At 40.0% G+C, this 72,089-nt stretch overlaps 1 protein-coding gene across 1 annotated transcript; it reads left to right on the top strand.

Annotated features, from left to right (window-relative positions):
* The first annotated feature begins 17,059 nt into the window (after nucleotides 1-17,059).
* On the top strand, nucleotides 17,060-38,633 carry dusp10 (dual specificity phosphatase 10). Its single transcript, XM_034162074.1, has 4 exons — nucleotides 17,060-17,224; nucleotides 19,592-20,418; nucleotides 32,831-33,199; nucleotides 37,798-38,633. Exons 2-4 carry the CDS (start codon nucleotides 19,638-19,640, stop codon nucleotides 38,061-38,063), a joined length of 1,416 nt encoding a protein of 471 aa, XP_034017965.1. The 5' UTR covers nucleotides 17,060-17,224; nucleotides 19,592-19,637; the 3' UTR covers nucleotides 38,064-38,633.
* The last annotated feature ends 33,456 nt before the right edge of the window (nucleotides 38,634-72,089 follow it).

A 72,089-nucleotide genomic window follows, 5' to 3' on the forward strand; every position in this document is an offset into this window, starting at 1 on the left:
GAGGCCGAACGGCATGACCAGGTAGTCAAAGTGACCTAACGGGGTGTTAAATGCCGTCTTCCACTCGTCTCCCTTCCGGGTCCGAACCAGGTGGTACGCATTCCTAAGATCGAGTTTGGTGAATATTTGGGCTTCATGCAGGGGCATGAACACCGAATCCAATAGGGGCAACGGGTATCGATTGCGAACCGTAATCTCGTTTAGCCCTCTGTAATCGATGCATGGACGGAGTCTGCCGTCCTTCTTACCCACAAAAAAGAACCCTGCACCCATCGGGGAGGTGGAGTTCCGGATCAACCCGGCAGCTAATGAGTCCCGGATGTAGGTCTCCATTAATTCGCGTTCCGGACGTGAGAGGTTGTACAGCCTGCTGGACGGGTACTCAGCGCCCGGGATCAAATCAATGGTGCAATCGTACGGTCGGTGCGGGGGAAGAGTGAGTGCCAGATCTTTGCTGAAGACGTCAGCAAGGTCAGCCACTTGAACTCCCTCACAAACCCAGTATATGTCGTTAGAAGCCGTGAATTTTGCTCCCAGAGCACCGTAGCCCAGGCGCGTGCCTCTCCTCGAAGCAAATTTATTACGTAAGCCACCCGGCTAGCGTCTGACGCATACATGACGGGACGCTGTGAAAAAAACGAGCGAGCACTGCATCAAGAAGTCCTCGCACGTCTCGACACAGCCTCCGTACGGCTCCGGAGGGCTTATGTATGCTTCAGGGGATGGTGGGGGGGGTTTGTTGAACGACCAGTGGAATGTCTGTCTCTGGCACTCGGTCAGCAGGAGGAGGTGCTGCAGCAGCAGCGCCCTGAGCATGCGCTTCCACCTGGGCGGTGAGAGCCTCCATCCTCCGATTGAGAATAACGTTCTGCTCGGTAACTAAGTCCAACCGAGCAGTAAAAGCGGTTAAGATGTGCTGCAGCTCACCTAACATGTCTCTTGCTGGCGCCTGTGCACCTCGCTCTTCCATTGGCTGTTCAAGCGATGGTTGATGCCCCTCGGGATCCATGACGCTGGCCGAGAAATCCTGTTGTGAAAGTGTAGGAACACAACACAACACCACAACAGGGGGCGTAAATGAACGGGCAATGGATAAGCCAAAACAGTAACAATTTAATGTTATGACGTGCACAACGGAATACAGACAATAACAGGTTTGGAAATACAGTCAATTATACGTTGAGTGACGTGTGGGCAGGCTCGAGGATAGGAGACGTCCATCCAGAAATGAGCCGGATCTCATACGGCTTCCACCGCCAACGGATCTGAAGAACACCGGAGCCACCAAGTCCTGGGTCCCCAGGTGGCCACCGTCTCCAGCTGTCATACCTGGTACTGCTGGCAGAGAACAGAAACAGTACAGATGAGTGTGAGTACGCACACTCAGTAATCCCTCAGTCTGTGTTCCTTAAGGAGGGAGAACCTCCACCTCCAATAACACACTCGTGCAGCTCCTGTTTAACCACTTATCTGGCTGGGGTGTGAGGCGAAGCCGTCGCTATTCACACCAAACGCCAATCCAGCAGACAAGGAAACACCACAGGAAAACGGCTGCAAAAAAGATCAGACTATGACTCAGTTTAGATTCCGCAGAGAAATTACCTCTATGGTAGCTGATTTCTCGGCGGGGAGGTGGAGTTGCAGTCTGGCCTTTATGGTGGTGGTGATGAGTCGTGGATGAGTGACAGCTGGTGCTGATGATGAGTGACAGCTGTCACTCCCGGTTGCTCCGACGCCCTCTCGTGCTTGAAGCCCGCACTTCAAGCAGGGCGCCATCTGGTGGTGGTGGGCCAGCAGTACCTCGTCTTCATCATCCTCCGAGGCCGGTGATTCCATAATTTTTGCCGGGGGTTGTATATAAAAATCGAAATTTCAGATACTGTTCACCAGAAGGCATATGGGAAAACTCCAGTCTAGATTTGACCTGTTTCCTTGTATTAAACTCCTTCCCTGTTCACCTCCATCATGAAGCTGTGTAACTGGTAGTGCAACAGCCAAAAGTTGCACTACGATGTGCAGTTTTGTCTAATCACATCCACAGCAACCTATAACTCCTTCAGAGTTGCTGTGGGTGTCTTGGTGGCTTCCCTCGCTCGGCTCCTTGAGAGCTGCCCACCCCAGACAATTTTTTTTTTTTTTTTTGGACATGCACTACAACTTTATTTTGAAAAGCAACACATTACCAGAGGGCACCTCACCATCTTATCAGAACACTTTTATTATGCTCCTGTTGTTTTACTTACAACTTGTACATGTTCAGTAAAGTTCTTCTATCAATCAATCATAAACAATATTTATGTTTTAAGAGTGAATGTTGTGCAAATCAAATATTTATAGATAATGCTCTGTGTATTTGCAAGTATTAATGAGACAAATGTAACTCCAAAGAAAATTAGCTTTGAGTTAGCAGAAGTTAGTGTGCATGCCAACATCTGCAAAATGTCTTGTAAATCACTCCAGGGGTGTTATCAGGTTACAAAAACAGTGCTTTCAGTTTTAAAAGTGTTTATTTCTCACCAGCTTTTACATAATCTATGATAAAGAGGTTATATTTGCATGCAAATGAAACAGTTTTGGAGCTAGCTACCAGCCTGTGATGTCACCATGCTAACATTCACAAAATGTCTTGTAAATAAGTACAGAGGTGTTATTAGGTTCTAAAAGCAGCGTTTTCAGTTTTAGAAGTGTTTATTTCTTGCTAGCTTTTACATAATATATGAGAAACATGTAGATAAACACACAAAAGGAAGTAATTTTGGAGAGACTAGCCACTGATGTTATGGTGCAGCTCTACTCTGATTGGCTGTCACGCCCGCCACTCAAAAACAAAACTGAACAGATTGAAACAGAATGTGACTTTTTAACCTCTTACAAAAGGTCAAGGTCAGCCATATTTGAACTTGTCCAAGGTCTGTGTCCCAAGAATGTTCCCTGTCAATTTGAAGACCCTGGTAGTAATAGGACTGGACTTGTGCTGAGCACAGACACAGGGACACAAAGCCTTCGCAATACCCGATGGCCATATTTGGTAACCTTGTGTAAAAATCAAGCATTTCTTGTTCAAATAGTACTTTAATTAGTAATTAGTACTTTATTTAATGTTAACTAGTAATCTTTCACATTTCTCCCTATCCTCCAGTTTATTTGTAAAAGCAACATATTAATATCTTATCAGAACACTTAAGGGATAATTTCCTATTCAGCTAGAACCTTAACGCTTTAAGACAGATTTACCGTACAGGACCATACTGTTTGTATTTTAATTATTAATGTAAATAAAGTCTAGCAGATTCAGTGACTTGTAAATGTTCATCTATGCATCCCATGACTTAAACTGTTAAACTTATATACGAGGTCTATTAGAAAAGTATCCAACCTTATTATTTTTTTCAAAAACCATATGGATTTGAATCACGTGTGAGTGAGGAGTGGCCTACCCTCTCGTTGATTTTTTTCATTGTTTAGGAATGGCTCAGAGACTGCTGCTTTGTTTGATAAAAAATTTTTCAAAAGCTGTAAGGCACAACTGAGTGGACACCATTTGATAAATTCAGCTGGTTTTCGGTAAAAATTTTAACGGCTGAGAGATTTTGGTCTGGTAGTGTTGCTTTAAGGACGGCCCACGGCACCTGACGGCGATCTGCACTTCGAGGCGGCAGCGTCTCGCCGTTTCAATTTGAAAACTTCCACATTTCAGGCTCTGTTGACCCAGTAAGTCGGCATGAGGAGTTTATTCGGACAGTCCATTGTTAACGGACATTTTGTAATGAAAGAACGTGCAGGCAGAGTCGCATGTCGGGCCGGACCCGACGCGGGGGGGTCGCGACAGGAAAAACACCTCCGTTGTAAACCTTAACGGGCAAGTTGGAACATGCCCAAGCTGTTAAACAATTTCTCAGTTACTCACTTGTTGAAAGCCATCAAAAGCCGCCTGAATTTTACAAATGGTTTTCAACACGGAGGTGTTTTTCCTGTCGCGGCGCACACAGATTGGCCGAGTCGTCACGGAAATGACTCGGCGAATTTGCGCGCATGTCTTTCATTACAAAATGTCCTTAAACAGTGGAATGTCCGCATAAAGTCCTCATGCCGGCCTCTTCTGAATCTTCTCTGTTCTCTCACGACGTCCTGGGTGAATTAAGCCTTAAATTAGGATGTTTTCAGGTCGAAACAGGCCGATGACGGCGCCTGGAAGCGCTGCGCAAACGTCCTGCTCCATGGGAAGTCCTTACACCGACAAACACCCCATAATCTCTCATCAGCCGTTAAACTTTTCACCGAAAACCAGCTAAATTTCTCGAATAGTATCCACTCGGATATTCCTCACAGGTCCATTAAAAAATTTTGGTCACAGTCACTTATTCCAGTGCCAGATTGTCTTGCCTTGATTGTCCATACCTGCTTTCTTCTGTTATTTTCTTAGTTTTGATCTCCAGTTGCCGACCCACGCTGCCTCCTTATGATTTGTTTACTTGGAATGTTTGATGATATTCAGACCCTCTGCTTCTTTATCTTTGCTGATACCCTCACGGACACTGTTGCTAGTCATTCTGTGCACCAAACCTCAGCCTTTGTCCTTGAACAGTTACTCAGCCTGTTCCCACATGGGCCACATTGTTGTACGGATTTCTGTTTTTTTTTTGTTTTGTTTTTTTTTAGCTGTTCCAGTTTCATCAGTTGCAAATAGACTGTTTGAACTATAGTATTCTCTGCTCAGGGATCCTTGGTCAGTTCATTATAATATTTAATTTGTTTTATTAGTTATGGTGTCTGAAGATGGAATGTGTATTATGCTGTAATTCCTAAATGGTTAATACCATATTTTTATTTAACCCCTTGAATAAATTAAAGCTAAAACTCCACTTTATCAGGTGTTGTTTGTGGTACAGTACAAAGGCAAAATTACAACAATGATTTCACTCGCCAAATGCTTGTAGAACTGACTGTATTTAAGTTTAATTAATTGATTAATTATAATTAATTCAATGCCTAAAGTAATTAATATTTTGAAGTAGTGTAGCAAGACAGTTATCAGCGCATTGTAAAATATGGTCAGACTGCGTATTTTTATGATTTATTCAACCGCAGCATGTTTAACCATTATGCAGCTGTATACTTAACAAAATAATTTTCACTTTTGGTATCACTCCATTTTCTGGCTCCTGAGACATTTTTAATGATGATTAAATTTTTGTTGTACAGCAGTGTCAATTGATCTGCAGATAACATAATCACAGCTTCATCAAGTATTAAAGTAGTTCAACACTGAAGGGTTTTTCCCGCCGCACGCTAATTAGCTGAAGCGGACTTCACCTACTAAAACGCATGTCTGGTCTTATTGTGGAAAGATCTTTTGACCTACTTTTAATGATTACATATCATTGCATTTTTAAGTTAACCAAACCCAAAAGCTATACATTGATTATGTATTGAAAAGAAAGAAAGAAGGTTGATGATCATTTTTGATTCCTTCAACTTTATTGACTCTTTAGTTGTGATCCCGAGGTTCTGTTGGACCTTTAAAACTAAAGAGTTTCTTGAATGTAAGAAGGCACTGGTTCTATGGGAAGGCCATTAAACATGGTGTGCATTACAGAAGATCCCCTAATTAAGACTTGGACCCACCACTAACAAAAAGAGATGAAGACAACAGTTTGGGTTTAAAATGTGTATTTTACATAACATTTAAAGAATCTTGTAATATGATTTCAGAAACCCTTAAATTGGAACATTTCTTAATAGTCCTTGAACTTCCTGTCTGCCTGCCTCACTCACATCATGCAGCACAAGCCAAAGGATACTGTCTTAGATTATCGTAAGCAAATATTGAGCTTGTTTAGTACATGTTGCTTTCTTGCCTACAGAGGTTCTGAATACGATTGTGTTAAGTGTACAGATGAATACGATTGTTTGTTAGTTTCTATCTTTTGGCTTGAGTTACAGTTTAGCTAACATTAGCTAGCTAAAGTTAACATTAGTGTTTTAAGCATTGAGCTTGAGACCAGAGGATCCTTGGTTCAAACCTCAGCCTGACCAGAAAATCACTAAGGGCCCTTGGTCTTTAATCCCCAAGTTGCTCCTGGTGTGTAGTGAGCGCCTTGTATGGCAACACCCTGATGTCGGTGTGTGTTTGTGTGAATGGGTGAATGAGAGGCATAACTGTAAAGTGCTTTGAGTGTCTGATGCAGATGGAAAAGCGCTATATATGTAAATGCAGCCCAACATTTGTCTAACCAAAAGTTAGCTAACTAATATTAGGTAAAGATACCCTGATTGTCATTATATAATTGGCATTCTGCCCTTAAATAAAACCAGAGTTTCCCCCAATAAACCTCCACATTATGCCAATTAGTCATTCAGAAGCTTTTACGAGTCATTCCATTAATTTTTGGAGTCATCCGGCAGTAAGTCGGACTTGCTTCCGGTGGGGGTTGGCCTCCCCCAGGGCTGCACCTCATCACCAATCCTGTTTGTGATATTCATGGACAGGATATCGAGGCATAGTTGGGGGGAGGAGGGTTTTTGGTTTGGTGGGCTCAGGGTCTCATCACTGCTTTTTGCAGATGATGTGGTCCTGTTGGTTTCATTGGTCAGTGACCTCCAACACTAACTGGGTCTGTTTGCAGCCAAGTGTGAAGCAGCTGGGAAGAGGATCAGGACCTCTAAATCTGAGGCCATGGTTCTCAGCAGGAAACCGATGGATTGCCTACTCCGGGTAGGGAATGTAGTCTTGCCTCAAGTGAAGGAGTTCAAGTACCTCAGAGTTTTATTCATGAGTGAGGAGACAATGGTGCATGAGATTGGCTAGACAATCGGTGCAGCAGAGGCGGTATTGCATTCGCTCTACCGTACTGTTATGACGAAAAGGGAGCTGAGCCAAAAGGCGAAGATCATGATCTACTGGTTAGTCTTCTTTCCTACTCTCACATGTGGTCATGAGGGTCATGACTGAAAGATCTAGATTGCATGTACAAGCAGCCAAATGGGTTAGGATGGTGGCTGGTGTCTCCCTTAGAGATAAGATGAGAAACTCGGTCAACTGTGAGGAGTGAGGAGTAGAGCCACTGCTCCTTTGCACTGAAAGGAGTCAGCTGAGGTGGTAAGGATGCCCCCTGGGCGCCTTCCTAGGGAGGTGTTCCAGGAACATCCATCTGGGAGGAAACCCCGGCGAAGACCCAGGACTAGGTGGAGGGACTGTATCTCCACACTCCCCCAGTCAGAGGTGGTCAGTGTGTCTCGGGAAAGGGAAATATGGCGTCCCCTGCTGGAGCTGTTGCCTCTGCAACCTGATGCCGGATAAACGGTTGAAGATGAGATAATCTGGAATTTCCATGTTGATTAAAGAGGCATTCATCTTGGTGCCTGTAAATCCACCAAAAATCTGACATAGTGAATAAAACAGAAATAACCATTTTGTCACTATTGTTTTTAAATAGCTCTCTGTCAAAATATATTAGACATTCTAAGTGAGTGAAGACAGTGTTTCATTAAATTATTGGGAAACTGAGTTTGAACGTTTTTTTAAGCCAAGGTATACAGTAGTGTTCAGAATAATAGTAGTGCTATGTGACTAAAAAGATTAATCCAGGTTTTCAGTATATTTCTTATTGTTACATGGAAACAAGGTACCAGTAGATTCAGTAGATTCTCACAAATCCAACAAGACCAAGCATTCATGATATGCACACTCTTAAGGCTATGAAATTGGGCTATTAGTAAAAAAAAAAGTAGAAAAGGGGATGTTCACAATAATAGTAGCATCTGCTGTTGACGCTACAAACTCACAACTATTAATCACTAAACTAGTATTTAGTTGAATAACCACAGTTTTTCATGATTTTTTCACATGTGCGAGGCATTAATTTTGTTGGTTTGGAATCAAGATTTTGCTCGTTTACTAGTGTGCTTGGGGTCATTGTCTTGTTGAAACACCCATTTCAAGGGCATGTCCTCTTCAGCATAAAGCAACATGACCTCTTCAAGTATTTTGACATATCCAAACTGATCCATGATACCTGGTATGAGATATATAGGCCCAACACCATAGTAGGAGAAACATGCCCATATCATGATGCTTGCACCACCATGCTTCACTGTCTTCACTGTGAACTGTGGCTTGAATTCAGAGTTTGGGGGTCGTCTCACAAACTGTCTGTGGCCCTTGGACCCAAAAAGATCAATTTTAGTCTCATCAGTCCACAAAATATTCCTCCATTTCTCTTTAGGCCAGTTGATGTGTTCTTTGGCAAATTGTAACCTCTTCTGTACATGTCTTTTATTTAACAGAGGGACTTTGCGGGGGATTCTTGCAAATAAATTAGCTTCACACAGGCGTCTTCTAACTGTCACAGCACTTTCAGGTAACTCCAGACTGTCTTTCATCATCCTGGAGCTGATCAGTGGGTGAGCCTTTGCCATTCTGGTTATTCTTCTATCCATTTTGATGGTTGTTTTCCGTTTTCTTCCACGCGTCTGTTTTTTTTTTTTTTTTTCCATTTTAAAGCATTGGAGATCATTGTAGATGAACAGCCTATAATTTTTTGCACCTGTGTATAGGTTTTCCCCTCTCCAATCAACTTTTTAATCAAACTACGCTGTTCTTCTGAACAATGTCTTGAACGTCCCATTTTCCTCAGGCTTTCAAAGAGAAAAGCATGTTCAACAGGTGCTGGCTTCATCCTTAAATAGGGGACACCTGATTCACACCTGTTTGTTCCACAAAATTGACGAACTCACTGACTGAATGCCACACTACTATTATTGTGAACATCCCCTTTTCTACTTTTTTTTTACTAATAGCCCAATTTCATAGCCTTAAGAGTGTGCATATCATGAATGCTTGGTCTTGTTGGATTTGTGAGAATCTACTGGTACCTTGTTTCCCATGTAACAATAAGAAATATACTCAAAACCTGGATTAATCTTTTTAGTCACATAGCACTACTATTAGTCTGAACACTACTGTATGTAAACCTATGTCTGCAACTGTATGTTCATGGCTCCAAGGTGAACCGAACCATCTGAATAAACAGATCGTGTTTCAGGAGAATGAACCAAACAGGGTAGGCGTGAAAACCCGGTATGTTACTAGCCATAAAATACTGATTTGAAGGCCTTAAGCGGCCCTTGCTGCCCCATTTGTGACCTTTGTTGTATGGTGCTCAAGCAGTACTGATAATCAGAATCTAATGAAATGGATTTGATCTTCCTGTGACAGTGATACTGAGTCACTGGCAGAACGTTAACAAACATGCAGAAAATAAAGCCGCGCAGGTCGACAGGCTGTTGAGTTTCTGGCGCGTTCCCGCCTTGCCGTATGTTGCTCGACATGTGGCTTTTCAAGCTGTTGAATCTGCAGTCGGCCCATCTGTGCTATTCCCTCTTAGAAACCATCAGAAGCAATATTTTTTCATTTCTTAAGTTCTCAGTGTCCAACCAGAAATTAAGTGTACTACCAGATGGCTTGAAATTCTGGAAGCGATGGGACTTTTTTTTTTAATTTTGCATATTAAAAACAAAAACAACAATTACAAAATGGACTCATTTCTAACTCAAACACTCCCTCCTGGATTTTCACGAAAATGAATGTATGTATGACAACCAGTTCTGAAGGTCGCATGAGGTTAAGATGTTCCGGTGCTGCTCTAATTGTGACATGGAGCTTGCACCTCGCACAGGAAGTGGTTTTGGTCTCTCTCCCTGCACCACAATGAGTCACATTTTCCGTGCGCATCAGACAGAAAACTCAGCCACCTGCCATGTTTCACATCGAAGTTTCACACTTCTCGCATCGTGTGTGCTCTTTGAACATATAAGCGAGGGCACTGTCATGTTTTCCACCCAGTGACATTTACAACCTGCACCCAGAAGAAGACTCGCTCCAGTTCAACATTTTGCAAAAGTCAGAATAGACGTTTTTAACCTCTTGAGAATTCAACACGAATGGTAATGAAATCTTTTCCATGTGTCATCCTTCCACTTGTCTGTGGTCGTACGGGTTTGTTCACCGTGTGCTGTGAAATAGTACAAAACCACCAAAGTTCCACAAACTGAGACAGTGTGCCATTGTGTCAGCTCAAAAAACATTTGGTTGAATGAATCCTGATATACAGGTGGAACCGGTCAAATTTACATAACTGCTCACTTCATTGTGTGTGAAACCATTGGATTCCTAATAAATCGGGGTGTGCAGCTCTGCCTTATGAAGCGACACATACATATCTAAGCACATGGGCTATGATATGATTCATTATGGAACAATTCTATTTGGGTATTGTATGATACAATCCCTTCACATGGGAGAAAACCCTGGATAGCCCTATGGCACAGCATTACCCCCCGGTCCGGTGAAGTGGGGAAGCCAGAGGTGGGACGAAGTCACCATCAAGTCACTCTCAAGTCATGAATCAGCAAGTCCCAAGTCGAGTCTCAAGTCAGCTTGCAAGCAACTGGTGGTCATTATGACTTGGGACTTGCTGATTCATGACTTGAGAGTGACTTGATGGTGACTTCGTCCCCCACCTCTGGCTTCCCCACCTCACCGGACATTGAGAATGACTTGACAGTGACTTCGTCCCACCTCTGTTGGAAGCTCTACCAAGTGGCAGCCGAGTGCCACAGTCTTATGGCTCAGAGTTCCCAGTCGGGCCCCAGGTGCAACCAGCTGCCCTGGTCATGGGTTGTAATAGAGTCCAACCTCATGCATCCACCAACTATCCCCAGCCCACAGTCACCTCATTCCCATCTACATTGTGTACTGACCATCACCATATTGGGTAAATGGACCATGGGATTTGTGGATAACAAGCATATAGGCCATGGGGGGGAACAATTAGTGAACTGCCACCCCCATTATCCCCCGCCCACAACCCAACAATTGCCCTGTGAGTAGGTTTGTGTGGGTGCAAATGTCAAAATGCCAAAAGTGCTCCAATAAAAATTGCGATACCTTGCTACTAAGTTGGGGTGTACATCTCTCTCTAATAAAACAATCTGATACATATCTAGAAACATGAGCTAAAATACAATTGGGGATACGAGTTTTATTATGAAATGATTCAAGTCAGTGTAATACAATACAGTACAATCCAAGGCTGACGCGGCCTCTACTTGCCTTTTGTTCACCACTGGGGGGCAGTATATTCAGTAACAGAAAGCACAGCATAGAAGAAGCCCAGAAGAAGCAGCCAGGTGTTTATATGATTTACGATGTTCCAAATATCATAGTGCAACTTTCTCATTCTGAACTGGTATGACAATATTAAAATCCGTAAAGTTCAAATGGCTACATTTGTATGTTGTACGGCCCCCACCACATGTTGATTTTGTTTTTACCAGACTTACAGGAACCTTGTGCCAAGAGTGTGAAGATGAAGTAGCAAGCGTAACATCTAAACTCTACTGATTTACAACATTAAAATCAAGCCATCAACCAGTTCATATTATATTCTTTGGTTTGCAGCTGTGTGTGAAATGGTTGGAGTGAGGATCAGCACCTCTAAATCTGAGGCCATGGTTCTCAGCAGGAAACCCATGGATTGCCTACTCTGGATTCGGAATGAGGTCTTGTCCCAAATGAAGGAGTTCAAGTATCTTAGGGTCTTGTTCAGGAGTGAAGGGAAAATGGAGTGTGAGATTGGTCGGACAATCGGCACAGCAGGGGCGGTGTTGCATTCGCTCTACCACTCTGTTTTGACAAAAAAGGAACTGAGCCAAAAGTTGAAGCTCTCGATGGCTTGGTCAATCTTCGTTCCTACCCTCACCTATGGTCATGAGAGTTGGGTCATGACCAAAAGATGATCGCAGGTACAAGCGGCCGAAATGGGTTTTCTCAGGAGGGTGGCTGGTGTCTCTCTTACAGATAGGGTGAGAAGCTCGCTCATTTGTGAGCAAGAGCCACTGCTCCTTCATATTGAAAGGAGCCAGCTGCGGTGATTTGGGCATCTGGGAGAGATGCAGCCTGGGCGCCCCCTAGGGAAGTGTTCCAGGCTCAGAGAAATTATATCTCCACACAGGCCTGAGAACACATCGGTATCCCCCAGTCAGAGGTGATTAATGTGGCCAGGGAAAGGGAGGTTTTAGGTTCCCTGCTGGAGCTGTTGCCCCAGCGACCCGATCCCAGATAAGCGGTTGAAGATTGAAGATCTGGATAAGCACAATTGAACAGCACATCTTCAAACCAAGTGTCTGCCTTTTGAAACTATATTAAAATTGCTCAGAGCATGGCGTGGCCACGCCCACATCAAAAAAATGTCAGGCATTTAGCGAAATACTAACTGGGCTGTTTAAACCATCACGTTCACTGACAATAAAGTATATCAACTCATTTCTATAAAATTTGCAATATTTGCAGGGTTAGCATGGGCCAAAAATTTCCCGCTCAAAAAAAAAAAATTCAGCTTGATTGTTGATCGATGCTAATTAAAATCAAATAATTTATTTATCTATTGGGTAAATACACTTGTCAAGTTTGATCTATTTTTTTTTTTTTTTTACGTATGCATACAAACAGACCCTAGTAACATAGAGACCAGTGTGATAAATAGAACGTACACCTCTGACAATATAACTTGTCTTGAGGGTGATTCTTTAACTATGGGCACTATTGGCCTTGTAAATGTAATTTCCACCACACCATTGCCTTACAATATAAAGCGCCTTGGGGCAACTGTTTGTTGTGATTTGGCGCTATATACATGTGCTCTGATGTCACTATTTATCTCCATAGAAACTACCCAAACAATCTTTCATACAAGGGTCATTCTTTAACTACGGGCACTATTGGCCTTGTAAATGTAATGTCCACCACACCATTGCCTTACAATATAAAGCACCTTGGGGCAACTGTTTGTTGTGATTTGGCGCTATATACATGTGCTCTGATGTCACTGTTTATCTCCATAGAAACTACCCAAACAATCTTTCATACAAACTGTTTAAAGGGACATTACAGTGTTGTGGTGGAAATTACGGCAATAGTGTGGGACAACTACATTTTGTTTAAAAAAAAAAAATCACAACAGTTGTATGACATTGAATTCCCCAATTATGTTTTGATTATTTTACTGATATTTTATTCAGAGATATTTTAAAACATTAGAAAAAATGTTTCTTTACCATTCATTTTTATCATTGAAGATCAAAAGTCTGGGTGTGGGACAAGCACAAAACGGCAATATTTGCATATAATGATGCTGAAAAAAGGTGAAAAAGTCATCATAGACTACTAGAACAAATTTCTTAACACACTTTCATTGTAAAGATAACTATAAAAGTGTGAAATTTCCCCTTTTTTCTGTTTTTCATACAATATGATCAAAGGACATAATAAATGCCCGTAGTCTAAGAATCACCCTTGAACGAAACTGAAAACCCACCAAATTGCCACTTTTTCAGCTCTTAAAAGGCACCAATGTGCTTGCTGGTTTGCCCTTTATCACAACTGAAACAAGAGTCGCCGGTGATCCGCTGTGAACAGGCCACGATCAGCTGTGTCCATTTATAAATAACTATAGAGCGCTAAGAATAGAAGCGATAATAAATGCCCCGCATTGTTTCACATTGCTAGTGAGGATAAATAGAGCTGAGATTATATTTGGGGTTTGACCCTTTCACCGTTACACAGGTCCTGTCGTAATGGACTCTGCGATCAGCCAACTTGGCATTTATGCCACTGACTCTCCTGCCAAACACATCTACTTATTACCACCAGTGATGTTACCCCCATATGGCTAACCTTTATTGTTTCCAACAACAAAGACTGTCTGCATTTTGGGGGTGGAGGAAAAACAATTGCAGATATAAAGTTCCATCCATCTGGGTGAAGGCCTTTCAAACTAAAATTTTGTACGTTGCAAGTTCCATTTTTATTAACATATATTACAAAGTTTATTTCCGTATAAAGTTAAAAAATAAATCACATGATAGATTTAGTTCAGTTTTTCTTCACAATGTCAATTGGTCAAATGTTTACATACACCAAGATGAATGCCTCTAAACATCATGAATGATTCCAAAAACTGATGGAAGTAGTTGTGTGTAGTAGTGAATGCTTTGGAATGTCAATTTGGCATAATTGGGGGTTAACTGGGGCATGCTTGGCTGTATTTAAGAAACGTCCTTTAGAACATCACTTAGAATCATGAAATCATTCACCTTTAAGACTCCATCACCATGATCTATAAAGCGGTTGACCACAGAGTAAGCCATTAATCTAAAATTGACATTAAGCAAAGGCTCATCCTTTGCCCTCGAGATCAACTCTAAACTTCTGAATAATTTTCATGTTGATTTTTAGAATAATAGTTTCCTTCTTGGATGAATTAGTCCCACATCTACCTACCGTCTGCTTCTGCTAATTATAGTCACTAAAATAGCGCATACTGCCAGCACAGCCAACAACTGTTCCAACCCATCAGTCAGAGCCAGTGCAGCCAACAAGTCAGCCATTAGCTGGAGCCAGTGGAGCAAACAAATGAGACATCAGTTGGAGCCAGTGCAGCAAATAAATGAGACATCAGCTGGAGCCAGTGCAGCAAATAAATGAGACATCAGCTGGAGCCAGTGCAGCAAACAAGTGAGCCATCAGCTGGAGCCAGTGCAGCAAACAAGTGAGCCATCAGCCGGAGCCAGTGGAGCAAACAAATGAGCCATGAGTTGGAGCCAGTGCAGCAAATAAATGAGACATCAGCCAGAGCCAGTGCAGCAAACAAATGAGACATCAGTTGGAGCCAGTGCAGCAAATAAATGAGACATCAGCTGGAGCCAGTGCAGCAAATAAATGAGACATCAGCCGGAGCCAGTGCAGCAAACAAATGAGCCATCAGTCGGAGCAGTTAAGCCAGAAAGTGATCCATCAGCTGAGACCAGTGCAACCAACAAATGAGCCATTAGCCGGAACTATGTCAGCTAACATGTGAGACATCAGCTGGAGCCAGTGTAGCTAACATGTGAGCATGTGCCTGGGAGCAGTTTTAGAAGATTGGAGAGATATCTGAATACAGGCTGACTCATTTGTTCATTGCTGCTCTGCCTGCAGATAAATCACTGATGTGTGACACCATATAAATTTCTCTGAACTGTGACAGACATCAAAATGAACGATGAGTCAGTAAAAAGTGTATGAACTGTTCCAAGAAGTTGGGAGTTATACTTGAAAGGGATGAATGAAAGATTACCTCAATGGGCCAAAATGACATGCTGTTTGTTTTGGAAGATGAAATGATCAGGCTTGCAAGCCTGCGGTGGAGTAAATAAATTACACGAAAATGTGAAAGAACAAAGAAATGTTTCATACACAATCGATTCTGTCAATCAAATGATTTTACCATCTTTAAAATAGATGGTTTGTCATGTACTACAAATATTTGTACAGTATGTCCCTTTAAACAGTACTGATTAATGTGGAATTGTCATTTGTGCAAAATACCTTTAACAACAACAACATCAAAAATTGTTTCTGCAGAATCAGAAATTATGTAAATAAATTTCACATAGTTTTTTTCATTTTTAATAAGGATAATTACAGTAATTATTCAGATATTTTGCTGAATGAAGTAGTAATATCTATATATCCAGCATTTAACATGTTTAAAGATGTACAGCCTTTTTAAAAAAGATTTAATTCAAAAAGAATTTTCTTTTGCACCACTATCATTTTATTTATTAGCCTTTTAATAAGGTATTCATAATATAACATTGCCAATATGATGAAAGTTCTCATGTGGAAAAAAGTTCCCCTGAAGGGAAAAAAATTCCCAATGAACAGACGGACTTGAATTACTTACGACACTGACTTATACAGTCTATGATAGTGACCATGGTGATGTCATAGAGCACAGCTGGAGTGGGGGAGGGGGGGGTTCCTTTGACTTGCAGGAGGGATGATGTTTGGAAGCACACGGCGACAACCAATCAGAGTACAGAGGCATAGTGACGTCAGCTGGCTGCTCTCGAACACAATAATCCAACATGGCGGGAAATGCTCCAAAACAGCTTATTTCTGTATAAATACAATATATTTTGTAAAAGTTAGCGAGAAATAAACACTTCTAAATCTAAAAATGCTGTTTTTGAAACCAAATAACACTTCTGAAGTGATTTGCAAGACATGTTACGGATGCTGGCGTGCACGCCCCGTGTACAACGCATCACGCAACGTCAAAGGTAACGTCTGCTAATTTCAATATGCCAAGCATGCGCGCATGCATGTCCTCCTGCAGACAGTGTTAAAAGGAAAATTAAAAAAATTGTTGTAGAACTTCCCCTCAGATAAATATGTTCACTTCATTAAAATGAGCTGTGGACGTTTTTAAGTCAAGACTTAAAACCTGTTTTTATTCTCTTGCTTATGAATAGTTTTTATTTTTTTCTGTTTTTAATTATCTTCTTGAATTTTTTTATTTTTTTAATTTTTTTGTTGAACTGTTTTGTGTGAGGCGCCTTGAGGCGGCTTTTGTTGTGATTTACCACTTTATAAGCTGATTAAATTGAATTGAATTGAATTGAATTGAATTGAGCTGTCATTTTGCAACACGTTTCGAAAATAAACTGAGATTATAATGCTCGGGTTTCAGAAGATACTACAGTTTGTCAGATTTGTGAAATTTGAATTAAAAGCCGTACAGCTTTAAGGATGTAAGATAAATGGTAGGAGTGAAAAGTCAAATATTTGTCTTTGAGATGTAGCGGAAGAAATAAACTACTCAAGTAAAGTACATCAGAACTGTACAGTACTTGAGCAAATGAACTTTCTAAATTTCTGGATAATTTAATGTGTTATATTATACAGACATGACAACCAGGCCTGAGGGTGACTGATACGCTAATCTGTTTTACGAACGGTACCTGAAAGCATCGCGTCTTCATCGAGGCTTTTGATTGGTTGCCAATGACATCATCGCAGCTCGTGAAGGGGAGTGAAGGCTGTTCAAAGCGGCCGCCGGACCCCGCCCGCTCGGTTAAGTCCCGCCCACTACAGGGCGGGACTTCACCCAACGGGGGGTGGGGGGGTGGAAAGAAAAGAAAAAAATAAAAGAGCCAAGTGAATATTAATGAGGTCGAGTGTTGGCTCCGAGTGGCGTCAATCCCACAGCGCGACTTGTGTGAGGCCGGTAAGGGAGCAGCGGGGGTTAAAGTCCCCCAAAATGTTGGCGAGACACAAGTCCGACACCAACTGAATGGAGGCGAAGGTGTCAGCGAGCGGAGATAATAAACCCGTCAACCGGTAAGACAGAAATCCAACTTTATCAACGAGCCGCCGTTTGATAATCGATGAAGGCGAACGACAAATTGGTGCAGCCAGCCGCGTGTGCGCGCGCGCTACGCGAATATTATTTAAACACCTTTTATTTCGAGTCTGTCGCGCCAAAGTTGCAAACCGTCATTGTTTATATGACATCAAAGGCACCCAGCAGGATATATATATATATATATAGTGTGTGTGTGTATGTATTTATTTGAACTATGTGTTTGCAGCCGGACTGCGCTCAGATCATCTGATCGTTCTCATCTCGCATTCCGTGCACGTTCTCATGCCGGTTTCTTCAATGAATTTTCCGTGAATGGACTTTTTTTCTGTCTTTCCTTTTTGGTTGAAGGACGTGTCGTTGCTTTTACGTAACATGCTTCGAACAATGCAGAACAGATGATCAGAGAGGAAGTGGCACAGCATCAGATCTGTTCTTGCGGGTCCCCCGGACACACACACACCAAACTGCGGCGGAGCTGATGCAGTCTTTAATCTCTTTTTTTTTTGGAGGTGGGGGCAAAAAAAAAAAAAGGATTCGGATGTGAGACAGTGCATGAAACAGTTTTCGGACACTGGTTCATTCACAGTAGCTCAGAGTGCTTCAGTTTCACTCATCATTTCTAAGTGACCACTTCATTGTATCACCAACTTGGGTGTTGCCCTGCAGATGTTTCACACCGCTTCTGTTTAGCTTTCCAGTTCACGTGCATGATGGAGCAGTGCTGTCGCCTTGCAGCCAGAACATCCTGGGTTTGAATCCTGCTGCAGTGTTTGGTGGAATGCAGTTTAAATGGTGACTTATGGGTATGAATGTGGTTTGGTTTTTGAAAGCAACTGCACAGGTGCACTTGCTTGTCATTGCGCCAACCGCGTTCTGTGAGAGGTGCTTGGTGTAACCCCTATGCCTCAATAGCCTCACCAGGAATTTGGCTCAGTCCAAATATTGGCAGTATCACCACTGGACTCGGTGGGTAAGTCACGTGACCGGCAGAGGTAGCCGAAGGCTCCCACAGACCTCAGTATTCCAGGCGTCATAGGCCTGGGAGCGTGTACCGATGCCATGCTTCATTGCAGCCAACAAACCACGGAACTCCACCAGGTTGTGGATATCATAGCAATCACCCAGGCAGACAACTGCTCCATGCCAAGTCTTGAAAATGGCCATCTATCGCCATGACCAGGTCAAACATTGGCATCTCTTTCGTCTTTTCCAGTTGCTGAGGTCCTCAACACTGGATCAGGCCTTGCTAAGTTCATCGTATGGCTAAAATGTTGTAGTTGACGTTCCCTCACAATGTAAGGGATTTGACATAGTCATTCCCGTGATACACGAGGATCCATAAAGAGACTTCATGCCAAACACATTATTGCCGCTGGTTAGCATCCAAGTCTCAAAACCATACAGCGAGACAAGAAGTACTAAGACCCTAAAGATTTAGAACTACATTTTACTGCTCGGTGATGATCGTTTTTTTCTGGGAATTACCAGTTCTCCATATGTGTAGAGTGCTGTTATTTAAACTGGACATGATAGCATGACGACATATGCTAACAGCGGGTAATGCCAATTGCTTACATCAACTGTGGCTTTCATTGTCTTTAATGTTGCTTATCAAATGCACCATGTCAACTGAAGAATGTTTGTTGTGAATAGCAACATGCTCCACGAATGGAAATCCAGTAATTTGCAGAAAACATTAATTGCTGTTAAAGATGTCTGACAGCTAACTGTGGTGGCTAACATGAGCATCTCATAAGCTAAATACCTAAATTATCTGCACAGTTATCTAAATTCCAGCTTTCCCTAATACTGTGTATGTGTGTAATAATACAATACTGTAATTTGAAATTTTGAGTCTACCATGTTGAGGATCATTGTTAACCTCTTTGGTAGCCTTAATGTTTTCAGCCCCATTTCTTTTATGTCAAAAACCATGAATGCATTTCATTTAAATTTGGTCAACATCTTGGTTTAATGTTTCCCATTGATTTCATTGTTGTTTGTTTGTGGTTAAGGACACATCAACTGAAGATTGTTGGTCCTTGGTGGAGGTACTGCTGTTTGTGCTCAGTCCCGTCTTTCATATTTGTTATCTACCATTCAGAATTTCAATGTCAGCCGGGTGCCTCTGCTGTCTTTACTCTTCATTCATACAAATTTCTGAGGTGTCATCCTTTGAGTTTCTTTATTGTCGCTGGCATAAACTCCAGATGGGGGGTCAGTGAGAAAGCCATGAGGGCAGCTTGCATGCTCTTGACAAAACTTTTTTTTTGTTTTTTTTTTTAAAATAAATTTGTTGTCTATTTCCCACCTCATTGGATTGTCTCCTTTCCCCCCCACAGAGCGGCTTGTTGAGTTCTCCGTAAGCGTCCAGCTCTCGGCCTCCCCATGCCTCCATCTCCTCTTGACGACAGAATTGTGGTGGCGCTGCCAAGGCCAATCCGACCTCAGGAACTCCAACTGCACCTGGACACTAGTTACTTGGACTCTATTACCACCAGCAGTAGCAGCAAGACAGTCATCAACACCACAGTGGTGAAGATCCGGACGACGGTCAATATTGTAACGTATATGCCCTCATCCAAGGGCTCCACGCGCTCATTGTCGTGTGGATGCAGCAGTGCCAGCTGCTGCTCTGTGACTACCTATGAGAAGGACAGCCAGAGCCTTACCCACAGCCAGGTGAGTGCAAGCAGCCCAAATCTCAGCTATGCTGGGCCCCCAATCCCTGTGGTCACCAACCATGAGGCATTGAGCACTCCCAGTCTCCCTGGCACGCCCAAGGCCCTCTCCACAGTGCGCATTATCCACCCCAATGAGCTGGCCAAGCGAATCACCTGCTGCCCTATGGGTCACCCCATCGGCCCTGTGCCGGTCATCATTGACTGCCGGCCCTTCTTGGAGTACAACAAGAGCCATATCCGGGGGGCTGTACACATCAACTGCTCTGATAAAATCAGCCGGCGACGGTTGCAGCAGGGTAAGATCACTGTGCTTGACCTCATCTCTTGCCGTGAGGGCAAGGACTCTTTTAAAGGCATCTTCTCCAAAGAAATTGTAGTATACGATGAGAGCACCATGGACCCCAGCCGGCTGACATCTTCCCAGCCACTACCTATTGTCTTGGAGTCACTGCGGCGGGAGGGAAAGGACCCCATCATCCTCAAAGGTAACCATTAAGCACTTTTTGAGTTTTTTTTAGGATGCCAAGATAGTGATTTCCAATATAAAAGACTGTGTACTTGAGTGTTTTATGGGCTTTACTTTGACAGCACACCTGCCTGATAGTGTCGGACCGCTCTACATAAACATCAGCTCACACCCTTCGCCATCTCCTTTTGCCTATTTAAGACACATTTTGCAGGTGGTGAGAACAGCTGTGAGTAAATACGGCAGTCTGTTGTGATACAAGTGTCTGGGATAGCGACATGTTTTCTGTCTTGTGCTTGAAGTTGAGTTGTGTGATGGGCGGGATGGGCTGTGAACCTCAATGCATCCTATCTGGCATTGGGATCATATAGAGTTGGTCTTTTCTCTGTTCCCCTGTGCACTCTTATAGGCGAGGCTCCATTTGAGTCTTGTTATCTCTCTCAGACAACATTCATGCTAAATCCACAAACAGTTTGGAAACTACAACCCCTGGCAATAATTATGGAATCACCGGCCTCGGAGGATGTTCATTCAGTTGTTTAATTTTGTAGAAATAAGCAGATCACAGACATGACACAAAACTAAAGTCATTTCAAATGGCAACTTTCTGGCTTTAAGAAACACTATAAGAAATCAAGAAAAAAAGATTGTGGCAGTCAGTAACGGTTACTTTTTTAGACCAAGTAGAGGAAAAAATATGGAATCACTCAATTCTGAGGAAAAAATTATGGAATCACCCTGTAAATTTTCATACCCAAAACTAACACCTGCATCATATCAGATCTGCTCGTTAGTCTGCATCTAAAAAGGAGTGAACACACCTTGGAGAGCTGTTGCACCAAGTGGACTGACATGAATCATGGCTCCAACACAAGAGATGTCAATTGAAACAAAGGAGAGGATTATCAAACTCTTAAAAGAGAGTAAATCATCACGCAATGTTGCAAAAGATGTTGGTTGTTCACAGTCAGCTGTGTCTAAACTCTGGATCAAATACAAACATGGGAAGGTTGTTAAAGGCAAACATACTGGTAGACCAAGGAAGACAAAGCGTCAAGACAGAAAACTTAAAGCAATATGTCTCAAAAATCGAAAAATGTACAACAAAACAAATGAGGAACGAATGGGAGGAAACTGGAGTCAACGTCTGTGACCGAACTGTAAGAAACCGCCTAAAGGAAATGGGATTTACATACAGAAAAGCTAAACGAAAGGCATCATTAACACCTAAACAGAAAAAAACAAGGTTACAATGGGCTAAGGAAAAGCAATTGTGGACTGTGGATGACTGGATGAAAGTCATATTCAGTGATGAGTCTCGAATCTGCATTGGGCAAGGTGATGATGCTGGAACTTTTGTTTGGTGCCTTTCCAATGAGATTTATAAAGATGACTGCCTGAAGAGAACATGTAAATTTCCACAGTCATTGATGATATGGGGCTGCATGTCAGGTAAAGGCACTGGGGAGATGGCTGTCATTACATCATCAATAAATGCACAAGTTTATGTTGATATTTTGGACAATTGAAAGGATGTTTGGGGATGATGAAATCATTTTTCAAGATGATAATGCATCTTGCCATAGAGCAAAAACTGCAAAAACATTCCTTGCAAAAAGACACACAGGGTCAATGTCAATGAGCAGATCTGATTTGATGTAGGTGTTAATTTGGGGGATGAAAATTTACAGGGTGATTCCATAATTTTTTCCTCAGAATTGAGTGATTCCATATTTTTTTCCTCTGCTTGGTCTAAAAAAGTAACCGTTACTGACTGCCACAATCTTTTTTTTCTTGATTTCTTACAGTGTTTCTTAAAGCCAGAAAGTTGCCATTTCAAATGACTAGTTTTGTATCATGTCTGTGATCTGCTTTTTTTTCTACAAAATTAAACAACTGAATGAACATCCTCTGAGGCCGGTGATTCCATAATTTTTGCCAGGGGTTGTATGTGCACCCATTGCTAAAGACTTGTTAGTACTCTTGAGCTGGAGGTTCAGTGGGTTAAGGAGTTGGGCTGCCAATATGTAGACTTGGGTTTCATTCCCAGTCGTCCTACGTCAACACGCTTAGTTGGCGTTGTCCCAGACCACCCAGCTGTAAATGGTTACTGGCCTTGGCTGAGGGAGTAAACTACATGGGACTGGTGTCCCATCCAGGTTGAATCATAGACTCTTACCTGCTTCAAGCTATGGAACCCAAGATGAGCACAAACACCAGTGGTGTTCACAGCCTAGTGTATATAGGACTTATAAATAAATGAATGAATGAATCTGCCAATAGGAACCCCTCCAAAGATTTGTTGGGCATTAATTCTTGTCATGTTCTTCAACTTTTACAGGGAAAAACTTGGTTATCCGAGTTAACATCAGCAATGTTAGAGGGGTATATTGGTGGTTGCGCTAAAAAAATTGTTTAAATGTATTTATTTTTAAACCAGAGGTACTGTATTCTTGATGACTGCATCACTTGAGCTGTTGCTGCCCCCATAACCTTGGTTCCTTATTGAGATGTGGCAACCTGTTACCAAATCATGCTTTCACATTTATCAGCGCTCATCCAAAAAGCATGATGTAACATTGGCTTTTGATGAGGAACTGGAGACGCGTTTGGGAGGTGGGGGTGGGGGAAGAGTGCTACGGCAAACGTTGGATTAGGATCAATATTATTATATTATCCGCTGATCCAGACTTGGTGGAAGAAGGCAACGCTGGAATAGGTTCCATTTTTACTTGAATCCTTTGTTTGGCTCGTGTAAGACAAAGTACAACGCGAAGTACTGGACCAAAGTATAAATAAAAAATGGGCAGGATCCTGTTGCAACTATTCTTAAGTGAGTTTGAGGAAGAATTTTGTGGTTGAATTTTTAAGGGTCTTGGATTTGACGTTTTCCATTTAGGATTACTGTAGGGGGCAGCAGTGGGACAAACCTCTGTCTGAACTACTGGGGGGAAAAAAATGTAAACGTGTCGAATCGTACATTTTTGTATCATATTTGTGCCCTGCTGCTCTGTTTAAGCTCGATCCTGTCAAATCCCGGAAGCTAAGTAGAGTAGGACTACTACGGATATGCTTATCGGAGTTTTGAAAAAGAGCTGACTTTCGTCCTTCGGCGTACTTAGGTTTTTTTTTTCATGAGGATTAAAGTCGTGATAGGACCAATATTTTTTGAGAAATCAGTCATTTTTGAAAACAACAAGCCTGATTTTGTTGCACTTCCATTATAAGAGCCTGTATTTCAAAATAAAAGCTTGTGAGGTTGCTGCAGACCTGACAGAATTCATCAGTCTGTCCATCCTCTAACGTCACAGACAGTAGATTTAAATCTGGGACATTTTCTGTCTGCGTGTGACCTTCAACCCAGAATTAACATCTTCACACTCCGGACAAAACAGCAGAATTGTGTCTGACACAGGCCCGAAAAAAGAAATTTGATCTAATGTGAAAACTGTCACAGTGCAAATATAAAACTTCAGTTATTCGTAATTTCTTTACATGGACTATTGTACTGGTTAAGCAGCTTCAGGAAAGCTTATTGATGACAGTTAATTTTATAAGATTAAACACAACTGAAAATAGAATAAACCTTAACAATAAAGATTTTCATAGAAGCCAGTAAATGTTTCTATGCCAGTACTAAAAAAAAAAAAAAAAGTAACAAAACTGCAAACAGATTTTCCCCAAAACTCAAGCTGTCCTCCGTATATAGTACAAATGACCACATCTAGAACCCATAGTTTCCCCACGGGTCAATGTCCTAGTTCAGTGTAATAGTGCTTCTCCTGTGCTGCTGTTTTTGTTACCATGTTTTGTAGAGACATTAATTCAGTAAATTATTAAACAAGCTCAAAAGGTACGTGCATTTAACTATGACAGTATATTTTGGCTTAGGCCGTGCACAGGACTTGGACTGATATCAAAAATTTTGTGTGTGTGTGTATATATATGTGTATGTATGTGTGTGTGTGTGTATATATATATATATATATATATATATATATATATATATATATATATATATATATATATATATATATATATATATATATATATATATATATATATATATATATATATATATATATATATATATATATATGAATGAATAAATTCTTTCAGACATGAATATGGGAAATCTATAGTAGGGTGCCTACTATAGATCATGCATTGCCTCTGGAACTCAACCATAGTCATAAATCTGTTCCAACATGCAGAAAACCTACTCCTGTTAATTTTTTTTTTTTTTTTTTTTTTTTTTTGTCGAAATTGAGCTGTGTTTAGCTATGCCACCGCCGCTTTGAAATTTCCCATTTTTCTTATATGAAAATATGGTTTTTCCTCAATATCTCAAACTAAGGCCAATAGGTCTATAGTTACTATTAAAGTTGAATATAAACTTAGGGTTTCTGCACAATTTGAGCCTACTTGCAAGTTTGTAGGATGATTGGTTCTTAAGATATGGATTTTTTTTTTTCATATAAAATGAAAATGCGAAATTTCAAAGCGGCGGTGGCGTAGGTAAACATAGCTTAATTAACACAAAATTTGAACAGACTAAGTTTTCTGCATGGTAGAACAGATTTATGACTAAGACATGTTGCATTTTAAAAATCAATGGGGGTCTGATGCACCCTAATGTATAGTTAAGGGTGGATAAATGTTTTGAACCCCCAAACGATTGTTTTTCCATCTTTATCTTCCCCCACCTCTAAATTGAACCATATATAAGAGTAAGTTTACCTTGATACATATAAAGGGGATCGATGTGAGCACATGAATTTTAAAACTCCATGGGGGGGTAATGCACGGTTCTGCCTTGTTTATGTAGTCCCAGTTTTAGTTCTGAATTTTATAAGCCATGCCCCTGGTGACCTGTATTGTCTTACTGCCCCCTTTAAGTTTGCTTGAGTCTCTGGTTGTGTTGGCATTATTTGCCTTCACAGTGCAGCAGTGATTTCAGTGTTCATTTGTTTGTTTGTTTTGCATGCTTGAATTCTTTCCGTTTAAGAGGAGCAGCTTCATGTTGCAGGATTTTATGAACAGGTTTCAGTGTTTTATCAGTTGTCACCATCTCTTGCAGTCTGTTGTAACAGCAGGAACCACCTGTAACGGATAACGTGCAGCGATGGTTTGTTTCATCACAACTGCCGTAAACAAAGCGTTTGCGGTATGCGAGGCCAGAAATGTTAACGCAAGGAGGAAGCGAGCCTGAGATTGGTTCCTCCTTTTTCACCGTTTGCTCTGAGAATCGCTCACAGACCAGGACAGATGGTCGCACTTGACGGATCTCATCTCGCAGCCATGCGCTGCTTCTGGAGATTCTGTTATTCCCAGTTTATGCTCAGAAATATCACTTATCTGTTGAGTTTGCCCCAAAAAGGAAGATGTGGCTTCAGTTTGAATCAGAACAGCAATTTTCACAGTTCGCCGTGTGCCGAGACTGTTTGTACACACTTGCCAAAGGCGGATGATTTCCAAATAGTGGAAGTGTGTTGTGAATGTAAACATGCATGACTGCTGGTATGTCTGAGGTAAAGATGTTTCAGTTCCGCACTTATGCACAAGTATCAGGCATAAAAATGTGCACATTTTATGATAATTACCTGTCTAATTTCATCTGTTAGGAATGACTATGATGTGTAAACAAGGAAGATCCTAGTTTAGGTTTATCTGTACCATTGTATAGGCCCGGCGGGCCCCCAGGTCAAAACCGACGGCTTAAAATTTAACATTTTCTGCTGTAAGTAACTCTTTCCCTATGTTGCTGCGTGTCGTAAAGCTGAATGTGTAAAGCGACTGTTGGTAACTTATTTTCCTGAATGTACTTTGGCACAACAAAAGCTTTTACTGTGAAAGGGAGAACATCGTTTTTATGCACAAACGTTTAAACACAGTTTAGCTGAAGTGAGCTCATTTTCCAAAATGGACTAAAGCGTTAGTTAAAGGTTCTATAAATGATTTGGAACACGAGTTCTGAGTCAAGTTGGAGTCTCTCGGTTAGATCTATGTTGAGTCTCGTCTGACCACGTTCTTGGTCAGAAGCCTTTTTAGTCTCTTTGTGAGAGTGCGAAGGGAGAGGGTGTGAGTTTTTGCTATGTGCAAGCACAGTGCCATGTGGGCGGTCCTTATCTTTTTATGAACGTAGGGTGGAGAAAAAGTTAACAGGACTCTGCTGTACCAAATGTGCTTGCACGCCCGGTTGGGCTGAAAAAACAAGGAACAGAAAAGCTCTGATTATAACACACACAGAGGAAGTGTTGATTTGTGCGCTGTGCAGTATGTCATTATGCTGCTGCGTCTTAGAATATACATAGAAACATAGTTGGTGGCTGCTGTATTAATGTTTAAACTGTCCTTTTAAAGGACTTTTTCAAAGAAACTTTAAGTGGACTATGGTCAGGAAGTTATTTAGACACATTCTAAGTTAAAAGTAGATTTTAATCAGACGGCTAAACATAATAATAAAATCGAGCAGAGTTAGCATTACCATATGCAACCATAATGGTTAACATCGGTGGCAAACTTTGCATTTATGCTAACAATGTCTGGTATAAGGCGCCCAATCCAGGTTGTATCCCGCCTCCTATGACTGCTGGAATAGTTATTAAAGATAGATAGATAGTTATTAAATTTCGATGTGGATCAAAGGGCGGTTCTTGCCTTTGAGCCGTTATCTTTGAGTTTGTTCCTGATCCTTTGACTCTGATGTGCTTTTGATGTTTGATTTCTGATCTCACTTCCTTTGATCCAGTATTCAGAATTTCTGTTTAGTTCAGCAATCAGGATTGGATTTGCTGCTGAATACATTATCAAAGAAACCCAGAGAGTCAGATAAACTGCAGCAAAAAGCCACTCCCCTCTGAGGTTCAACAGTGAGCAATCTGGATGAAACCTTGAGTATAAAAGTTAGGATCAAAGGTCACAGATCAGGATCAAAGAAAAGTAATCGAGACCACCTGAAGAAAGACAATCATTGGAACAACAAGTTACAAACTTTTTATATCAAAAAGGTGTTGTCATCCATCAAGATACAATATCAGACTGTTATACTATTCCAACTAAAGATAGAAAAAATAAACTATCTAACATTGTTATACGATTTACAAGCAGAAAATATAAATATGAGTTATTAAGACAGGCAAAGAATTTGAAAGGAACGAGTGTCTATATAAATGAGCATCTAACAAAAAAAAATGCAGATATTGCTAGGGAAGCAAGACTACTAAGAAAACAGAAACATATTGTTGCTACATGGGTCTGGAATTGTAGGGTGTGGATTAGAGTGAAAGAAGGAACAAACGGTATACAAATCAAAAACATGGAGGACCTTACGAAATACAGACCTGAATAGACAATCAAATATAACATCTGTTGGTAATTGGACCAACAAAAAATCAGATCAAACATGGAAACAGAGGATAAAATATATGACATAGACACTAATATTGATGAAAGTCTATTTGACTTAAAAACGATTGGTTGTGAGTATTATACAGTAGAACAGCTGAATAGTGAAAAAATTGCAGAAGATACCCTGTCACTCATACATATAAACAGTCGAAGCTTGTATTGTAAAATGTCACAAATAAAAGATTATTTAAATCAGTTTAAAAATAGATTTAGTATTGTTGTAATCACTGAATCTTGGCTTAAAGATGATCTCATGGATGAAGTTCAAATGGAGGGATATGAGCTGTATTTTGTAAACAGAAGATATAAAAAAGGTGGTGGTATTGCTCTGTATACAAAAACAGATCTGATGTGTACAATTGTTGAAGAAATGACAATTATGAATGATGTCATAGAAATTGTAACAGTGGAACTTGTACATGAAACATCTAAGAATATTTTAGTTAGTTGTGTATACAGAGCACCAGATTCTTGTGTTGTGAAATTTACAGATAAAATAATTGAATTATTCCATCAAATTAAAAACAAAACGCTTTTTATGTGTGGGGACTTTAATATTAACATAGAAAGCTCCAGCTGCCAAAGATCAAGTGATTTTGTGAATACAATGTATAGTTTGGGGTTATTCCCCTTGATAACAAAACCAACCAGAATTACATCGCAAAGTGCAACGGTAATTGATAATATATTTACAAACGGAACAGATGAAATTATCAAGAATGGGATCTTCATGACAGATATTAGTGACCATTTACCAATTTTTTCAATATTTAAATATAAAAATAGGTACAACAAAAAAACTGATATAAACTTTAAAAGAGATAAGTCAGTAAAAGCCTTAGAGGCATTAAAATATGACCTTAAAAATCAAAACTGGGAAGAAGTTTATGTCAGTGATGTTAATGTAGCATATAACTCATTTATGAAAATATTGATGAAATCATACAATAAAAATTGTAAATTAATTGAAATTAGTAAGAAAAGAGTAAATAAACCATGGCTGACAAAGGGAATAAAAAATGCTTGTGCAAAGAAACTATTTATACAGGTGCTTTTTAAAATTGCAAACAAAGGAATCAGAACATAAATACAAAAAATATAAAAATAAACTATTAACAATAATTAGGAAACAAAAAAAAAAGATTATTACAGTGAAAAACTAAATAAGAGTAAAGATAATATGAGGGTAACATGGGGAATTATAAAAAGTGTGATTGATAGTGATGGAACGAAAGAAACTATTCCAAATTATTTTGTTAAGGAAAATAAAGAGATATATGATATAAAAGAAGTTGCAAATGGGTTTAATGATTATTTTTCAAATGTAGGGTCAAGTCTGGTGGGAAATAAACCAATAATAGAAGATAAATTATGTACATTGGTAAATACGGTCAATAGTATTTTCCTGGACAATGTGGAAAAAGATGAAATAAGAAATATTGTAAAAAACTGTGTAAGCAAAAGATCAACTGACCATGAAGATTTAGACATGATGACTGTAAAAAGTATAATAGAAATTGTTATTGAACCATTTACTTATATTTGTAATCTGTCTCTGTCAACTGGGGTTTTTCCAGATGAAATGAAAATTGCTAAGGTAGTCCCATTATATAAAAATGGAGACAAACATAATTTTTCTAATTACAGGCCAGTATCATTGCTTCCACAGTTTTCTAAAATTATGGAAAAAGTTTTTGTAACAAGATTGGATAAATTTATTGAGAAACATCATATTTTAAATAATGCTCAGTATGGATTCAGAACAAAACATTCGACAGCTATGGCAATTATGGAACTAATAGAGAAAATATCAACAACAATAGATAATAAGGATTATTTTGTAAGTATTTTTATTGACCTGAAAAAGGCTTTTGATGTTATAGACCACTCAAGATTGCTCCACAAGTTACAACAATATGGAATAAGAGGTGTTGCACATCAGTGGGTAAAAAGCTACTTAGAAAATAGAAAACAGTTTGTTCAGATAAATAATACCAAATCAGAATTGTGTAACATTATTTATGGAGTACCACAAGGATCGGTACTTGGACCCAAACTGTTTATTTTGTATATCAATGATTTTGTGAATGTATCCAATGTGCTTGGCAGCATTTTATTTGCTGATGATACAACGCTGTTTTACTCTGGATCAGATATACAGGAAGTAGCACAAGTGATAAATACAGAGTTGGAAAAAGTTAAACATTGGTTTGATATAAACAGATTGTCACTAAATATTAATAAGACAAATTTCATATTGTTTAATGATAGAGCGAAAGAAAATAATGTCATTACAAATAGATGGAATGGATATACAAAGGGTAAAAGAAATGAAATTTTTAGGAGTCATGATTGATGAAGATCTTACATGGAAGTCACACATAAATTACATAAAAGGAAAAATAGTGAAAGCCATTGCTGTTTTGCATAAAGTAAAATATTCATTAAATAGTTATGGTTTATTAACATTGTACAATTCATTGATTGTCCCATATTTAACTTACTGTGTAGAAATCTGGGGATCAACATATACAACCTATATACAACCTTTATTTATTTTGCAGAAAAGAGCTTTAAAAGTGATTAGTAACAGTGGTTTTAGAGATTCATCTAATCCATTGTTTATTAAGTATAGGGTACTTAAATTTCATGATTTAGTTGATTTGAAAATATTACAAACGATGTACCAAGTTAATAAAAATACTTTACCAACAAACATTCAAAATATGTTTGAAAAAAGAGTAAGTAGTTATAAATTGAAAGGAATAGAAGTCTTTAAAAAACCAAGATTTAGAACCAAAGTAAAGGAAAGGAGTATTGCAGTAAATGGTGTCAAATTATGGAACAATCTTAATAAAGAAATTAAAGAATTAAGGTCGCTTAAATTATTTAAAAAACATATTAAATTAGATGTATTAAGTAAGTATGAAACTATGAAGTAAGTCAGTGGGCTGCAAGAAAGTCAAAAAAAAAAAAAGTAAACTGTTAATGTTTGGAGCGTCTTAAGTTTAAATGTAACCTGTCAGTGATGTAATCTATTAATTAATGGTCATAATTATGAAATGGGTCAGTGGTATGTGACAAGTTAAAGAAATGCAATCTGTTAAATAATGTTGACTATGATGCTGTATATTGAAAGATTGTATTGTTAAAAGGGGCAGAAATCATAAGACTTGTTCTTCTTTCTGCTCCTTTTCATTCTGGTATTGTGGTGCTTTTGTTTTTTGCTTTTCTGTTTTTCTTTTAAATGAATGAAATAAATATTAAAGAAAGAAGAAAGAAAGAAAGAAAGAGAGCAAATATAAGCGATTACAATCAAACATCAATTATCAGGATTAAAGGTCAGCAAATGTGTATCAAATCTCAGGATCAGAGGTTGGCAGTCTAGATTACAGGTCAGATCAGGATAAAAGGTGAGCAATTACCATCAAAGACCAGTGATCAGGGATCAAAGGTTAGTAGACAATATCAAATCTCTGGATCAGAGGTTTTCAGTCCTAATAAAAGCTGATAGATCAGAGTTGAGTGATTAGGCTCAAAGATATGCATATAATCAAAGGTTATAAAGCAGGATCAAGGAAAAGTTATCAGGATCAAAGGTGTAATCTGGAGCAAATATGAAGGATTGCACTCAGATAAATGATCAGGATCAAAGGTTAACAAAATGCTATCAAATCTCAGGATCAGAGGTTGACAGTAGGGATCAGAGGTCACAAAACTAGATCAAAGGAGAGTCATTATGATCAAAGGTGTACAAGGGCTCAAAGGTCCTAAATCAGGATCAAGGATTAATTATCAAGATTTGAAGGAAAAAGATTAGGAGTAGCGGTCAAAGGTCAGATTAAGATGAAAGAAAAACTGAGGCTCAGATGTTATAGTTTAGGATAAAAATAATGTTCAGAATCAAAGGTGAGCAAATTGGATCAAAGATGAGTTTTCAACATTACGGGTCAGCAATCGGAAATAAAGGTGAACAATCAGGATTCAATTCCAACAACCAGAATGTTAAAAAGGTAGAGATCAAAGAAATATCCCTCACAATGTAAAAGTGAAGGAATGAAAGGAAAATGTAAATGGACTGCTGGACCTTGGGAGTGGTATGCACTCTCTGGGTGCCCACTTTTTTTTTTTTTTTTTTTTTTTTTTATTAATTGTTGCAAATTTGCAACAATTAAAAAAAAAACTTTTTTATATTGTCATTATGGGGTGTTGTGAGAACAATTTTGAGGGGAAAAATGAATTTACTTCATTTTGCAATAAGGCTGTAATATTAAAAAAAAACATGGATAAATGTGCTGTGAATACTGTCTAGATGCACTTCAAAAACTATACAGGCCAATGAAATACTTTTGATTTGTAAGTGGCTTTTGAGAAATACTTTTGTGACTCACAATGTTGAAATGTCAAAAGGTCTGCTGGTTACCGGGTCAGTTATGAGTGATGGGGGGGGGGGGGTATAGCCGTGGCCTGAAAATATGGAGCAAACACCCAGAAGTCCTTTAGCGTGTTCAGTTACCACTTGCCGTGACATCAGCTCTTGCAACATGAACATGAAGTGACGCTTTTCACCCGTGCACAGTAAACTGATATCAACAGGAGCAAAGCTGTTATTTACAGACGTGCACGTGTCCAATGGAAAGCAGATGAACTTTTACTGTCAAAGATCACAGAAGAGTACTTCTCATATGTTGCAACCGGCAGTATTTCATGGGTTGTTTGTCTCCTGTGTGTGGTGAATGCGTGCGTGTTTGTGCGTTTCTGATAACGAGACATTTAGCGGATGATCACAGGAGCACGAGTGCTCATATTTTTAGCCTGAGTTTCTCTTGTGGGAACTGAACCCTCTGGCTGTTAGCTTCACATCATACCTACAGAGAGCAAGTAGGTCCAGTTTTCATTTGTCAAAGTAAATAAGAAAAGTTGTCTGATGGGGTTTTTTTTTTTTTGGTTGCTGTTATTTCAGCAGTTTGAAGCAAACAGTGCGGCGCAGTCACGCCCGTGTTGTCTCTGTGTGTTCCCAGGAGGCCTGAGCAGCTTCAGGCAAAGCCACGAGAACCTGTGCGAGCATTCGCTGCACCTCCACCCGGACGTGGACGCCGGCGCAGCCGCTGGCCTGATGGGGGCGCTACCTCACACCCTGCCCTCCACCCCGGATATTGAAAACGCTGAGCTAACACCCATCCTGCCTTTCCTCTTCCTGGGGAACGAGCAAGACGCCGAGGACCTCAACCTGCTGCAGCGCCTGAACATCGGCTACATCCTGAACGTCACCACCCACCTGCCGCTCTACCACTACGACACGGGCGTCTTCGTCTACAAGCGCCTGCCCGCCACCGACAGCAACAAGCAGAACCTCCGCCAGTACTTCGAGGAGGCATTTGAATTCATTGGTATGACTTACTTCCGAGCTTGACGTTAGCGTGCGAGTTTGAGAATCCTGAATTTCATCGATCTATAAAGCAAGAAGCATCTGTTGGAGTGCCAGTATGTGGCTCTCTGACCATTTGTCAGCTCAGCCTCAGCTTTCGGATATGGCTTGCATATACAACCCCTGGCAATAATTATGGAATCACCGGCCTCTGAGGATGTTCATTCAGTTGTTTAATTTTGTAGAAAAAAAAGCAGATCACAGACATGATACAAAACTAAAGTCATTTCAAATAGCAACTTTATCGCTTTAAGAAACACTATAAGAAATCAGGAAAAATAATTGTGGCAGTCAGTAACAGTTACTTTTTTAGACCAAGCAGAGGGGAAAAAAATATGGACTCACTCAATTCTGAGGAAAAAATTATGGAATCACCCTGTAAATTTTCATCCCCAAAACTAACACCTGCATCAAATCAGATCTGCTCGTTAGTCTGCATCTAAAAAGGAGTGATCACACCTTGGGGAGCTGTTGCACCAAGTGGACTGACATGAATCATGGCTCCAACACAAGAGATGTCAATTGAAACAAAGGAGAGGATTATCAAACTCTTAAAATAGAGTAAATCATCACGCAATGTTGCAAAAGATGTTGGTTGTTCACAGTCAGCTGTGTCTAAACTCTGGACCAAATACAAACATGGGAAGGTTGTTAAAGGCAAACATACTGGTAGACCAAGGAAGACATCAAAGCATCAAGACAGAAAACTTAAAGCAGTATGTCTCAAAAATGCACAACGGAACGAATGGGAGGAAACTGGAGTCAACGTCTGTGACCGAACTGTAAGAAACCGACTAAAGGAAATGGGATTTACATACAGAAAAGCTAAACGAAAGCATCATTAACACCTAAACAGAAAAAAACAAGGTTACAATGGGCTAAGGAAAAGCAATCGTGGACTGTGGATAACTGGATGAAAGTCATATTCAGTGATGAATCTCGAATCTGCATTGGGCAAGGTGATGATGCTGGAACTTTTTGTTTGGTGCTGTTCCAATGAGATTTATAAAGATGACTGCCTGAAGAGAACATGTAAATTTCCACAGTCATTGATGATATGGGGCTGCATGTCAGGTAAAGGCACTGGGGAGATGGCTGTCATTACATCATCAATAAATGCACAAGTTTACGTTGATATTTTGAACACTTTTCTTATCCCATCAATTGAAAGGATGTTTGGGGATGATATCATTTTTCAAGATAATGCATCTTGCCATAGAGCAAAAACTGTGAAACATTCCTTACAAAAAGACATATAGGGTCAATGTCATGGCCTGCAAATAGTCCGGATCTTAATCCAATTGAAAATCTTTGGAAGTTGAAGAAAATGGTCCATGACAAGGCTCCAACCTGCAAAGCTGATCTGGCAACAGCAATCAGAGAAAGTTGGAGCCAGACTGATAGTGTCACTCACTAAGTCCATGCCTCAGAGACTGCAAGCTGTTATAAAAGCCAGAGGTGGTGCAACAAAATACTAGTGATGTGTTGGAGCGTTCTTTTGTTTTTCATGATTCCATAATTTTTTCCTCAGAATTGAGTGATTCCATATTTTTTTTTTTTTTTTTTTTTTTTTTTTTTTTTTCTCCTCTGCTTGGTCTAAAAAAGTAACCGTTACTGACTGCCACAATTTTTTTTTTTTTTTTTTTCTGATTTCTTATAGTGTTTCTTAAAGCCAGAAAGTTGCCATTTGAAATGACTTTAGTTTTGTGTCATGTCTGTGATCTGCTTCTTTTTCTACAAAATTAAACAACTGAATGAACATCCTCCGAGGCCGGTGATTCCATAATTTTTGCCAGGGGTTGTAGCACGATGATGTGCATCCTTTATTGTGAAAATTTGGGGAATTAATTTTCAAAACCTTTATTTTGATTACATTCATACTTCCAAGATGGCGTGATTCGCTGATGTTACTGGTAGCAAAGTTAAACATCGCACCATTTCACAATAAAACATTTAATTCCAGCATCCCAGCAAATACTTTTACTGTGAAAGGCATGCTGTCAGTGTTCGTTGCGACTGAGATTAACTTGACAACACTGAGGAGACGTTAGCTAAAATCTATTTTTTGTTAACACCAACAAACGTTTCAGTAAGTACTTAAACTGAATAAAATCTTATATTTGCTTTGAGTTCAAGTTTTAAGTAAACTGTGTTTAGGAGGTGGAGCACTGTTTCAAATATTTAAATGTTCTGTTAAATTTTGCCTGAGTCTTTTCTAATAACCTGTTTAATAGGAATCCTTTTATTTTCACATAATTGATAATAAAGCTGACTTTAAAAAAAAAAACTATGAAATACTATATTCAAATAATATCATATAACAGATGTACACCTCTTTGTACATCCCACCTTCAAACACAGCCTCTTACGACCATCCATGAGAAATCTACTTAAGCTCCCAATTTTCTATAGGAATACAAACTTACTACGGGCACTGCACTAGTATTAGAAATCCATAATTTTCTTTGCCACCACAGTTATTAGCCCTTTAAATGGGGGGGTTCATAATATGACCTTGCCAATATAATGAAAATTCACGTTTTCTAGATTAAAATTTATAAATAGTTCCCTTAAAGGGGAAATTTGACCTACATTTTGCAATGATCCATAGAGTCTATGGTGGCGAACATAGCGACATCACAGATCACTTGGGGGCTTTCCTCAACTTGCGCGAGTGATGCTGGGAAGCACACTGTGACAGCCAATCAGAGTAGAGCGGCACGGTGATGTGAGCTGGCTGCAAAATAATCCAACATGGTGGGAAACACTTCAAAACCACTTATTTCTATACAAGTTTAATATGCTTCTCATATATTGTGTAAAAGTTAGAGAGAAATAAACGCTTCTAAATGTTAAAACCAGATAACACCTCTGAAGTGATTTACAAAGCATTTTACAGATAGTAGCGGGCATGCCCCGTGTTCACACATCACGCAAGGTTAAAGGTAACTTCTGGTAATTTCAAAACCTCATGCATGCGCACATGCACATCATCCTGTAGACGGCGTTAACGTAAAAGGAAAATAAAATATTCGTTATGGAATTCCCCCCAAGTAATTATGTTCTCTTGATTAAAATGAGCTGTAATTTTTGAAACGCATTTCAAAAATGAACTGACATGACAGTATAATGGTGGGATTTCAGTAGGAACTAAATTTTGTCAGACTTCAAATTTTTACCCCAATGGAGCACGATCAAACAAGTTTGAAGCTGTACTCTCTAGGACGACCCTCTTAAGACGTTGGAACATGATTGAAGCTGCTAAGACCACAAACACCCAGACGTTACAACGCACTAACAATTTGGCGAATTGGGATGAAATTTTTGAACAGCTCGAACATTTCACCCCAGTTGCAAATCTGGTGCTGATGATGGCCGTAGCTACTACGTATACCAAGTTCGGTCAAGATTGACAAAAGGTGGACCAAGGAGTTACTTGTAGGCATCCGTCATGGTTATCCACGTGAAGTTAGCTTCAAAATGTGTCCCGATTTGCTATTTGGGATGAAATAGGAAGGAAAGGCGCTCTGTGAATTAACACCGTAACCCTTAAGGGCAGGGTGGGTCTTGATCCACATACCAAGACTGGTGGGAATCAAACAAAGGATCTGGGAGGAGTCTGTGGGGAAAACAGACAGACAGACAAACTTTGCCTAAATTACAGTAGAATATGAAGCCCTGGTTCCCAACTTGGTGTCCAACACCCCATAGGGAGTCGCCATAAAGCACAGGGGGGGTTGCGCGTTTGTGCGCTCTGTCTCTGTCAAAATTAGTAGTGCACGTTACGCAAAGCCATAACTCACTCACTTGATAACTGATGGTAATTAAGAGTTTTCTTTAAATGAACCAAAAAGGGAGGGAAAACTATGCCAAAGAAACAAAATGGGAATTAATCATTTTATTCTTTTGCCGTGTATGTGCCGTCATTGGCACAGGAAAGGGGGTGGCTGAGCCTTTCTCTGTTACAAATGGGAGTGGGGAGGTCTCCAAGAAAGAAAATGTTAGGAACTGGTTGGTGGCTGTTGCTTGCTGGTTCCTCAGTAACTAGTCATCTTAGAACCTGGTGTCCTCCTGCAGAAGGGGTTCACATCTTCTCTGCGGTGCAGCTGGTCTGGGTTCCCTCAGCTCTCTTCAGGCCACCCTTCAGGCACAGCGCTCGCCCTCAGGTTGCTTGTCCTCTAATCGCCTGCATCCCCTCTTGTGGCGCCTCCAGTGACTGCAGTGTGGAGGCAGTGTAGCACTGACACAAGTCTTCACATTCACTTGCACAGATTTGTAGCTCTCTCACATTAACTCTGGGCAAACTCTGCATACAATCATATTAATTCAGTCTCTTGCCTTAACCTTCCGTGTCCATGACACGGTGCTTCACTCGAGAGAACAGTGTACACGCAGGCCTGAAGTACGCCCCAGATGTACACATCCTCACCATGAGACCTTTCTTTGTAAAAATCACTTTTCAAAAAGTAGATTGTGCACAATGCTGCAGGTGTTGGTGAATTAATGTTTTTGTAGTCCAGGGTATAATTGGGTGTGCTTCATGTTTTTATGTTTCTGCAGAGGAAGCACACCAAGCCGGCATGGGCCTCCTGATCCACTGCCAGGCGGGCGTGTCTCGCTCGGCCACCATCGTGATTGCATACCTGATGAAGCACACGTGGATGACCATGACGGACGCCTACAAGTTTGTCAAAACCAGGCGGCCCATCATATCGCCCAACCTCAACTTCATGGGCCAGCTGCTGGAGTTCGAGGAGGACCTCAACAACGGTATCACGCCGCGCATCCTCACGCCAAAGCTCATCGGCGTGGAAACTGTCGTCTAGGTGAGGCTCTCCGCGCGTACTCGAAGAGAGGCTGGAAATTTTTGCTGTGCTTGAGCGACTGGGCGAGCAGCTTCATGATTCTCCTTACGCTCATGTTGGACTCTCTGCAGCGCCAAAGCACAGGGTCAACGGCGATGGGAAACGCCAAAAATCCTGACTGTTTGGACCTAGCTGAAGTCGCGGAGAAGAGTAGTGGTCAGTGGGAACGTTTCCGGTTGTGACCACGGACAAGCCAATGCGAAGGACGTTTATAAGATTTTCAGTGTACTTAAAATGTTTATATTTGTAGACTCAGGCAGGGGTGGCCACAGCAGTGCCTGTCCAAAAAATAAAGAAGAAGAAAAAAAAAAGTTTAAGACATGTTTGGTGTGTTTATGGTGTTCTATTTTTATACGGGGTTTTACGGGGTTGACCATGACAAGCCCAGTGCGGCTTACTGTGCAATAATTTGAGTGGAATGCAACTGAGACCTTGGATTTTCTGTGTATATATTGGTAATGATGATAAAACATTTCCAGCTTTTTGCTGAAACACCATTTTGATGTTAATGTAATTAAGTTCAAACAAAAATTTTAACATGCAGGTGTGTACAAGTGCAGCTTTGGTTTATGCCACTGAAACACAAATTTTGTTTTTCTCATACATATATATATATATGCGCCATTAAATTAACAAATTGGATATAAAGTTATGAAAATTTAGATAGTTATTACAAAGACTCACTAAAAAAGCATTTCAACATGCACTTTAATTTTGAAACAAAATCCAACTGAATTCCTTGTGTCCAAACCTTTTGACTCTTATGTATTCAGTTTAAGAGAGTAGAGAAATTTCAGTGTTCTTTTCTGTCATCTTGTTTTTTGTTTTTTATTTTTTGCTTCTCCTCATCCCTGAGACACGTCCGTATTAATGTACTGTGGATCTGTAATCCAGTGTTTGCTATGTCTGTACGTTATGGCCTAAATTCTGAGATATAATTTGCTTCACTTTGACATACAGAGATGCAGGTTTTCCGGATGTCACCAAATTTCCAGGTTTGGAGTGAATCGTATCCAAACATTGCTACATCAACATGGCACTTTTAGCTAATGAGGGCTTGTCTTAAAAAACAACAACAAAAAAAAAACACTAAGTTCAAATTAAATGCGATTAGCATGAATTTGAAGCGTATGTGATTAACGATACTCTGGTTAGTGTGTGTGTGTGTGTATGACGCATATGCAGTGACTGTGACCCTGGTTAGTGTGAGTGCGGTTAGCATGACCTTAGTATGTGTTTGAAGCAAATGTCTTTGGCGTGGCCATGGTTAGTGGGAGTTTGAAGCATATTCAGTTGTCAGGCCCACAGAGTGATTTGGAGGCATAACCTGTTACTGTATCCACGGTTAGCGTGAGTTAGAAGCATATTCATTACTGTACCTATGGTTGGCATGACTTAGAGGCATAACCTTTTAGCATGAGTTAAAAACTTATCTACAACCCCTGGCAAAAATTATGGAATCACCGGCCTCGGAGGATGTTCATTCAGTTGTTTAATTTTGTAGAAAAAAAGCAGATCACAGACATGACACAAAACTAAAGTCATTTCAAATGGCAACTTTCTGGCTTTAAGAAACACTATAAGAAATCAGGAAAATAAATTGTGGCAGTCAGTAACGGTTACTTTTTTAGACCAAGCAGAGGGAAAAAAAATATGGAATCACGCAATTCTGAGGAAAAAATTATGGAATCATGAAAAACAAAAGAACGCTCCAACACATCACTAGTATTTTGTTGCACCACCTCTGGCTTTTATAACAGCTTGCAGTCTCTGAGGCATGGACTTAATGAGTGACAAACAGTACTCTTCATCAGTCTGGCTCCAACTTTCTCTGATTGCTGTTGCCAGATCAGCTTTGCAGGTTGGAGCCTTGTCATGGACCATTTTCTTCAACTGCCACCAAAGATTTTCAATTGGATTAAGATCCGGACTATTTGCAGGCCATGACATTGACCCTATGTGTCTTTTTGCAAGGAATGTTTTTACAGTTTTTGCTCTATGGCAAGATGCATTATCATCTTGAAAAATGATTTCATCATCTCCAAACATCCTTTCAATTGATGGGATAAGAAACGTGTCCAAAATATCAACGTAAACTTGTGCATTTATTGACGATGTAATGACAGCCATCTCCCCAGTGCCTTTACCTGACATGCAGCCCCATATCAATGACTGTGGAAATTTACATGTTCTCTTCAGGCAGTCATCTTTATAAATCTCATTGGAATGGCACCAAACAAAAGTTCCAGCATCATCACCTTGCCCAATGCAGATTCGAGATTCATCACTGAATATGACTTTTATCCAGTCATCCACAGTCCACGATTGCTTTTCCTTAGCCCATTGTAACCTTGTTTTTTTCTGTTTAGGTGTTAATGATGGCTTTTGTTTAGCTTTTCTGTATGTAAATCCCATTTCCTTTAGGCGGTTTCTTACAGTTCGGTCACAGACGTCGACTCCAGTTTCCTCCCATTCGTTCCTCATTTGTTTTGTTGTGCATTTTCGATTTTTAAGACAAATTGCTTTAAGTTTTCTGTCTTGATGCTTTGATGTCTTCCTTGGTCTACCAGTATGTTTGCCTTTAACAACCTTCCCATGTTGTTTGTATTTGGTCCAGAGTTTAGACACAACTGACTGTGAACAACCAACATCTTTTGCAACATTGCGTGATGATTTACCCTCTTTTAAAAGTTTGATAATCCTCTCCTTTGTTTCAATTGACATCTCTCTTGTTGGAGCCATGATTCATGTCAGTCCACTTGGTGCAACAGCTCTCCAAGGTGTGATCACTCCTTTTTAGATGCAGACTAACGAGCAGATCTGATTTGATGCAGGTGTTAGTTTTGGGGATGAAAATTTACAGGGTGATTCCATAATTTATTCCTCAGAATTGAGTGAGTCCATATTTTTTCCCTCTGCTTGGTCTAAAAAAGTAACCGTTACTGACTGCCACAGTTATTTTTTCCTGATTACTTATAGTGTTTCTTAAAGCCAGGAAGTTGCCATTTGAAATGACTTTCGTTTTGTGTCATGTCTGTGATCTGCTTTTTTTCTACGAAATTAAACAACTAAATGAACATCCTCCGAGGCCGGTGATTCCATAATTATTGCCAGGGGTTGTAGTTACCGTACCCACAGTTGGCATGACTTAGGGTTAGCATGAGTTAGAAGCATATCCATTTACCATACCCACGGTTAGCGGGAGTTTGAAACATCTAGTTACCAGGCCCACAGTTAACTGAAGTTAGAAACATATCTGGTTACTGTGCATCAAGGTTAGTATGCGTTAGAAACATATCTGTTTACCGTGCCCATCGTTAGCGGAAATTTGAAAAATATCCAGTTAATGTGCCCATCATTGGGGGGAATAGTCTGGGCATATATTTTGGAAAATTTGGTTTCCATGACAATGGTTGGCATGAGTTTGAAGCACAAGTGATTAGTGTGAATTTTTATTTTATTTATATATATATATTGGAAGCTTATCCGGTTGACCATAGTTAATGTGGGATTGAAGTGCATGCAGTGGCGAGACCCTGACACCCTGGTTAGAGTTTTGAAGCATATGTGGTTAGCATAACCCTCGTTAGTGTCTATTTAAAGCATATGTAATTGTGGTGACCATGGTCAGTGTGGGTTTTGAGGTATACGCAGTTGGTATGATCCTGGTTAGCATTTATTTGAAGCCTATATGTTTAGTGTGGCCAATGGCCGTGGTTTCTGTTAGTTTGAATTAAGCACATGCAGTTTGCATGGCCCTACTGTGGGTCTGTTTCTTATCTTGTTAGAGTGACGCTGGTTTGTGTAACACTGAGTGATATGGTTAGCGAAACTGTTTGTGTTTTGGAAACATATGCTGTTAGCATCACTGGGTTGGGGTGCTGTTAGCATGATGTTGGTAGCATGACTGTGGTGAAAGTTTAAAAATGTATATTTTTTGCTTATTCTTTGAGATAAACCCTAATTAGCTAAAATGTCATGTTGGGATATATATATATATATATATATGAAATTATTTTGGTGAGTTGCATAAACCGAGAACTGTGGTAATATCCAGAAAACTTTTATTGTTGTAGGTAGCAGAGTTGCGATACAGTCTTTGTGGCTCACAGATTCATATCGCAATGCTTGTAAAGCGGTATGATTCGAATTGTTGTGTTTTGCTGCTGCTAAGCCACAGCTAGGCGAGCTCCTGTTTGCTATCACACGCTGTTCTAGTGCCTCTATCAATGCCTTAAATCACGTGTCACTGCTGCGCCTGCGCACAGTTCACCATCACCCGCGTTATGAGCGCCGACCAAATTGCGGTCAAATTAACATAGAGACAAAAACGGCTTGCTTCCTACGTTAGCTTGAACCGAGAAAAAAGAAAATGCCATTTTGCTCAGTCCGGTTCTCCACAATATATATATATATATATATATATATATATATATATATACATATACATATACATACACACACAAAGGCTTACTTTCTGCAAGATTTATTTATTTATATACAGACAAGCTTTTAAAAAGCCTTGAAGGGAAGATATATTATGTGACTCTGATCTAGTTGGTGGCATTTGAAAGACAAACGAAGCATCACCGTGAATTGTAAATCAACTTGGCACTAAATATTGTGTAGTATAGTATGCATGCACACCGTTTACCCTTATTTTGTTGTGTGTGTGCTCACCTTCATAATTATAACCAATACGTTGACTGCCCATATCTTTACATCAACTTATTTTTTCGTTGTTACAAACTGAACTAAGAATAAATACTCCATCCTTGCCATTTTTTTTTATTTATTTATTTCACGTTGGAATGTCGCTGGAAATTCATTCATTGCTACCTTTGTAATGACCATATTGGAGCGCGAACATTTTTAATCAGTAGTTCCCAAAGTATTTCTGAGTTTGGCCATTTAGAAAAAAAACACTTTGAAAAACATTGTTCTCAATTTCCGATATTTCTTGAATCTCAAAAATTTCTCCCCCCTCTCATAAAGGTGCACTCTTGGAAGTGTTTAACAACTCAAAGGGCTTTCTGAGTTATTTTTTTCAAATCTGCTAATAGTCCGTAAAAAGTGAAGCTAGACTAAGGGCCTTGTCTTGACTATATATATAGTGCACAGTCTAAGGCGCATTTGGTGTGTCTTCAGCTGCACTTTGCCATTTGCACGCTATGTAACCTGTGCCCAAGAAAAGGTGCAAAGAGGTTGTATTTAGTCAATCATTGGTGTTTTTGGGGTGGAACATGAATTAAATGAATCAGATTGTCATTACCTTTTTGTGTGTGCTGCAGCCTGGTGCATTGCTATTTAGGTGGTGAACTGAAGTAAGAGGTTTTCTGGCAAGTAAATGGATCCACGTGCAAAGCGTCAAATGGCCTCATTCATGGGAGAAGTTGCCAAAGCTCCCTGAGGTGAAGCATTGAGGTGAAGTTTTGTATTTTGCCATTGTTTACCTTTTTATCTTTTTGTTTTCTACTTGGTTTCATTGTAGTTTGATGCGCATCACTGTGCTCCCTGCAAAATGTCCATACGTTGCAATCCTGCCAATGGAAGAAGGCAAATCTGAATAGTACACTGTGTAAATAGCAGAAAAACTGTGCGTAACTTCAGGCCAGGTTTTTGTTGGTCTGCGGTGCAATGGGTTTCTGCTGCCTCCTTATAGCAAGTCACGAGCACGGCGCCGGAGCATGTGTCATTGTAAGACAACATGCCAAATGGTGTGAGTACATTTACTATTTAAAATGACAACCACACCAATTGGAAACCAGCGCTGCGCCGTGCAATGGGGCCCTTAAGTGTTTTTGAACAGTGCTGACTTAAATCATCTTTCCCACAATTATTTGTGCTCATGTTTAGTGCTTGTCTTCTTAAAACATCTGCTGTTTGCATGAAAAGCAGAAATGAAGCACAGGGCTAACGTCATTGTCAAAGCACCGAAACATAACCAGCGTTTGCGCCGCATTTACACGCCCCACGAACCTTTTTTTGTTGTTGGTTTTTAAACTTTTTCCTACTTAACACTTTGGACAACACACCTCTTTGCAGAACCGGTGGAGGACACAGCGTCTAGCTTTACAACACCAGTGGAAAAAACATTCACGACAATAAGCTTCACAAATCCCTCATGTGAAAATTCATGCTATGCAAAAAATATAAATGGGGGGGGGAACCCCCTTTAAAGTTCTTGTAACGGGTTTCTTTTAGTTTGGAGCATGAATACGAGACATGACGTGACTTTTGACGTCCCGGTGAATCGATGAGGAGTTTAAACTGTTTTTCTGGTGACGTGTCTTCACTTACTGCTGTATTTTTGGTTGTTCTTGTCACGTCCATTGGTGTCTTCTGGTGCTCCACAATATATTTGAATATAACTGTATATAATCATTTACCACCTTTTGTAGCTTGTGCGTTTATATTCGGTGATTCCCTTTTGCAGGGGGAAGAGTGCTTACCACCTGAGCCAACATTACCTAAAATAATGTTCTGTCTGCTGGCGACACACACGGCTTTTGTATGTGATGATCTGTTGACTGAATAATGTAACCGCTGTACTGTACGTTACTCTCCGGATGGAAGACAAAGCATGCTGTGTGCTCCTGATCTGTGAGGGACTTTCTCGGTCATTATGGTGCTGTCCGCCTTTCCCATGATGCTCCTTTGTGTCGAGGTCAGATCTAAAAGGCGAGCCTGATTGACCGCTCCAGGAGACACAGTTCTGTATTGGGACAATATGGAGCTGCCATTTTTTTTTTTCCCCGGCGTGCACTCTGATTTGTTTAAGAGTCTCCGCTTTGGGCTCGGAGTCTCCGGTGGAACGGGCTTTGCTCTACAACTCTTTCTTTGTGTCTGTAGTCAAGAGTCAAATATATACAGTATATAAATATATATCTATTTTCTTTGTATGCATATATTCATTACTATTTTTGCACTGACCTACGGACAGATGGATTTATTTTTTCCACAAAGGGTGCTACTATAACGGAGGCCTTCTCCCACCTTTTTTGCATGACTTTGCTCCAAATTCCTCAACTGGTCTGTCGTTTCTCCTACTACTCCTTGAACTGTTGAATTGAAGCACTGTAATTTTGTATTCCTGACGTGAGCTTTGAAATAAACAGGGAGGCTTCACATTTGGCCAAGCATTCTGTATATTTTTTTTAGTTCTTTTTCTTCTTTGTAATTTTGTGTCTGTGCACAACCACAATGGAGTTGAAATGAAACACTTGAGATGTGCCTGTAGTGGACATTTTCAGCTTTAATTCAAGGGGTTTAACAAAAATATTGTATTTATTGTTTAGAAATTGTTGCTCAAGTATAGTTCTTTAAAAAAAATGGTGCAAGAATGTGAGGGAAGCCACCAAGACACCCTGGCAACCCTGAATGAGTTAACTAAGAAATATAAACAGTACAGTACACTACAATAAATCTGCCCAGTGTAGGCAGTTCTCAAAAACAGAATAGCAATGCAAGGAGACTGGTGAGGGAAGCCACTGAGATATCCAGGCAACCTTGAATGAGTTAACTAAGAAATTCAAACAGTACAGTACACTATAATAAATCTGCCCAGTGTAGGCAGTTATCAAAAATGGAATAACAATGCAAGAAGGAGACGGGTGAGGGAAGCCACCAAGACACCCAGGCAATCCTGAATGAGTTAACTAAGAAATACAAACAGTAGGGTACACTATAATCTACCTGGTGTAGGCAGTTCTCCAAAACAGAATAGTAATGTAAGAAGGAGATGGGTGAGGGAAGACACCCAGGCAACCCTGAAGAACAGAAAAGGATTTTCCAACAAGAAATCATCAACTTCATGCTTGAGTCTTCTGGAAAAGTGTAGTTCATATTTAATGACTTTATGAAAATCCTTCTCTAAGCCATTCCACTATGAAGCTGTAGAACTGGTAATGCAACAGACCAGTAGTTGCACTATGCACTATGTTGTGGTTTCTCCAACCACAACAACAGAAGTTAATAGTTGTATGGCTATTTTGGTGGCTTCCCTCACTAAATACTACTTATGGCAATAACTGCATGCACCTTCAAATACCGATCCCAAAATGTCTCAAAATGGTACTTAAAGGGGGTTACACAGTGTAAACTCTGCTTTAATTTGCCTTTTGCAAGTACATGGATGAGACATCTCAAACAATTTCAAAGTCCCAACCTACTTGTAGAAACTCGAAATATGTCACATATGTCACAGTGCTGCATGCTGTCTGTGACACGTGCACATGTTCTGACAGAGAGAGGCCTCTTCTTTCCAGTCGCATTCTCCTCCAATTACAACGACAGCGACCCGCTTTGAAACCACTGAAGCTGAGCTTTGTGTTTAGTTTTTAAAGTTCTGAATAATCCATCACAGTCTAAGATGAACTGATTGTTGTCTTCTAGTTGCTTCTTGGAGGAGAAACTTAAAATATGAAGCGCTTCCCTCTGTGATTATTTTACATGGAGTTTGGCTTTAGTTACTCTGATTCAAATGCTAAATGTAGCTGCACACCTGAAATAACACGCCTGCTGTCAGAGGAGAAGTACTCAGATACACTGTAGAAATGCTGTTTTTTTTTTTTTAAGTTGTGCATTTTAAATATTACATGAGTAAAAATACAAAAGTATCAATAGAGTATACAAATTAAAAGTAGCCATTCTGTAAAATAATCTATTATTGGATGACACATTCATGTTTTGACAGAACTGAACGGGCCCCTGAACTCACCACACCCTCACATACACACCACATTCACAGAATTCACCACATTTCCAATTAAGTCAACACAAGCAAATGCAGAAAATGCAACACAGACTATTAATTTTACAGCCGTCCCATGCAGGCGTTTTTACAGTTTGCTGTTGACTCGTAATGCTAGACCCCTATTTCAGTATAGATTGTTCAATCCTGACTTTGTAAAAGGTAAGATGTGGGCACACTCTCACACACAAATCTACATTTAAAGTTTACTGGATTAAGTAAACTTTAGTTTTATTTCTCAAGCCTCATCCTCCCTGACCCTCAGAACTGGAGCCCCTCAGGGTTGTATCCTTAGCCCCCTGCTACACTCATTATGCTCCTATGACAGCCTTTTCCACTGTCTGGAGTCCTGATCACTGAGGCACCTGTGTGCTGGATAATGCGCACAAAAATGCACCACTCCGCTAAAAAGATGTAGCTGATGATTTCTCATAATGCAAGTGATAATTCCAATCTTAATCTCCATGGGTAACTGCTCGTTTGGCACAAAATCATTCCGGCGTCACCCTAGAATCCTCTGAAGACAAACAACGATACAGTGAGACAGGAAGCACCAGGACCCTAAAGCCTAGGATCCTCTGAAGAGGTCTGGTACCAAAGATATCCAGTGATCAGGTCATTGGGTAGAGTCCAAATCTCACAATGATACAGTAAGACAGGAAGCACCAGGACCCTAAAACCTAGGATCTTCTCAAGAGATCTGGTACACAAGCACAAGCATTACACGGCATATTTTAAGAAGAAATTGCTTCTGTCATCCGCTGGAATTGTGAATCAGAATTGGGAATTATCTGCACTCCCTTCTGTTGAACCATGTGTCACATAGCTGCAGGACTATGGGCCCATATTTACTCCAACTACTGCCACATGGCTAGCGTGGAAGGGGTGCAGGGCTGGCTCAAGGGTCAGGATCTCTTCATAGGAACAGGCATTAAAAATAGTTTTTAGCGTTGTTTCTAATTATGAGTGATGAGTGCCCCGCCTCATTAATCCTTTCCTATCAGCACAGAGCAGCCTGGCAGCACCAGAATAACCCTGATCTTTGCCCTGCTGCACGCCACTTTTCAGTGAGCGCTGCATGGACGTATTAGGCAAAGCAGGCCTGAGAGGAAGGCTCTGCTTTTCCTACACGCAAACAGGTGCACACGTATGTGCACAGCACACACCGCCTTCTCGGGGGCAGTAAGGGCCATCACGCCCGGTTCTCATCAAAGCAGCCTCTCCCGTGTCACTGGAGAGAAGGGAGCGAGGATTCGGCAGCAGAGCTTTGCACTTAACCATTCATAAATAAAATAATGTCGCTCCCGCGCTCATCAAGATTTCTAAATGTTGGGGATTAATGAGGAGAAAACACGACGGCAAAGTGAGCCGAATCTGTTCTACATGAGCTCAGGCCGGTGGTGCTCTCTCATCAGCTCTTAGTTGGGAATTTAAAATATCCTTATGCCTAGACATATATGTATTTGCATTTTTGGCCATTGGGTATTGCGAAGGCTTTGCGTCTGTCCACCCGTCTGTCTGTGCTGAGCATAAATCCAGTCCTGTTACTGCCAGAGTCTTCAAATTCACAGGGAACATTCTTGGGACACAGACCTTGGACAAGTTCAAAGATGGCTAAGCTTGACCTATTTTAAGAGGCTAAAAAGTCACATTATGTTTCAATTCAATTTTGTTTTTGAGTGGTAGGGGTGACAACTAGAGTAGAGCTGCACCATGACGTCAGTCGCTGGTCTCTTCAAAACCGCTTTGTTTTCTGTGTTTATATAGATGTTTCTCATACATTATGTAAAAGCTAGTGAGAAATAAACACTTCTAAACCTGAAAACACCATTTTGAAACCTAATAACACCTCTGAACTTATTTACAAGACATTTCGCTGGCATTAGCATCGTGATGTCACGGGCTGGTAGCTAGCTGCATAACGCCGTTTTGTTTGTGTGTAAATATAACCTCTTTGTCATATATTATGTAAAAGCTAGCGAGAAATAAACACTTCTAAAACTGAAAACACCATTTTTGGAAACTAATAACACCTCTGAACTCATTTATAAGATATTTCATTTCACAGGCATTAGCACTGTGACGTCTAGCCTGGAGAGGCCAGGTCCGCGGGTCTCCTCCCTTACTGTGATTGGTTGAAAGCTCTGAGCGCCGATTGGTGCATAACTTATGACATCAGGGGCTTAGCCTGGAGTGGCTCAAAACAAAACAAATCCCTTTCCTAAATTTTGGCTTTACAGGAATCAAATCATCAACAGCACCATTCTCCAACAAGGAGGCTGCCATGTTTTTCTGTTTTGGTCATGTTGTCTCATGTCCGTGGCATTGCAAGGCGTGACTAGTGGGAATTCCCACTTCAAGTTACAAAATGGCTGCTGAACGCAGGCGTAATGTGCATTGCCTACGCCGGAAGCAGGCTATGTGATGTCCCAGGCTGGTAGCTAGCTGCAAAACTCAAATATCCTCTTTGTCATAAAAGCTAGCAAGAAATACACACTTCTAAAACAGAAAACTCTGTTTTTCTAACCTGATAACACATCTGGAGTCATTTACAAGACATTTTGTGGCATTAGCGTGCACGCTAACTTCTGCTAACTCAAAGCTAACTTACTATGGAGTTAAATTTGTCTCATTATTACCTGCAAATGCACAGAAGGTGAGCTACAAATATTCCTTGATTTGTACAACTTCCGCTATCGTCAAAAGCTCATGTGTATGCACACACAAGGCAACCTGCAGACGCCGTTAATATACTCAACAAAAATATAAACGCAACACTTTTGGTTTTGCTCCCATTTTGTATGAGATGAACTCAAAGATCTAAAACTTTTGCCACATATACAATATCACCATTTCTCTCAAATATTGTTCACAAACCAGTCTAAATCTGTGATAGTGAGCACTTCTCCTTTGCTGAGATAATCCATCCCACCTCACAGGTGTGCCATATCAAGATGCTGATTAGACACCATGATTAGTGCACAGGTGTGCCTTAGACTGCCCACAATAAAAGGCCACTCTGAAAGGTGCAGTTTTATCACACAGCACAATGCCACAGATGTCGCAAGATTTGAGGGAGCGTGCAATTGGCATGCTGACAGCAGGAATGTCAACCAGAGCTGTTGCTCGTGTCTTGAATGTTCATTTCTCTACCATAAGCTGTCTCCAAAGGCGTTTAAGAGAATTTGGCAGTACATCCAACCAGCCTCACAACCGCAGACCACGTGTAACCACACCAGCCCAGGACCTCCACATCCAGCATGTTCACCTCCAAGATCATCTGAGACCAGCCACTTGGACAGCTACTGAAACAATCGGTTTGCATAACCAAAGAATTTCTGCACAAACTGTCAGAAACCATCTCAGGGAAGCTCATCTGCATGCTCGTCGTCCTCATTGGGGTCTCGACCTGACTCCAGTTCGTCGTCGAAACCGACTTGAGTGGGCAAATGCTCACATTCACTGGCGTTTGGCACGTTGGAGAGGTGTTCTCTGCACGGATGATGCGAAGGAGATGTGTTGCACTGCATGAGGCAAATGGTGGTCACACCAGATACTGACTGGTATCCCCCCCGAATAAAACAAAACTGCACCTTTCAGAGTGGCCTTTTATTGTGGGCAGTCTAAGGCACACCTGTGCACTAATCATGGTGTCTAACCAGCATCTTGATATGGCACACCTGTGAGGTGGGATGGATTATCTCAGCAAAGGAGAAGTGCTCACTATCACAGATTTAGACTGGTTTGTGAACAATATTTGAGAGAAATGGTGATATTGTATATGTGGCAAAAGTTTTAGATCTTTGAGTTCATCTCATACAAAATGGGAGCAAAATCAAAAGTGTTGCGTTTATATTTTTGTTGAGTACGGCGTCTGCAGGTTGCCTTGTGTGTGCATACACATGAGCTTGATTGATTAATAGAGGGGATTTATTGAACATGTACAAATTGTACATAAGACAATAGGATCTTAATATTTAATTAAACAACTGCAAATTATAAAGAACACAACGCTCGTCCAGCTGAGGGTATTTTAGTATTGCGTTATATTTATATCTTTGTGAGCACCGCTTTGAGCTTTGTGTGTCTACACTGATGTTTTGTGCTCGTGACTTCACAAATGGCCTCAAAGGGCTGGTTGGTTGAGGATAAGACCTTTTGTAGGTGTGTGGTACCGCTCAGACATAAATTTACATACACCTTTGCTAAAAATGTCAAAACTAAATTTTCGCCCACTGCAAGTCAAGTTGAGGAGCACATTGCTGTATCAATGACATCGCAGAACCACCCCGGGCCCTGGAAACCACCCAGGCAGAGAACCGGTCCTTCCCCAATTCTCAAATGCAAATGTTGCTCAGATTAATGCGCTAAAGCGTCTCACAGTGGCAATCCCTTGATCGTAAGGAAGATGGTATCCTAGTTGATTCCTGGACAGGGACTTGGGGATGACAAGAGAAGTCATAGTCATTTGTTTAACATGAAGACATTCCAGTAGTACCCAAGGATTCCCCCATACAGATGTAATACCAAAGACATCCAGTCGTCATGTTTGGTCACTGGTTAGCATTAATATCTCACAACCAGACAGTAAGTCAGAAAGCACCAGGACCCTAAAGATTTGGAGCTTTAGTCTCCTGCAAAGGTGTCAGATTTGAAAATACAGTGTCAACCAGGTTCACATCATGATCTGGTTCTAGACCAAAATACACTCACCAACAGACAATTGTGTACTTCTGAACACTCAATCGTGATCATGACTTTGATACTCACACTCAACCTGGTTCTGATTGCAACTCTGCAACACACTGATGATCATTTTCCTCGACTGATCATCCTGATCATGTGCCTGAACTTTGATGGTAGTCACTGAAATATATTCTTAAGGCTGAACTTTAATCTCAAACACTGATCTTTGTGAACTTTGATACTGATAACTGAGCTTTGGTCCTTATCTTTGATCCTTATCAGAGCGACTCATCTTTAATCCCAATCATGCATGAGTGAGAATTTTGAAGTTGGTTTGTGACATCAGAAGGTGAGAATATCACAGATAAAACTCTTCCCTGACAAACCTTTACACCCTTTCACCCCTCCTCTGTTGGTTGTCTGAGGTATACAACAACCCCTAAGAAGCTTACGAATTGTTGAGATCAGCAACATGAGCTCTTGCTGAGTTCTTCCTGAGCTTTGATCCTAGCCGTTAAAATAAATCTTGGAGATTGAATATTTATGTTGAACACTGAACTTTTATCCAGACAGGTGAACTGTGATCCTGGTGACTGAGCTTTGGTCCTTATCTTTGATCCTTATCACTCATCTTTGATCCTGATCACTCAACATTGATCATCTTCCTGAACCTTGATTGTTATGTGCAGACGCGAGTTGAGGAGCGGACCAGCGTCTGACTGAACCCAGCGCTAAATAACCAGAAAGCGGTTCCAAAAACAAAACAAATTTATTTCCCTTCAGTGCAATAATTGTGTACAACATAAATCTATCTTTATTAGTTGGCTATGTACCACTGGCTTTACGGTGGCAGTAATTAAACCATTACTTAAAAAGCCATCACTTGACCCAGCTATCTTAGTTAATTATAGGCCAATCTCCAACCTTCCTTTTCTCTCAAAAATTCTTGAAAGGGTAGTTGTAAAACAGCTAACTGATCATCTGCAGAGGAATGGTCTATTTGAAGAGTTTCAGTCAGGTTTTAGAATTCATCATAGTACAGAAACAGCATTAGTGAAGGTTACAAATGATCTTCTTATGGCCTCAGACAGTGGACTCATCTCTGTGCTTGTTCTGTTAGACCTCAGTGCTGCTTTTGATACTGTTGACCATAAAATTTTATTACAGAGATTAGAGCATGTCATAGGTATTAAAGGCACTGCGCTGCGGTGGTTTGAATCATATTTATCTAATAGATTACAATTTGTTCATGTAAATGGGGAATCTTCTTCACAGACTAAGGTTAATTATGGAGTTCCACAAGGTTCTGTGCTAGGACCAGTTTTATTCACTTTATACATGCTTCTCTTAGGCAGTATTATTAGACGGCATTGCTTAAATTTTCATTGTTACGCAGATGATACCCAGCTTTATCTATCCATGAAGCCAGAGGACACACACCAATTAGCTAAACTGCAGGATTGTCTTATAGACATAAAGACATGGATGACCTCTAATTTCCTGCTTTTAAACTCAGATAAAACTGAAGTTATTGTACTTGGCCCCACAAATCTTAGAAACATGGTGTCTAACCAGATCCTTACTCTGGATGGCATTACCCTGACCTCTAGTAATACTGTGAGAAATCTTGGAGTCATTTTTGATCAGGATATGTCATTCAATGCGCATATTAAACAAATATGTAGGACTGCTTTTTTGCATTTACGCAATATCTCTAAAATTAGAAAGGTCTTGTCTCAGAGTGATGCTGAAAAACTAATTCATGCATTTATTTCCTCTAGGCTGGACTATTGTAATTCATTATTATCAGGTTGTCCTAAAAGTTCCCTGAAAAGCCTTCAGTTAATTCAAAATGATGCAGCTAGAGTACTAACGGGGACTAGAAGGAGAGAGCATATCTCACCCATATTGGCCTCTCTTCATTGGCTTCCTGTTAATTCTAAAATAGAATTTAAAATTCTTCTTCTTACTTATAAGGTTTTGAATAATCAGGTCCCATCTTATCTTAGGGACCTCATAGTACCATATCACCCCAATAGAGCGCTTCGCTGTCAGACTGCAGGCTTACTTGTAGTTCCTAGGGTTTGTAAGAGTAGAATGGGAGGCAGAGCCTTCAGCTTTCAGGCTCCTCTCCTGTGGAACCAGCTCCCAATTCAGATCAGGGAGACAGACACCCTCTCTACTTTTAACATTAGGCTTAAAACTTTCCTTTTTGCTAAAGCTTATAGTTAGGGCTGGATCAGGTGACCCTGAACCATCCCTTAGTTATGCTGCTATAGACTTAGACTGCTGGGGGGTTCCCATGATGCACTGAGTGTTTCTTTCTTTGGGAGGCAGAGCCTTCAGCTTTCAGGCTCCTCTCCTGTGGAACCAGCTCCCAATTCAGATCAGGGAGACAGACACCCTCTCTACTTTTAAGATTAGGCTTAAAACTTTCCTTTTCGCTAAGGCTTATAGTTAGGGCTGGATCGGGTGACCCTGGACCATCCCTTGGTTATGCTGCTTTAGACGTAGATTGTGGGGGGGTTCCCATGATGCACTGTTTCTTTCTCTTTTTGCTCCGTATGCATCACTCTGCATTTAATCATTAGTGATCGATCTCTGCTCCCCTCCACAGCATGTCTTTTTCCTGGTTTTTTCCCTCAGCCCCAACCAGTCTCAGCAGAAGACTGCCCCTCCCTGAGCCTGGTTCTGCTGGAGGTTTCTTCCTGTTAAAAGGGAGTTTTTCCTTCCCACTGTAGCCAAGTGCTTGCTCATAGGGGGTCGTTTTGACCGTTGGGGTTTTTCATAATTATTGTATGGCCTTGCCTTACAATGTGGAGCGCCTTGGGGCAACTGTTTGTTGTGATTTGGCGCTATATAAGAAAAAAGTTGATTGATTGATTGATTGATTTCTCTTTTTGCTCTGTATGCACCACTCTGCATTTAATCATTAGTGATTGATCTCTGCTCCCCTCCACAGCATGTCTTTTTCCTGATTCTCTCCCTCAGCCCCAACCAGTCCCAGCAGAAGACTGCCCCTCCCTGAGCCTGGTTCTGCTGGAGGTTTCTTCCTGTTAAAAGGGAGTTTTTTCTTCCCACTGTCGCCAAGTGCTTGCTCACAGGGGGTCGTTTTGACCGTTGTTTACGTAATTATTGTAATTATTGTACAAACAGACCCTAGTAACATAGAGACCAGTGTGATAAATAGAACGTACACCTCTGACAATATAACTTGTCTTGAGGGTGATTCTTTAACTATGGGCACTATTGGCCTTGTAAATGTAATTTCCACCACACCATTGCCTTACAATATAAAGCGCCTTGGGGCAACTGTTTGTTGTGATTTGGCGCTATATAAATAAAATTGATTTGATTTGATATTCTGATGTCACAAACCAACTTCAAAATTCTCGCACATGCAATGTTGCAATATCAGGATCAAAGTTGAGCATGCATGTTTCTTGCATGCATGCATGCAAGAAACATGCATGCATGCAACAAACAAACAAAACAACAATTATAAATGTATTTGATAGATTCATTTTTGTAGCATCTTTTTATTAAGATAATGCACAACGATGCAGAAATGATGATGTAAAAGCAGCTCCTGTTCTGGAGCGTTCTGCACGTAGCCCGTCAGGGCGGGAGTCGACCCCGTGTTGGTGAACTATCCAAGACTTTTTCAGCCATAGAGGTTTCATATGCAGTGCAGTGTAACTCGATAGGTTAGTCAATATCTCTGTTTCCAAGGTGCTGTCCCAAACAACAGCTGCACAGTTTAATAAACTCACCGTGCAACTAAATCTATGTGGCTAAAATATCAGCAAGCATGAAAAGCAGCAGGAGAACCACATGAACATATATATATATATATATATATATATATATATATATATATATATATATATATATATATATATATATATATATATATATATATATATATATATATATATATATATTAAATCTTGAAGAAATACAAACATATGTACTGCATGATAGTACAGTTAGTAGTACTGGCACGAAAGTGAAGTTGGCTGTTCTCAAAAATGGAGTCGCTGTGCATAAAGGAAACTAGTGAGGGAAGCCACCAAGACATGTGGTTTTCAATAAGATAAGATATAAGATCAACTTTATTTATCCCACATTTTTACAATAAGTACGACCATTTATGTGAAATGACTTTAAGACATTTGCAATTGTTTGACAAACATAACTCTGAATAACTAACTCTGATTGACTCTGTTCATTATGTATTCATCCTGCAGAAGGGGGAGGAGCTATACAGTCTGATCTCCACAGGTAGGAAAGACCTCCGGTGACATTCTGTGGTGCACCTCGGTGGTCTCATTCTATGACTGAAGGTGCTCTGACAGGACGTGGGAGGTGATTTCTTAGATACTGAGTAGTTTCCTCAGCAAAAAATGGTGACAAGTTAGTTTCAGTTTGTACAGGGGTCAAAAGTTAACGTTGCTTCAATTTTGGTAAAAAGTGATGCAAATTATTGGTTGAGCTAATAGGATCAATAAAGTGAATAGTTTTGTCTGTGTTGGATGTTTGGTCTCCAAAGTAAAGGTCAAACAATGTTGACGTCCATTAGATCCTATGACATGTGACATATGTTACCCCGTAATGTGACAACTAAGCATGACACATGATCCAAACCAGTCGTTTTTACAACCCTATTAATGCAACCAATAATTTGCATCACTTCTTTTTTTTTTTTAACCAAAATTAGGACAACTTTAACTTTGGATCCCTGTACAAACTGAAACTGACCTTTGTCACCATCCTTGCTGTTTTTACCCCATAACTCCAGAACATTCAGTCACAGATAGTTCAAACTATACCTTTTTGGAAGCTTTGTGATCAGACAAATAGTTTGGTATAGTTTTCAATATGTTTGGAGTATCTTTTAATTTTGACCCCTGTTTAAAGATTGTGCTAAATTTGGTGCTTGTATCACCATTTGCAGGATTCCTCTGTAAATATTCTGTTATCTGCTGCACTATGATGAGTCTAAAGAAGACTGGCTGTAAAAGTGACGATTCATTTTCAAAATAATCCACATATTTAGTCTGTCCAGATAGTTGTAGCCTCTTAAAATGAAGGAAAATGGATGCAGCTGTAAAATAGTTTATGTGATATTTTTGCAGTGACCTGTATTTCTGAATCTTGTGTTATTTGGACTGAAACAAACTCTGTGCCATACGGCACCGGCTTTTCAAGGCCTGAAAAATGCAACCACCACCACCACCACGACACAGCCTGTATTAAACTATCGCAGGCTTCAGCTGCAATTGTGAGACAGTGATGTATTTTTTTTTCCCCATGGTAACCGGAACCGCATTCATAACTGTCCTTGAACAGATGTGAGCATGACACTCCGCTTACAATCACTTTGACTCACACGCCTGCTTGAGTCAGTGTGCATTTATGCAAATTGGAAAAAGCATGATTGTTCAATTTCAACATATCAAACAATCTATCTTGCAAAAAATATATAAGATATTATTGAATCATCATCACTGATGACATCACTGCTGATGCTGCACCCTGATCATTCATCTTAGCTTTCAACCCCCTTTAACCCACAGGTTAATCACCTTTTCTGCCCTTTTTTTCTTTTCAGAGTGGAAACATGACTGGAGCAGAATCAGGAGTTTTATGAACAGCTCAGACTGTGCAGCTGCACACACACACACACACACACACACACACACACACACACACACACACACACACACACACACACACACACACACACACACACACACACACACACACACACACACACACACACACACACACACACACACACACACACACACACACACACACAGCATGGAACCTGCTGCCCTCATGTGGATCCAAACAGCACTTATAGTCAAACCAGGATAAATCACAGCACCCAAACCTCTCAGATACTTCAAGTTCTGGCTTCTGAAGTACTAAATTCCATTAATATTTTCTAATGCATATTTTTGCATTAATTGCATTATACCTTTTGCTGTTCTTGTTTAAGAATAATTAATGTAGTTTGCAGATTATTCCATATTATTCCTGTATTTAGATGACATTAGATTAGGAACAGTGACTCATTTTTTGTAATTTCTGCCTTCCTGCACCAACACAATGGAGTTTGAATGAAACAGTCATTTTATTTGCATGAATCATAAAAGCTACAGTGTGTAGGATTTAGTGCCATCTAGTGGTGAGGTTGCAGATTGCACTCTGCCATTGTTTCTCTTGATTTTGCGTCCCTTCACGTTTTAGCATCTTTAGCTGCAGGTATTCATGCTCGCTTGTCTTCTCTTGTGATGGCAACATGTGTGAGCCTCCATTTCACAAAAATGACGGTTTTGAAATTTGTTAGCCTGCAGGAGCAACCAGTAAATGATGTACAAGGGAGCACGCATGGACTCTTCTTCTTTTTTTCTTCTTCAGGTTTCTGGCTGTACTCCAAAATCCAAAAGGTGGAGCAAGTATGTCCCTATTGGGCTCCCGTATCAACATGGCAGTGCAGCTCCTCCATAAGGGGGCCCGTAACTTTTCAAGAAGGATGCTAGTGAGTCAAGTAGACGCCGCTAGCAGTGGCTGCTAGTTGCTGTGGGGAGGGTCCGCCAGTCCTAGGACTCACTAGTCCTAACCTCTTTATATTATTTGATGGTGTATATTACAACCCCAAACTGATTTAAAAGTTCACAAATAAATGTAATACTTCCAAATAGCTTATAAACCAGATCCAGTTTTGTTCAATTTACAAAAATAAAAGACATGATTCTATTGATATACACCATTAATCACCTTTAATTTTACTGTTCTCTATAAATCTGTTGAAATGAATATCAAATAATGGTAAAAATTGCTAATTACTCAACCTATTTTGTGCAAAATATAGCCTACCATAAATGTAAAAACAACTTCAACATGCTCTCCTTAATACTAGGACTAGGACTGGACCCTAGCGCAAGTGGGAAGATCCCATTGTGGGGGACCAAAGGTTTTGTCCTTTTTTTTCAAATACTGTATCTGAAATAATATAATTTTTAATGTAGTTAATTGTACCAACAGACCATCTTAGTAGTTGGTGCTTAAGTGTTTCCACTATATGAAATTTTAGCATTATTTAGGTTGTATGTTAGCATCATTAGCACTGTTAGCAGGCATCAGTAGCTTGGCGACATTACGTCTACTGATGGCGCAATCAGCTCCAAGCCAGCCGTTGTGAAAAACACTGTACCAGTCTCCAAAAGTATGTATTAATCAAACCCCAAAACCAAAGTTAGCCTGTTAGTGTTAGCTTGTTTGTGAACTCTGGGATTCATTCCTCACACCCAGGTCATGTTGGTCTTTTCCATACTTCAACTCTTTGTCCATTTTTGTTTTTGACCAGGAGTTAGGTCCCTGTTTGAGCTTCAAAACTGATCTTCAGAAAACATATGGGTGACATCACGGAGGGTTTGTCCAGTATATGTATTGTATACAGTCTTTGACTTTCTGACACAAGACGATTGAAAGATGTGTTGGACACCAAAATCTTGGGGTCCTTTGCCCCATTTGTGGGTGCGTATGTGGCACACACATTGGCCTATACAACCACAAGAAGTGGCACCTGCATCAACAACACTGAAACCACCCCCCTCCCATGACCCCCAGAGCAAACATCACCATCAGATGATGATGATTAAGATGTCCTGCCCACCTGCAAAATTTAACATCAAGCCAACTCAAGACTTAAGATGCATTTATCTTCCCTTTCATATGGCTAGCATACAGGCATAGTGTGGTACTGTGCTTCCTACCCATTTAAATTCATTTTATTAGTAAACAGAGTGATTCTCGGCCTTATCTTTATCTAAAGTCTGGGTCTGTTAGTGAAGCTCAGATCATCTTAGTATTTCTTCTGCTTTCCTGTTGCTTAATGCTGATGAATTTTACTTTAAGTGTAGTTTTTCTGGTTGACTGATTCTGTTTTCTTTGTCTCTCTGTCTGAGATGCGGCTGGATCCACATGCTGGATTGGATGATTTCTTTGGCGGATGCGGGACGGACTACGCTGTAGGAACAGATCCAATGAGTGCTCGATGACACCCCCCTCCTCCCCAACCCCCTCTGCCCTGACGTTGGAATGGACGCCTGCATGGACTCCCGTCAATTGTTGTGTATTGTAAACCTTTTTGGTAGAATGGCCTAAGCAGTGGGTCACCCCTTTGAGTTTGGTCTGCTGGAGGTTTCTTCCTCATTATTATCAGAGGGAGTTTTTTCTTACCACTGTCACCTGTGTGTTTGTTCTAGGGGTTGATAAGGTTAGACCTTACTTGGTGCGAAGCGCCTTGAAGCAGCTTTGTTGCGATTTGGTGCTATATAAATGAAATAAATTGAAAATTGAATCGAACTTCTCCATGTCCTCCATATCTGACGCCACGGAACTGCAATGGCTCAGTCATACCTACTAAGCACAATCTGGAGTCTAACGTTTTACGAAAAGATGCTTTGACACATAGGGAGGCATAACAGTAATTTGAACCTCCAATCCTTCTCTCCACCCTCATCTCTTTGTCTGTCTTGCTTTGTTTGCCACGGCGGAGGTCATGCCAGCTGTCCGCTCTGATTAATGCATGTTTATGAGGCACTCCATTAAAGCCACCGCTGTCCTCGGCCGTCCTTGTTGACTTATCCACCCCCTCATCTCACCCCCTGCCCCCAACACCGAAATGCACCACTGACAAGACCGGACAAGGTAGGACAGGATGGGGTGAAGTGGGACATCGAGATGTTGTAGCGGGCAATAAAAGTGTCGTTTTTCACCTCGTTTCTAAACAGGTCGTAACGCTGAGATGAGCCATTGCCTATTATGGCCTCCATCTAGCCTGTGACAGCGGTAAACAAAGCAGTCTAGGAGGAGTGTGTTTTGACAAGCCGGCATGGGCTGTTTGGGGTCTGGATTAGCTCGGCCCGCACTAACCCAGGTAGACAATGTCCTTGTTATGGTTCAGCCTGGGAAAAGGTTCAGCTCCAACACTCATCATCAAGCTGTCCTGCGGGGCCCAAACTCGACGTTCGGGTGCAGGGATGAATATTACCGAGGTTACGCAGGTTATAGGACAGCTTTATTACTTTGACAAAAAACATAGCTCCAGAGAGGGCTGAGGTAGGAGGACAATGCGTTCATACGCCTGCCTCTTACGGTTTGCAAACCAGACTTGCTGAACTTTTTACTCCTCCACTTGACTTCTGGTTCACCTTTATCCTGCACCGCGCCGCCCGTGCTGGTGCTCCAAATGGGCATCTGTGTTTAGAGGCAAAGACAGAGCTGGCGAGCGGCGATAGATCACGACGGGACTGAGGTGATGAGGCTGCAAAGATCATGGGAATGTGGTTTCAACTTGGCCAAACGCGGCCTGGACACAGACTTGTATCAGCTTGCGGTCAGCCTGATTCAGAGTGGAATATCTTCTCCGCGTCGCCGTTTTCCTCACATGCAGCACCGATGTCTTTCTGAATTCAAATACCTCTCTTTTGTCTCTGCCCAGACAACAGGCCTTTGGTTTTGACTGAATGATTTGCACAGCTAGGCCTGAAGGGGAAACAGCGCCCTCTTGTGCACGACGTCCGCACTGCAATAACACTGCAGTATATAATCTTGCAGTACTGTAAACACTGCAAATACAAAAAGCGGCAACACTGATAAGAGCTGTTATTTTATCAGGTTATGAATTCTTCAGCTTCCTATAAAACAGATAATTTTATACCGCATCCCATGAGTAGAGTAAAAGAAAGGTTTAGAAATGATATATAGATGATAGTTATATTTGCTTAAATTACTTGGCCAAAATTATTAAGACTGTTTATGCTAATACACTATATTGTTCCAATTATAAAGACATCCCTAATTATGGTGACCCCCCCATACCCCTAGCCCTTTTCAAGACATATGTATAGAAAAAAATTTCAAAAATAAATAATCAATCAATCAATCAATCAATTTTTTTTTATATAGCGCCAAATCACAACAAACAGTTGCCCCAAGGCGCTTTATATTGTAAGGCAAGGCCATACAATAATTATGTAAACCCCAACGGTCAAAACGACCCCCTGTGAGCAAGCACTTGGCTACAGTGGGAAGGAAAAACTCCCTTTTAACAGGAAGAAACCTCCAGCAGAACCAGGCTCAGGGAGGGGCAGTCTTCTGCTGGGACTGGAAAATAACAGCCTCTCATTTTCAACCACATACTGACATTTTGTCAGATCACACAAAAAGGTTTTCTGATTGTTAGTATTTTAAATCTAGCATTTTGGGCCATCTCATATTTCAATCTCGCACTGTATTTATGGGCTGCTTGAGAGTTGTTTGATGACTGTACTGCATTTATCACCATGAAATTAAAGTTTTCATTATAACGTCTCAGTTGTTGGTTAGCTCATGACATGGACATGTCATTACTTTATCTCTCCATCATAGAACACTGTAAAAGCCAGTTAGAGGAGTGTGTCACTTAAATCCGGGGAGACACACTTGTTTCATGGGTGTCTGGCACCACCGACCATTGCAGAGGTATATAACATGCAAAAGTTTTGACTCTGAATATAAGATGATCCAACATACACATAAAGACCAAGAAAACGTGGGGGCATGAAATCCATAATTTTAAAGTGTTGTAAAGGACATGCCATAGGTCTGTTTAGCATTTGTTCACATTTGGATAGTTAGCAACAAGCCAGAACCATAGTTCTGGCTATGGACACTCGTTTCTGTACCAGTACCCATTCCTATCAGTGGCAGGCCCTATTATCTAGTTTTTGTACCATTATCTATTCTTTTCATGGGTTTTTATTTGTGGCTGAAGCTGTACTTCGATAATGCATACATTGTGGATGAAATATGGATGAAATAAATTTTTATCCTCAAACATCTACACACAATACTCCATAATGATTATGTGTTTTTGTTTTTCATTTTTGCAAATTTATTGAAAATAAAAAACTAAGAAATCATATGTACATAAGTATTCACAGCCTTTGCCATGAAGCTCAAAATTGAGCTCAGGTGTCTCCTGTTTCCACTGATCACCCTTGAGATGTTTCTACAGCTTAACTGGACTCCATCTGGTGTAAATTCAGTTGATTGGACATGAATTGGAAAAGCACACACCTGTCTACATATAAGGTCCCACAGTGGACAGTGCATGTCAGAACACTGAGCAAGGGTGTGAATACTTATATACATGTGATTTCTTAGTTTTGTTTAATTTTTCATAAATTTGCAAAAAACAAAACAAAACAAAAAACAAACAAAAAAACAAAAACTTTTTTCTCATGTTGTCATTATGGGGTGTTGTGAGTAGAATTTTCAGGGAAAAAATGGGTTTACTCCATTTTGGAATAAGGCTGTAATATAAAATGTGGAAAAAGTGAAGCGCTGTGAATACTTTCCAAATGCACCGTATGGAAAAGTTTGTAATTTCCCAGCTGCATGACAAATGTTACACATTTTCTGTGTGATGTTTTAACCATCACACTTAGACATGCTTTGTTCTCAGTACTTCACTTGCTTTCTACTTTTTATTCTGTGCCTCTCCCAATGTGTTTCCCACCCTCTCCACATCGCTACATCTCCGGGATCCTCAGTAGGCTTGTAAAGGAGATTTAATAGTGAGGAATATAAATCTGCAAGTGACAAACTCCAGTTGTAGAAAAGCGGGGGCCGGTGTATACGCCGTGAACTGCTCTGCTGTAAAACCAGGACCTCCAATGATCCCATGCCCCCTATGATTCCGAGTGGCATTGCCTTGGGACCCCACAACACACAGCAAAGACATTCCCCGGCTTTGTAGTCCAGGCTCAAAGCGAAGAGAATTCAGTTCCACGCGGCGTGGAGGCCTTTGGATTGGAGGGCCGCTTTGACGAGCTCAGGTTGGAAAGTCATCATTATCTTTAAGAGCTTGTGAGTTTTACTGAGAGACTCAAAAAAAAGGAAAATAAATTAGAAGTGGAATAGAAGAAGCAGAAAAAGAGGGACAAGTGGTTTTAAATCTCTTGCCTAGAATAGTAAGACCCTTCGGCTGCTCCCTTGGGTTGCCACAGCAAATCTGAGCTGGATCTGCATGTTGAATTGGCACAAGTTTTACGCCGAATGCCCTTCCTGAAGTAACTTCATCTGCAAAATTACAGCGCAACATATTAAAGTCAATAGGAGCCGATGTGCAAAATCTGTTTGTATCTAACATACTTGACAGTAAGGCTTTCTAAAAATACTAGCTTGCTCGAATTTGAGCATACTGCTCTTTATACTGGATATATTTTTCTTCCATTGTGTCTTTTTAATGACTGAAGAGCTATATTTCAAAAAAGAAGAAGCTAACTGCAGTTAGCTTTGTTAAAAGCTACACGTTAGCAGCTAGCGCCATCATGTGCAGTCACATAGCTGACTGTAATTGTTAGTAGCAACCACTGTTAGCATAGCATGACAGCGTGCTAATTGCACTTAGTTTTTCACACATTTTAATTTGTTTATGCCATTTCACAAAAAAAATTACATTTTTAAAAATGATCTTCCTTAAAATCAAACTCAAAGCAAATCTCTACAACTTGATATAAATTAATTAAAAATATGAAAGCGAAGATGATGGGTTGCATAAGTAATGGAACATTTTGATATAATACCTTTAAATAATCAGTTTTATTGACAAATTGTCACTGAACTTTCAGATCTTCTTTTTAAGAAAATCCATCCCTTGACTTGTCTGAAGAAAACTGGCAATAAAACTGATTATTTACAGGTATTATATCAAAATGTTCCATTACTTATGCAACCCATCATCTTGGCTTTTATATTTTTCATTAATTTATATCAGAGCTTTGCTTTGAGTTTAAGGAAGATAATTTTAGAAATTTTTATTTTTTATTTTTTTTGTATTTGAAATGGCATAAACAAATTAAAATGTGTGAAATATCAAGTGATCCAATACTTTTGGAGGGCACTGTAAGCTAACAGAAGGCGTCTACTGCAGTTATTCCAATTCTAAGGTGGAACTATGCTAGTATACTAAGGTATATCTAAAAAGGAAGAGTAAAATAGAAGAGTAGAAAAGAGTAGAGTAGAGCCACCGAGGTGCCTGGTCTTGAGAACCAGGGATGGTAGGTTGAAAAGCTTTTTTATCCCATGGGCACTTTCCCTACCCACCCAAGCGGCTCAAGAAAAAGTATATATAATAATAAATAATAAGATATAAGAAAGATAAGACATCATATATATAACTACATTTAAATATTAAGGGTAATAAACACCATATACAATAAATGTGGTACTATATAATATACAGGAGTAGGTATTGAAACCTAAATATTAATACAGGAGAAGATTTGGTCATGGTTATGGTATTTTATTATAGAAACAGAAGCTATGATAGGAAAATATAAAGCATAATCTATATGCTGTCAAATGGAAACCTAAGAACTAAGGTACTATATATTGATATCTTTAAAAAGAACACATAAACTGATGAATCATTAAAAATCTACATCATGTAAAATAAAATTGTAAATAACGAAAATAAGCTAGTTCTAGTTAGAAGAGCTAAATTAACCCTTAATAAGCCAATGGTACCTAGCAAGCTAACAAGATAAACAAAAATGGTAATTAGTGTATAAAGTACAATAGCGTAGTTAAACCTACAATAATGGTATTAACAAATACATATAAAAATAAATGTGGATGAAAGTATGAATATGACACCAAAATAAAGCCATGTCATTTGGTTGTTGGATTGGACTTCATGTGACATTGGTTGCTTGTCCCAGTGTATAGAGTAATAGTCCACTATATATCTGACATGATTTACTGTGCATTTTGTTTGTATTTGCCGTGCATTATTATATTTCTCTCCATTGAACAATTCCACAACCTTCTTATAAAAATGCATCCATGATACGAGGAAGCTAACTCCACTGTGTCGTAAACTGACAAGAACCTTATGCAGTGTTCATAGGGGCATCCTTGGCGGTTGCAGAAACACTGTCAGAAGAAGATTTGGACAAGTTCTTATCTTATCATGATTTTTTTTTGGACACTCTACATCGGTCCTCGGCGGCTCTGGTTCTGCTCAGCAGTGTGTCGCAGCTCACCTGCCAGACGGAGTCAACTCCTGGGTGGACACAGAGCCGTCTCTGCCCTCCTGCGTGTGACTTCTTGTTCTGTGAAGAAATACCTGTCCAATTTAAGTAAAATAACAGACCTATTTAGGTGTCATATAAAACAAATAATGAATTTTTCAATTTGCGCATGACAGAGTAATTGAATGAGTTCAACAAGGCATCTTTCAAAAATGGTTTTGGTCTTGAGAGCTACATTCTTCATTTAGCTGTACAGGGGTGAATTTTCATATAAATCATTTGTTTAAGATCGTTTAAGCCATAAAATTAGGCATATTTAGGGGAATGCTCTGTTTGAATGACAGGTACTGTCCAGCCGCTAACAGCGTGCTCACAGGCCCGTAGTTACTTTCTGAGCATTTTAATACAAATGTGGCTTGCTCTGTGATACACGCCAAAAAATTACAACAGAAGAGTTCTGCTAAGTATTTTCGAGATGTGAAATTTTGGTATTACTTATTTTGTATGTTAGGACTGTTAGCGCTAGTTAGCAGCTACTGATAGCTGTGTAACGCTGACACATTTTTACACTCGATCAGTGCTCCTTTCTGTCACAATGTGACAAGCAAGGGATCCTGTTGCGTCATTTAGTGACCAGTGGGTAGGTGCGTTTTATTGATATAATCTGATTTGTCACAGTTTGACGTTCGCTCAAACTGTGTCAAATGTGATGACTTGGGTGTGAGACTGGGTTGGTAACACTGGTTACACTGATAGTTCCACAGTGATGAAGGTATTTATTTGCCAGTTTTTGAAAGCCATCCGTCATTACAACAATTCCTAATTTGTAAAAATATGCGTTAATTAACCACCCGAACCCAGTTTACGTCTTGCTAACTTTAGCAAGCTTGGTAACATCGAGTTAGATGGGTGTGTTTGGGCTTCATTAGTCCCCAACTACGCAACACCTATACTCCGTCCCTTTACCCATTTAAGGGTTGGTTGCGGAGTCCAGTCCTGACAAGATGGCAACATCCAAAAACAAGCTTCAAACCCGTCTGTATTAGCTTATTGTGCGTAGCAGGACCCCTTTAAAGCCCAAAATGTGTGGTGTAAAGTTGTAATACTGGAATCCCTGCATATAACCGCTCGGGGTGCCGCTGAAAAGTTTGTAACTGACAGCAGGCCGTGTGGTAACAGTTCCTAGTCTTAATGGAAGACAAACTGACTTCAAACCATAAAAACAACAGATCAGACTCACTGGCTGCTGAAGCGGAGGCTGAAAATGTCTTTTGGATTGCTGTTAGAATAATGCAATGATAGATTTAACAGGCCCAGTTCCCAAATTAATAATTCTGTTCCGCATCGCCGAGCGTGTCAAATCTGTCAGATAGTTTTAACAGCTTCTTCGACTCCACCTTTTTCCACTGCGCTTGAGTTGAATTTGGCTCTGCGGTTTCCAGTCCCCCAGCAGCTGTGTTTGGACTCATTTACAGCTCATCTGACACTGCAGCTCCGCATAACCGATTAGAGGACAATGAAATCATTTTTTTGGGCGCGATGCATTAGGGAAATTATGAATTTGCCGAAGACAACAGATGATGAAGCACAGCCTTGGTTTAGTATTTTGCTGAAGCAGAGAGTGATGATCACATCTTAATTTGAGGTCATCACAGGTCAATATAATACAGATACAGTGCGAAGGATGAATTTTTTTTTTTTTTGCTGTTGATTCTCTTCAGTCATTGAAGTTTGTGGTCAGTAATAAAGTTCATTCTTAAAAGTGTGTTAGTTAGTTGCTGAACAGCATAATTTCATATGTTTTCACAGTTTGATTATGAATTGATCGTATTTTACACAGTGTAACACCAACCAGCACACCTGGAGTCCAAGCGAACCCCCGTGTTATATTTTAATATATCTTTTCAACTGTTATGCTTATTTAGCTGAAATTTTATATGACTGTCACCTATACATTTAGCTTCAGTTTTGCATATTTTGATCCACTTGGATTAAATACTATAGGTTCCGCAACAGTTTTTCTTATGTAGACTGCTTGGATCCCAGTTTGTTGTAATGGTGTTTGGTCAGTCCCCAAAGAAACATTTTGACCTGTAAGATCAGTTTCTATTCTGGTTATTTGCATTAGAGTAGTTGCAGCTAGTTTGCCTGATAAACCAGACAATAAATTTACTTTGCAAATTCATAGTTTGAGAATTAGTCTGGCTGTACCAGTCTAGAAGGGTAGTTAGAGTAAACATTAATTTTTTGTGTTGAAAAGTCATGAAGAGGAAAAAAAAAAAAAAATCAAACTCTTTCAAAATCAAATGTTGTTTATTACCCAGATACTCAAAAGTCTTTTCAAAGTAGTGGCAAAGTGATCCTATCTACATTATAGATACCTGCAAGAATGGCATAAATTAAAACACATTAATAGTATTAAAGAAAACAAGAGGTTCTAGTAGGGTGCCCATGGACCCCAGATGTACAGATTTGTAAGTTTCAAATCTTACAATTATTTTTTTTGAAGGAAAACTGGTTTATACACATACAGTAGCTGCTGGTTTTAAATCATATTTTTTTGATTACATGAACTTTATTGATTTTGTGCAATTGTGCATTTTATTGTGACATTGGCGTTATTTTTGACTACTGCTTTATGTGTAATTGTCATATATATTCACTGTGGAGGTTGTGTGATCCCCGAAGTCTGTATGTTGGAATGTTTTTTTTTTTTTTTTGCAATCAACATATTTCAGTGAAACTTGGGAGAGTGTGGGTACAGGTCATGGAAGATCTCCATCTAAATAAACTGAGGTGGAGATTTGAACCAAGACAGAAATCAAAAGTCAGCAATCACAACAAAGATCAGCAATCAGAAGCAAATGTCAGAAATCAAAGATCAAAAGTAAGGAATCAGGACCCAAGGTCAGCCAATCAAAGGTGAGCAATTAGGATAATAGATAAGCAATCAGAATTAAAGTGCAACAAACAGGATGCAAGGTCAGCAGTGATACTCAAATTTGTAGAAATGTTTTAGCACTATCCCCAGCCGCACATTCTATCTATTTTTTTTAAATGTCTGTTTTAGTTTCGTGTTCTTTTGTTTATTTCATCTAGTATTTCTCCATGTAGTGATGTCTTCCTTTTGATATAGATTCTGGTCCAAACAGGTTTTGAAATACTCAGGCGCAATGTTTTGTGTTGGTGGCACTAATTTGTAAAACCTACAAATATTTTTTTTCTTCATAATAATATTTTATTTGCTTTTAACATAATAAAACAGACAAACATTAACAACACCATTAAGCAGACCAAATGTAAACCAAAACAAAAATGTATAGTTATAAGTTATACAATAGGTTACACTGGCATGTAGTGAATCACTTAGAAAATAAATAATAATAATAAAAAAGAAAAATAGACTTTTCAACCACCGCCCTCATCAAATGAAAATGGAAATAAAAGTAAAATTTAGCCCAAAGCACCCGAACCTCTCATAATAGTTAGTCTCAGATGAGAAGGCAAATAATTTATAAATGGCTGCCATGTTTCAGTGAATAACTCACTGTTACCCTTCAATTTAGCACTAATTCTATCCAAAGGCAACACTTAAAAATTTCTCAATACCACTCTGTAACTGTAGGAGGTTTGTCTTTAATCCAGTTATTTAGTATACATTTCCTAGCCAGGGAAAGAAAATTTTAATTAATTAAAAATGTGGGTATATATTTTTTGTTGGTAAACCTAGTACAAATTGTCCCGCATCCTTATTAATTTTGCATTTCAAAATATTTTTTTTGCACTATCCCCAGCTGCACATTCTATCTATTGTATTTTTGGTTTTAGTTTCCAATTCTGATGTATATTTCCTCTCATATTTGCCCATTAATGGGCATCATGTTTCGCCCTACGGACGCTAGCTTGTTAGCTAGGCAGAACAGAGTGACGAGCACGCAGCGTATCCAGTGTTTAGGTGGCAGACAAACTACATTTTGTTTTCACCACAGCTATTTGTAATTTGAGACCATCTATAGCTTGTTAACTGGCGCTCAAGAAAGCAGGCGCCTGCCCTAACTATCCAGCAGGTGGCAGTATGTCTACTGGAATTGATATTTTGATGAATCTGCATCAAGGTTTTTCAGATGCAATAGGGTTTGACCTCGTGTATTATTTTAAAACGTTGAGTTATGAGATGCTAGCATTTATTGTTTTTGCGTTATTATGAAACCTGGATGCGATGCGCCAACCCACTCACTCACTTGCACTTCTTTTTTGCTGTCCAAGCGTCACACAGGGATTAACCTTTTGCTATGCCATTTTTTAAAACCCTTTTTTTCTTATTTGGATATTTTCTGTTTTTTACGCATTCGCGAATCTGCTTTTTGCAACAACTGTACAAGTCGATTTTCAGGAGAAAAGTGCATAAAACAGCCGGGTGCTACGATATCGTGATGATTTATGGTTGATGCGTTCACCTAAAAATACCATGGGTTGCCAGCAACAGCGGCGGCTGTGTGCTTGATCGCGCTGGGTGGCAGCGCTGGCACCACGCGGGAAAGCATTACTTCTGCACAGTGTTAATGGACTTACTTAACTCCTGGGTCCTGACTTGTGTTTTCCAATGAATTAAAGTGTCAGGAGCCACAAATCAGTGTCTGGGCCTGAAGGAGGGGGCGCGGCCCCTGCGGTCAGAGCCGTACACACTCACACACATGTGCGTTCTTAATGGTTCTTTCCCCAAACACATGAAACTGGAGCTGTAAAAGTGACCCTGGTGTGGGCCGCTCCCCACGTGAGGGCTTTTCTATCCACACCAGGAGCGTTTAGTCAGCTAAATGAATTAAGTAATCTCACAATCCCACAGCTTCTGCATTACAGAGGAATTTCCATATTACAGCGCGTGATACTTACACCCTGTTCACAGGTCTCCGACGCTGCTAATGCAAGGCCTTAGCCAGGCGGGTTGTAACCGGAGAGCCGACGGGACTCTGCTGCAACACATGTAGCAGTGATGGTGCCGGCGACCAATGTTCTATGAAGACATGAGTCCTATATAGACTCAGAGGCCCGCTGGTGCTGGTGCTTTGGAAGGGACGCCAGTCCATTGTAGGTCACTTTCCCAGACAGGGCCGGCATCCATTTACAGCTGCACTGCAAAAACTGTTATCTAAGAAAGTTAAAAAGACTTGTTTAAAGAAAATTTGACTTAATTTTTGTCTAAATAGAAAATAATCTTTTTAAATGTTTTTTTGTACATAGGAAAAAATGTCTTATTTTTTGAAAATGTATCTCACTTTTTCTTAATAAGTGAGTTTTTCCAGCTAATATCAAGTTGTATTTAACCAGTAACAAGGAAAGGCAACGGATTTCAAATCATCCAAGCAAAGGAACAAGATTGTTTTCCTTATTTTAAGACAGATAAATAGGTATTCTGTTTAGTTTTAAGGCACATTTTGATTATTTGGTGTTTAGACATTTTGCTACTTTTGAGAATTCAAACCAAATAATTTTTTTTACCCCACTGGCAGATTTTTTTTTTTCCTTAATCCAGCAAGGTTTGGCTAGATTTTGGATTATTTGGTTTATCCTGAGAGGGACGGTTGTTGGACTGTGTGTGTGTGTGTGTGTAAACCCAAAAACCTCCAAGAACTTCACCAGACACACCGTAATTCAACCAGGACATTAACATTTGCCATTCATTCCATTTCCTTATTTCCATTCCATTTCTCAACAAAACAGGAATATACGAACAACCGCAGAAACATTTCGTTCTCAGTGCAATTTGAGCCCAATCACAGTATTTTATAAGAATGGGAACCCAAAGAAGGCACAAGGTACACTCTAAAAACAAAAAAGAAAAAAGATCTGCCGCCTCCAAAAGAAAATTGATGTAACAATTTGCAAAGATTTTTTTAAAAATCTGGAAAAAAGAAAAAGTTATTTCAACTTAGCCACTGAGTTAATGCCACAAGACCTCTCTAGTTAGTCAAATTCAATTTCTTTAGTACGAGCAACATGATTTGCTTCGTCTTCTACAGGCTTAATTAAGCCTAACCAACTAAATTTCAACGGTGTAAAAATGACTCCTTTAAGTTATTCTTATTCTTTTTTTCCCCCCTTTGATTCTGTAAACTCGAATATTCAAATTAATTAAAAAGATTAAGTAGTGTAAACTCAAAGTTGATAGAAAACATTCTACTTACTTAAATATTCAAGTTTGTCATGGTCTTGCTTTTTGAGTAAACTCAGAATTTTTGATTAACTTGAACTAATTGTATATCAAGTAAGCAAAACTTCAAAGCACAATTTAAACACAACTTAAAATAATTAAGTAATTATATGTGAAAATATTTGAGTTGACTTAATGAACACTTTAGCAGGGGTGGTGGTCAAGTGGTTAGTGTGCTTGGCTTTGGTGCAGAAAGTTCCTGGTTCAAATCCCCCACCCCTGCCGCATTTCTCCGTGTAACG

The sequence above is a fragment of the Thalassophryne amazonica genome, chromosome 21, assembly GCF_902500255.1.
Source record: "Thalassophryne amazonica chromosome 21, fThaAma1.1, whole genome shotgun sequence".
NCBI lineage: Eukaryota > Metazoa > Chordata > Actinopteri > Batrachoidiformes > Batrachoididae > Thalassophryne > Thalassophryne amazonica.

Excerpts from the sequence above, each read along its gene's own strand:
- dusp10 (XM_034162074.1), top strand. The coding sequence starts at position 19,638 with ATGCCTCCATCTCCTCTTGACGACAGAATTGTGGTGGCGCTGCCAAGG. Across the intron at positions 20,419-32,830 it reads GGACCCCATCATCCTCAAAG|GAGGCCTGAGCAGCTTCAGG; the intron begins GTAACCATTAAG and ends GTGTGTTCCCAG. Across the intron at positions 33,200-37,797 it reads GGAGGCATTTGAATTCATTG|AGGAAGCACACCAAGCCGGC; the intron begins GTATGACTTACT and ends ATGTTTCTGCAG.